At 37.5% G+C, this 72,089-nt stretch overlaps 1 protein-coding gene across 1 annotated transcript; it reads left to right on the top strand.

The window, feature by feature from the left end:
• The first annotated feature begins 16,876 nt into the window (after positions 1-16,876).
• LURAP1L (leucine rich adaptor protein 1 like) lies at positions 16,877-64,857 on the top strand. Its single transcript, XM_004600343.2, has 2 exons — positions 16,877-17,896; positions 62,853-64,857. Exons 1-2 carry the CDS (start codon positions 17,585-17,587, stop codon positions 63,225-63,227), a joined length of 687 nt encoding a protein of 228 aa, XP_004600400.1. The 5' UTR covers positions 16,877-17,584; the 3' UTR covers positions 63,228-64,857.
• Positions 64,858-72,089: the final 7,232 nt, after the last annotated feature.

The following is a 72,089-nucleotide window of genomic DNA, read 5'->3' as shown; positions in this document are numbered from 1 at the left end:
CCTATTCATTTATCTTTGCTTTTGCATTGAAGATACCTCTAGACTTAATGTCATTGGGGGGGTTACTTAAGTTTTCCTAAATATAATTTACAGGTTCTAGTGTGATGTCAATATCTTCATTCTACTTTGATTTGACTTTTGTGTATGGTGTTAGAAAGAGGTCTGAGTTTTGGGCTAGAGAGATAATAAAACAGATAAGGCCTTGTACACCTTGTACAGAAACAACCTGGGTTTGATTCCCAGCATTCCATATGTTCCCCTGAACTACACCATGAGGGCTCCCTGAGCATAGATCCATGAGTAACCTTGAGCACCACCAGGTGGGACCCCAAAACCAAAACCAAAAAAAATGGGGAAGGATACATTTCTGTGTTATTTTTCTTTTCTGACTTCCTTCTCTTCCTCCTCCTTCTTTTTCTTCTCCTCCTCCTCCTCCTCCTCCTTCTCCTCCTCCTTCTTTTTCTCCTCCTCCTCCTCCTCCTCCTCCTCCTCCTCCTCCTCCTCCTCCTCCTCCTCCTCCTCCTCCTCCTCCTCCTCCTCCTCCTTCTCCTTCTCCTTCTCCTTCTTCTTCTTCTTCTTCTTCTTCTTCTTCTTCTTCTTCTTCTTCTTCTTCTTCTTCTTCTTCTTCTTCTTCTTCTTCTTCTTCTTCATCTTCTTCTTCTATGTAGCAGACCATTTTTCTCATCACCACTAATGGAAAAAACTTTCCTTGTTCCACTTCATACTGTTCACTCCTTTGTTGAAGATTAACTGTCTATATACCTATGGATCTATATCTGAACTTTAAATTCTGTTCCATTGGTATGAATGTCTGTCCTTATTCCAATACTGCATTGATTTTTTTCCTTAAATTATTACTATAGCTTTATAACATAATTTAAAATTGGGGAAGGAGAAGCCTCCCATACTCTTTTCCCTAGGAATTTTTGACTATTCTGGAGATTTTAGCATTTCATATACATTTTATCAGCATTTAATTTATGTGGTTAAAAAAGTCACAGGTATTTTTATTAGGACAATGTTAAGTTGTCTGTATAATGCTTTGCAGATATCTCTTGTTTTGTCCTAACTTGTTACCACATTGTATATTACAATGTATGATGAAGCAAGAAAAGTAGAAGAGGATAGTTTTGCCTAGCATATCTGAGTATTACAAAATGGACTTGAATATGACAAAAAGTAGGGAATTACAAACTAAAAAACACATTATTAGCAAAAGTAATTGGAGTTGACAATGTAAGAGTGCGCATGTGTATAAAAAGAACTAACCCAAAGCCATTTTTCCTGGAAAAAAATTTACTTTATTGATGCCTGGAATATCATGTTAAATAGATCAGATATTTTTCATGGTATGGAGGGCATACAGTGTAAGACAGAATTAATTATTTATATATTTTTAGTAACAAATGATTTATTGTGCAGTTTTAAGATGATGATGCTAATTTTAAGAAAACTATTTTGAAATGCCATCATATAAGAGACATGAGAAAGGAAACATTAATGATGTAAAATTAGTTTAATTCCAAATATGATAATAGGTTATGGAGTGATAGCTCAGTCAACTAGAAACATGCTTCACACGCAAGAGAACCTGGATTTGACCTCTGGCAGCTACACATGGTGCCCAGAGCACTACAGAGAGTGATCTCAGTACACAACCAATAGAAGCCTTTAGGCATGTTTAGGTATCAACCCAAAGACAATAGATCTAGAGATATATAAAACAAAAAACTTATAAAAATAACCTAGGCCCAAAATGTGATACTAAATTTATGAGTTGATAAATCTGAATTATCACAGGGCTCGCAAGATAAAATTTTATTGTTGTTGTTTGGGTCACATCTGACAGTGCTCAGGGCTTACTCCTGACTCTGGACTAAAAAATCATTCATGGTAGTGACTAGGGGCCTATATGTGGTGCCAGGATTTTAGTCAAGGTTGGTCATATACAGAGAAAACACCCTGGTCCTTGTACTATCTCCCTGGCCCAAACAAAAAAAAAATATTTTATTGAGAAAAATCAGTTTGGTCCTATGAGTAGTTGACTCTAAAAAGATAGAAACATAGTAAATATTTATGAACCCTAAATTGGCAAGAAAAATTTAGATAACAAATTATGATACTACAAGTTACAATAGAAAAATACTCAAAAAAGTTGATATGAGGAAAATTATGGACTTAATTTTGGACATGTTAACTTGATATAGTGTGCAATAATAGAAAGAACTTAAATTTAGAGCTAAAATTAACAAACACTATATAGATCTGTGGGAAGTATGGAGAAGGAACTTAATCTTTGAATTATTATTTTCATTAAGTCCCAACATCTACCGATATTTATGTATACTAAATTATTAAAATAAAATGTAAATTCCCACTACTATTATCACATTGTGAAGATAAAACAAGATGGTGATTGTTAGATTTCTTGTAAATTGTCAAGCCTCATATATGATAGAAAGCAGATAGAGAAATTACAGGTATAAATGTTTACTATTCATAAAGAGTATCTTGGATCTTAGAGTGGAATGTTAGTTTCTCATATCTTCTTTCAAAGGATGACAAGATAACAAAACTGGCAAGAGTATATAAATCCTGAGATTGGCTAAGTTTTATTTAAACCAAGTATTTCTATTTTACTAACTATAAAATAAGCCAAGACATAAACTTCACATTTTACTGATTTGTTCTTCAAGCTTCAGCAAACACAAGAACTGTGATGCATAAGAGGTAAAAGGTTAAGGCAAAGGTTTCTGGGTTACAAGGATACATGGCTATCTGAATCTTAGTGGACCCAAAAGGAGATAGAGTCAAGTAGGAACCTGACCAGTGGGCAATTTGATATAAAAGAGAGAAATCATTCAACTGTGATTAAATGAATGGACTCTGCAAAAAGACAGAAGACTGTGTATATGATGAACCATAGCTCCTTGTAGTGTGACCATGGGGAAATTACTGAGGTTTGCTAAGTCTAAGTCATTAATTATAACCTAGGCATAAAAAGAAGGCCAAAAAAATTTTTTTTTTTTTTGCTTTTTAGGTCACACCCGGCAATGCACAGGGGTTACTCCTGGCTCTGCACTCAGGAATTACCCCTGGCGCTGCTTAGGGGACCATATAGGATGCTGGGAATAGAACCCGGGTTGGCCGTGTGCAAGGCAAACGTCCTACCCGCTGTGCTATCGCTCCAGCCCAAGAAGGCCTAACCTTAAGGGTTGTGATAATATGGTACAATATGAAACAAAGTAAATGTTAGCAAACGTTATTAAGGAAACAATAACAAATCCACTTAAGTCAACATAAGGACATCACCAATTTCTATTTTCTAAATATAAGAACTAAAATAAAAGGAAATTGGGGCCAGAGAAATAGTAGCACTGTCCTCCTGTTGTTCATCGATTTGCTCAAGCAGGCACTAGTAATGTTTCCCTTTTGAGACTTGTTACTGTTTTTGGCATATCGAATATGCCACCGGTAGCTTGCCAGGCTCTGCCGTGTGGGCAGAATATTCTCAGTAACTTGCCAAGCTCTCCAAGAAGGACAGAGGAACCGAACCCCGGTCGGCCGTGTGCAAGCAAACGGCCTACCCTCTGTGCTATTGCTCCAGAGAAATAATACAATGGGTAAAACTGTGGTCTTGCATATAACTGACCTATGTTACTGAACTGTGTTCAGTCCCTGGTACCCCACACGTTTGCCCAATTCTCTCCAGGATTGATCCCTTAGTGCAGAGCCAAAAATAGGCCCTGAGCACTGCTGGGTATAGCCCCAAATGGAACATAATAATAAATAAGAATAAAAAAGAGGAAAGTGGAAGAGAGAAAAAGGAGATAGATACAAAAACAGGTATATAGGGGCTGGAGTGAGAGCACAACAGGTAGGGCGTTTGCATGCGAACGACCCAGGTTCAATTCCTAGCATCCCATATAGTCCCCTGAGCAACTCCAGGAGAGATTCCTGAGTGCAGAGCCAGGAGGAACCTCTGTTCATCACCATGTGTGACCCAAAAAGAAAAAAAAGAATAGGTAAATAATAAGGAATGGGATAAAATGAAGAATGAAGGAGAAAAAGTAACAAAGAAAAAGCAAATAAGAGCAATGGTGCATGGGAACAGAGAAAAGAGTCTTAGAATTAATACTGAGAGTTAAAAAATTCTATATTATATTTTTTGTCATTGAAATGGAAGAAGAAAATAAAATATAAGTTGGTGATAATTCTTACTTAGGAGATTCCATCCAAGTGGTGCTCAGGGTCCCTCCTAGCAATTCTTGATCGACAGGGCTAGCAGTTCAATGTTAGAGTCTAAAGGTGTAGTGCTGCTCATAAAATATAATTCTTTAACAAAAGATGAAAGCAGATATTAGTGAAAAACTCCTTGGAAAGCTTAACAAACAGAAAGCTAAAGAAGGAAGGAAACTTAGTGTTGGACATAAGGGCACTTATTAAAAGACATCATGAAATATAACTTGATTTCTTTCTTATATAGTCTTTTTGCATATTTTCATAGTTATATATAGATGCTTGCTTAAAAACTGCACAGGCAAGCCTTCATAGTCAAGTATGGTTTGGCCTTTATATACTATTTCAAACAAAGAACTCATATAACTAAGAGCTCTAATACAAAGCAAAAATATTATATTACACCAGGAAACTTAAATTCTATAAAACTGAGGCACATTCCTGCAAACTAGCAAACCTATTTTATAATCTCTATTCATGGACGATTGGAAATGATGTAATGCCAGGTTATATATCAACTAACTATTCTTTTAATGAATCTCTGACCCAAATGCCTGAGGAATCTGTCTGGATTCCATAGCATACTAAAGTAATGAATAAACTCTGTAGTCTGACTATTACAGGTTACTAAAGTCATCACAAAAATTATTCAAATTAAAATACACATATTATTCTTGGGAGTGAGTATTGATCATGTAACTTTATTGACTTGGGACTTGATGCCGTTTTCCTATAAGTTGGTAAATTCTTTATACAGATTTCATGCAGATTTTCATATATAGTGACCAGGAAATGCTTTTAAATATCTAGTGTGAAAAATATGTACATTCAAGGTTTACCGCGGGGTAATTTGGATAGTAACTGTAGATATATTTGATGATTCATCATTTTTCAAGCCCTTCTTCCTCTCAAACACCTAGAAAATATATTCAGAGACACATTGGTCTCTCCCAACATACAGCTATCAAGTGAATTTTCTCTGCAATAGTCTTGCCTTGCACCCTTCCAGTAATACAGTTTGTATCTCAATTTCTCTTGCACTCTTACATGTCACCCAACATGACATACACCCTTGTGAATGAGCATTCTTGGCTTTAATTCCTTTGTAATGAATATATTTGAAATTGAAAGAAGTTTTTAAAAATTCAAAGGTATTGCTATAGAAAATGTTATTAGATCACTTATCAAAAATACATAGAACTGATTATTTTACAAAAGTCATATGGAGTCATATTTGGACTATTTTATTCCACATTACATTATACATTGGGCTATAATCTTTCCTGGTTTCTAAAGTTTCCCTTTGATACAGACATACTTTAAAATGTCATCCCAAATCAGATACTGTGCCCAAGTTGGGAAACTACTGCAATGATGGAGAGATAGAACTTAAAGTTGCCATAAGCTAGCTAGAGAATGACAGTATGTCAGCACTTGATATATTTAGTTTTTTAAAATGTCACTATTGTCAGAATTCCCTGACCCCGTGACAGGCTGTCTTCACCCGGGCAACTCAGAGAGGGGTGGGTTGAGTTTCACTCTCTGCATCAAGCAGCACCCTGGCAGCCAAAAACCTCCAGAACCCAGTCGCAGCCATGCTCAAGGCCCCTTTTCACATGCTTAGACGAGCCTCACCCAAGAAGGAACCGGCAGAAAAACCCAGGTATGCGGGAACCCATGACTGAGACCTCCAAGTCCGCTTGGATCAGGACTGGCCTCCTCCCCCCAGCTCCCCAGTTTTCCAGTAGCTTGGCAGCCACACCCAAAAACTGTTCCCAGTGCCATGTAATCTCATCAACAGCCAAGACCCAGGGACTATAATCCAAAGCTCCTGGATGAGAGCCACACAGAATTTCCTGGAGCGAATGCTGCCACTCATACTCTAGCCCACTTATGTACCAAAAATAGGACACATTTGTTTGGTTTTAACATACTTGCTTGTATTCTCTTATATGCAGGCTTAAATGGCTCCAGAATGAAATACAACAACTTTCACACACTTCCCTCTTATTATGGTGGAAAGGTGTTAGGTGGTGGGATTAGTATTTGAATATTATCTGTAGTGAACTACTATGAACTACTTTATGAAAATAAAATATATAAAAATTGCAATAAATAAATAAAATAAATGCCACTATTAACAAGGATGATTTTGAAAAATACCTATAATTAAGAAAAAAGTTTCTTGTTTTAGCTGAAAAAAAACCTTCCACTTGTTATTTAAAAATATATAAATAATTTTGAATGATACTACTATAGAGCTGGAGCGATAGCACAGCTGTAGGGCGTTCACTTTTCACATGGCCGACCCATGTTCGATTCCTCCACCCCTCTTAGAGAGCCTGGCAAGCTACCGAGAGTATTGAGCCCGCACAGCAGAGCCTGGCAAGCTACCCGTGGCGTATTGGGTATGCCAAAAACAGTAACAATTAGTCTCTCAATGAGAGACATTACTGGTGCCCACTCGAACAAATCAATGAGCAACAGGATGACAGTGACAGTGACATACACTACTAAAAGAGAAATTTTAAAAGCAATCTTTTATTGTTATATTTTATCAGTTACTAAACATAGAAGCCCACAATACTAAAATCACCCATAGTATCACCACAAAGTGATAGCTTTTACATTTGCTAATTCTTAAACATTTTCTGTGATTTGAAATATTTTGAAACACATGTAAATGCATATTCATGCATAGATTTGTATATACATACATATACCTATTATAGACTATGCTGAGTTTTATTTTGTTTAAATTATTAATACATTACCAGCATTTCTCAAGTCACTAAATATTCTTCTTTCTCCTTCCTGTCATAGTTATACAGATGTCCAAGATGTGAATGACTATTAACAAAATGCTAATTATTCAAACTTCAAGATAGCTATGTTTTTCTTTCTTGCTCATTTTTTTTCTTTTGAATTTTTGTATTTACATCTGTCACTGTCACTGTCACCCCGTTGCTCATCGATTTGTTTGAGCGGACACCAATAACGCCTTTCATTGTGAGACTTACTATTACTGTTTTTGGCATATTGAATATACTCCACGGGTAGCTTGCCAGGCTCTGCTGTGCAGGCACGATATTCTCGGTAGCTTGCCGCGCTCTCCGAGAGGGGTGGAAGAATTGAACATGGCTCAGCTGCATGAAAGGCGAATGCCCTACCACTGTGCTATTGCTCCCAAATAAATATCTTAATAAATTATTGGTTAACACTTTAGAGACAAATTATTAGAAATGAATTACTGAGTGTAAGAAATGCTTGATTTGAAAAAAAAATTACTGATTTTTAAAAACATTACAAATTTTACAAGTCATATTTAACTCATTCTAGATTTAGTTATAATGCAGGTGTTCTGAAATTTGAAGTAGACAAATCAATATCCTGCTTTCTGCTCTTTAATTTTTTTGGTAAGGAAATTATAACAACTGCTTACAAATAATCAAAATGTGTCCTTTCAAAATATTCATATTCTTCTAAATAAATTCTAGCACAAGCCAAAATTACATAAAGATAACTGAGAAAAAACAAGCAACTAAGAAAACAAATGAAATGCTTCTGCTCAAAACTTCTATACCCAGTTGTCAAATGTGGTTTGTTACTATTATTACAGTAGTCACATTAATCTGCATGTTTCTCTCTTTCTCTAATTCTGTTTCTCTTCCTCTTCTCACATTCTTTCCATTTCTTCTTTCCCTTTCATTTTTTTCTTTCTTCCTACTTCTCTCCTTTTTGAGACCATATTGTAGGCTCGAGCACCTCAGATATTAATGACCATATCCTTTTCCGTTGATTCTCCCTAAGATATGTCTCTGATTCATAAACTCAAAATGTGAAATGCTTTTGGTAGAATGAAATTCTTTAGCAAACACTGAAATAATGGAACTATCAAAGCCAAAGGCTATAATGGAATGAAGGGATCAGCTACAGCAAAATCAGCTTAAACACATGTATTGAATATAAGAATAGTGGGAACAAAAAAAATAGGTTGAGTAATTGATCTCTGCCTTCTGGCTTTTGGAGTGGTAGAATGTTTGATACTTTGCCATATCCTTGGCATTTGCCACATCAAACTGCAAAGAAAAAGCCCTTAGTTTAAGGGTTATAAACTCTCTCGCACAGTCCTGATTATCACATGAGATTTCATATAGCACTCTTTATGATTGCTTTGCTTCCTCTGTCTCTTTCATTTATCTTAAGGTCATTACCTTGTAAACTAAAGAATTCTCATATATTCTCGGTTTTGGAATTGATCAATTGCCAGATTGAAACTCAAGTATAATCCAGCACTACAGAAGATAGTGATAATCCCTTTGAAATCAAAAGAGAAAAAGAGGAACACTAAAAAATATTTTTAATGAATGATTACTTCTAAATAAGTTTTTCATGAATACATCTCAATGTATATTTTTTCTTTTTTAAATCTATTCTTCCAGTGAAATACAAATTCTCTAAATCATGATAAGCAGTAACTCAAAGTTGGCTTCATTTATATATAAGCATATATACAAAGTTGATATATATAAATATACATATATTTATATATAAAGTTTAAACCTGGCACCACAAGGACCCCTACAATCTTCTATGAGTGTCTCTTGTACTCTCAGCACTGGAGGTCTGAGCAGTCAGTGGTAATATTAACTCCACTGAGTTGACTGGTTATAGTTGGGAGTGGCCTCAGCAACACCTGAGCACCTGGTTCAGAGTCTAAAATAAAGCATATTCAGACATGGAACCCCATTTAATTTTGGGTTTTGGACCACAGCCAGTGAGTCGCAGAGGATTACTCCTGGCTTTGCACTCAGGAATCATTCCTGGTGTCCTTGGGGAGCCATATTGGATGTTAAGGATTGAACGCAGGTTAGCTATGTGCAAGGCAAGTGCCCTACTTGTTAAGCTAACTCTCCGGACTGCTTTAATACTTCTGAAAGATGACTGATGTCAATGTGTAGACTATGAGAATATGATGAGTTTGGGAGTAAAATCTATCAACAAACATTCTACTTTTCTCATTTGATGTTGGTAAATATTGAATAAGTGATTTTAGCTCCACAGGCCTCAATTTAATCTAATGAAAACAGGGTTAATAATGTTTGTTTTTATAATTTTTATGAAGATTAAATGGTCTGAAACTGTAAAGAGTGTACCATAAATAATGGTCAGTATACAAAACTCACATTGCAGTCAAAGATTCATGCTGATTCATCAAATGACTATAATAATCAGTAACTATTTACATTAATATTTTGAGGACATAATTACAGTAGTTATCTTTTACATAAAGCACATATACTCAATATGTCTCATTATGGTCACCAAAGGATTCTCAATGAATCATGTTTACTTCTGAAAGAAAAGTCACATTATCACACCCACACTTGACAAGCAGCCCAGGTAGTTTAATAGCTTAAGAAGCTAACTTCCAAGTGTAAAGTAATGCTCTTAAATCATAAGATGAGAATCTGCAATTATAATGGCCCACCAATGGGAATGTGGGTGGGGTTTGGATTATCATTTTTCATCATTGTGTTTAGTTAGAATCTTTGACTTCTTTTTAAGATAAAGGAAAGCAGAAATGTTTGTACAGCATTGGGCAGAGAAGATAGTTTTCAAAAGCTCTAAATGCAGATATTCAATCCTGGCATCACAGGTCCCCTGGGCACCGTGGGAAGTGCCATGAACACCAAGACAGGAACATTCCTGAGAAACATTGAGTGTGACCCCCAAAACAAACAGAACCACAAAACTACCAAAAACTGTTTTCCTATTATCTTCTTCACAAGGAATGTGAAAGGCAAATATATTTTTCCCTTCTAACTTATAACTTTAAAGACAAAGATAAGCTAGAAATTGGGAGTACGGATATGAATTTAAAAAAAAAATTCATAAGACAGGTCCAGAAATGAGCATGATCACACAATTATGGCATTTGGGTGATGGATGATTTGGGCCACATTTATATGTCAATACATCTATTGGAAATCGTAGTTCTCCAAAAAAAATCCTTAGATTTATCCTCTCTTGAGCAGCAATGCTTGTGTCTATATTCACTGAGTGCTAGTTAAATATGCTGTGCTTCCATGTTGTATACAATCAATAATTCAAATAAAATCTTCCAAGAATCTTTGAAATCATATTTTTAATATCATCTCTAAGCTAAGCCATAGAAAAATGTCTTCAGGGGAGTCAGAGAGATAGTGCATGAGGTAAGGCATTTGCCTGACATATGCTTGAGCTGTACCTGGGTTCTATCCTGGCATTTCACATGATCACCAACCACCATCAGAAGTGATCCCTGACACTGAGCCAGGAGTGAGCCCTGAGTCGCACCAGGTGTAACCCAAAAACCAAAAAATAAAAGAGGAAAAAATTAAATTTTCTTTTATTATTATTTTAATGTTCTTACTATATATTGTTATAGCCAATCTCAAATTTAATTTGAGACGTTTTCACAGTATTTGGTGAAATACATAACAAGAACTCTGTTCATTATTATTCCACTTAATGGAATCATATAATGTCTTGGTGGTCAATTATTTTAGCATCAAAAGCATCCATAAACAAAATGAGTATGGTCATTATTATATAATTTAGAGATAATTATAAAGAACTAAGCGATCTTGTAATTTTTAAATATATTTTTCCTGATCCCTAAAATTTCTTTTCATCATTTCTAGTTCTTTTCTATGGTTGTAAGATTTTAAAGTTGCCTCAATCTACATGGCCAAGAATGAAAAAATACCAAGTAAAAAGATTCCAACTTTCTCTTGTTATTCAAAGTCATATGTCTGAGATACACCCCTGAAAATAAACATCATTCTACAGTGTTATGAGTAAAATCTGTCCACCCAAACTAATATATTGACATCCAAACTAACTCTGTTTCTTCAGATTGTGGTCTTATTTGGGAATGAAGTTACTGCAGTTTGTTTGTTTGTTTGTTTTGGGGTCACATCCAGGGATGCACAGGGGTTACTAATGGCTCTGCACTCAGGAATTACCCTTGATGGTGCTCAGGGGACCATATGGGATGCTGGGAATTGAACCAAGTTTGGCCGCGTGCAACGCAAACACCCTACCTGCTGTGCTATTGCTCCAGCCACAGTTACTGCAGTTTGAAGTTGCTAAACTACAGGGCTAGGGTGGGCCCTTAATCCAATATGTCTGGTGTTCTGTAAAAGATAAATTTAGTCATAGAGAAGACCAGAAAGTAATCATGTGAAGATAGAGGCAGAGACTGGAATTATGCCACCACCAGTCACAGAATGCACAGGACTCTTAGAACTTCAAGATGCAAGAAAGGATGCAGTATAATTCCACGGGAGCACAACCTCTCAACATCTTGATTTTGGACTTCCAGTCTCTAGAACTGTAGGATAATGAACTACTGATAAGGTTTTGTTTCTGTTCTGTTTGGGGGGAACCACACCTGGCTTAGTGCTCAGAGGTCACACCTGGGATTCAAACCAGGATCTTAATCACAGCTTCCTGCTAGAAAATCACCTTAACCTTTGTAATATCTCTTTGGCCCTGAACTGCTATTGTTTTCAGAAACACAATTTGTGGTGCTTTGTTATGGCAGCCCTTGGAAACCAACACAGTTACCTAACAAAAGTTACCTAATCTTCCTTCTTCTAACTTCAGGACTCACTTCCTCAATTACCACTTTGTCTAACCTCTGGAATTAAAACTGCACTGCCTTTACACGTTTTGAGTTTATATTCCCTGTTTTAACTATACTAAAGGACCGTCCTCTAATACTTTATAAAACAGAAGTGCATTGGAGCCAGCCCATACTAATTGTATGAGGCAGTTATTAAATGTTTAAGGAATTTTGCAAGTCAGTTTTAACTCCTATTATTTTTTAAATTACATTGTAAAACTTTAAATTATGAAAGTTATACCAAAGCAAAGACTTTGTAATGAAAAAAATTGAATTTATTATTCTTTGACTACAATTTTCTACTATCTATACTCTTATGATTATATCTCATTCATCTACATAGTGGAAATACAATATAAAGCTTTACTGCTTCCCATATTCTCCCAACTCACATCAGAGACTTGAAACCAATCAATCAATCATTGTGGGAATATTTACATCATAAAAGTTGTCTGAAGACATAGAGGAGTTATTTATGCATTTTCCAAAGCTGTTTAAATACTTACCAGTAAAGTATTGAAAAAAATAATCTACAGTTCTGTTCTATTAAGCCCAACTGGGCAGGCTACAGAGAAACAGCTGGAAAAAAAAAAAAAAAACAGAGAAACAGCTGAACACATCTCTTATTATGGGTCCTGGCATTACACCTTACAGTAGGAATTCAGAGCTTAGGGAGCAAAAAACGCAAACAAATGACTCTATAGCAAATAATGAAGTCAGGGAGATTTGACAGGGTTTGTCAACCAGGAATAACACTGACTTAGAAACTGGTGACCTAATTTTAGTATCATCTTCTAAACCTCTCAGGAAAGCGTTTAGCTCTGATTATAAATATTAATTAGGTTCCAATCAGCATGCATAAAGGGTTTGTTCTACCTATCGAGAAACACTTCAAATAGATAAAGGAATATATATGACATAAAATATGAATGTTGTAATATCAGTCAAGTTGGTAATGAAGAAGATAATTGACTTGGTCAAATAGATCCAATTCAGTTATAAAAATGCAGGTGAATTAGGTGCCCCTGTAAACAAGTAGATAAAATCTTAACAGTTTTAACGGATATAAAATTCCCCCTGATTTGTATAAGATCATCATTCTTTGTTTTGCTATGACACCTTCCTTTTTAAGCACATCATCAGATGAACAATATTGTTCATAGAAACATAACCTCACATATAAAACAAAATTTCAAAGAATGTTAAGCTCATTGCACACTTATTTCCTGAAAATGTTAAGGAACCTTTGATGCTATTAGCTGCTTAATCATATTCTGCACTGTGGTGACTCTCAGGTTAGAGATTTTGATCTAGTCCTTGAACTTTATGCCAGTAAGAGATGGGGATGCTGCAAGCTTTCAGTCATTGCCAGAGGGCAGGTAGAAAGCCTTTTTTCTTTTATTCACAATGTCAGCAGCAGATTAAGGAGTGGCATTACTCACTCCAACAAAGTCTTGCTTCATCTGCTTTTGCTATAACTGCTGTGTTTCATACTAGGAAGTATAAGTGCAGCATACTTAAAATGTGATTTGCATCTTTCAGTTTTGTGATTGAGGCATTCTTAGAAAAACTTGTCAGCTGATTCCACTAGTGTCCTGCTTAATTAGCTAGTGTAGCCCAATGGTGTCTGCTTGCTCCAGGAACATGAAGAGCCTCAAACTGTTCGTTCAGGGTCTTGACAAAGAAGTCTGACCATCTCATAGCTAAGTGGCCACTCATTCTTTTGACATCCCGTGGAATTGAGTCGGTAACAGATCTAGCCCAGTGGTCATCTCCAAATCACATTAGGTGTCTGGCCCATCTGATTTTTGACACGTTGGCAAAGGAGACAGCGTCCCTGATGTTTGATTGTCAACTGGAGATCAGAACTCCTATTCCTTTTCTCACTTGAATGAAACATGATACTCCAAGCATAGCTCTTTTGATTTCTCTTTGGGAGACCCGAATAGTGTTTTCATCCTGTTTTTGTAGGGCCCAGGTCTCTGAGGTGTATGTTGGTGCAGGAAGAATGGTGGAGTCAAAAAGATGTGCCTGGAGCTGGAAGTTCTTTGTCCTCTTAACAACTTGTTTGATGCTCTTGAGGGTGTTTCATGCCACTCTCTTCCTTCTGTGCAGCTCACCCATTCGTTATGTTGAGTTCTCACCTAAGTACACATAGCTGCTGCATTTGGAGATGTTTGTTGAGGTTGCTGCCAATAGATACCATTACATCCCATTACTCATGGAATTGTTTGAGCGGGCACCAGTAATGTCTCTCACTGTGAGAATTATTGTTACTGTTTTTGGCATATCCAATACGTCACGGGTAGCTTGCCGGGCTCTGCCGTGTGGGCACAATCTTCTTGGTAGCTTGCCGGGCTTCCCGAGAGGGGCGGAGGAATCGACCACGGGTTGACTGTGTGAAAGGTGAACGCCCTACAGCTGTGCTATCACTCCAGCCCAGATATAAATCATAAAAGCATAAAGACCAAAGAGTGTGGGCTAAGTGAAAACTAGGATTTTCTTTAACAATTGTTTCTTTTACATTTGTTTTGTATTAAAACAAAATATTTATTTACATCCAGGAATTAAGCCAGGAGTAACCCCTGTGAAGCAAAAAGATGAAAGAAAGAAAGAAAGAAAGAAAGAAAGAAAGAAAGAAAGAAAGAAAGAAAGAAAGAAAGAAGAAGGAAAGAGAGAAAGAAAGAAAGAAAGAAGGAAAGGAAGTTCAGTGAATAGTTTCAGTGAAATCACATGAAAATTTTGTTTTTGTTTATTTATTTGGCTGAAGCGATGGCACAGCGGGTAGGGCATTTGCCTTGCACATGGCAAACCCAGGTTCGATTCCTCCATCCCTCTCGGAGAGCCTGGCAAGCTACAAGAATATCCCCCCCACACAGCAGAGCTTGGCAACCTACCAGTTGTGTATTCGATATGCCAAAAACAGTAACAAGTCTCACAATGGAGATGTTACTGGCGCCCGCTCGAGCAAATCGATGAACAATGAGAATACAGTGCTATTAATTTACATATAGGTCATATTTTCATATTTGGAAATATTTTCTTTGAAGACATTGAAAACACATGAAAATGTATTTTATTTTGGAGTTATTTTTAACATTATACTAACTTTACAGCTTTACAGAAAAAGTTATGGTCTTGTTTTGTAATTAAACTGATGGCAATTTGACGGTAAGGTTTTTTTAATCGATTAAGTCCAACATTGATACGCACTTATAACTACTCTTCCTGGCAAGTCCTATGCTGAACTCTGTTAGGGTTTTAGAATAGAAAACTGTTCCTGACTGAAATGCAAGCTTTCCATAATTACATGTCACAGTGCAATTCTTATCCATTGAGCTTGTGGTTTTCCAAATTTAGGACAAAGCTTGCTATTTTATCATTGTGTTGAAATTTACTGCTGCTCTTTGATTTCATACATTGTTACTCCAACTTAAAAATGGCTCAATTAGGGGCTGGAGCAATAGCACAGCGGGTAGGGCATTTGCCTTGCATGCAGCCAACCCGGGTTCGAATCCCAGCATCCCATATGGTCCCCTGAGCACCGCCAAGGGTAATTCCTGAGTGCAGAGCCAGGAGTAACCCCTGTGCATCGCAGCATCCCATATGGTCCCCTGAGCACCGCCAAGGGTAATTCCTGAGTGCAGAGCCAGGAGTAACCCCTGTGCATCGCCGGGTGTGATCCAAAAAGAAAGAAAAAGGGTCAATTAACTTATAACCATTTTCCTAATTTCTTTTGAGAACTGGGAAATAACATAAATTCCCAACATACTGATCAAAGAAATTCAGAAATTTTCTCCCTGACACATACTATTTCATTCAGAAGGTCTGTTTCCTGTCAATAATTTGCTTAGATGAAGCTACAGCAAAATCAAATTCTGACTCAGATAATCAGATAAATATCTGCCTATGTGTTTACAAGTGTAATGTAATGTGCTGTTTCTGGGAATTGAGCCATAGAAGGACAAGACCACAATCACTTATTTGTTCGAGTAACAGAGGGACTTATATTTGGAATTATTTCAATAGAACCCCGAAATTAGTTTATTGGAAAGAAAATAGTAACCTCTACTTGAAGATTATTAACACTAATTCAATGATGAATCAAACCTATAATCCATGAGATTCATATTAACTTACTTGGTGGTATTATCTCGATAGATTACACTCTATGTTTCTTGGTAACAGATGAATATATAATATATAAATTATCAATTAAGACACTTTTTTAATTAATCATACTCAATATTCTTCGATATAATAAAGTATTTCAGCAAGTGCCTCATTAAAAAGTACTCTTATATTAATCACTGTATCACTGTCATCCTGTTGATCATTGATTTGCTAGAACGGAGGACACCAGTAATGTCTCCATTGTGAGACTTGTTACTGTTTTTGGCATATTGAATGCTGCAGGTGGGATACTCCTGGTAGCTTGCTGGGCTCTCCGAGAGGGGCGGAGGAATTGAACTCAGGTTGGCCAACGCCCTACCTGCTGTGCTATCGCTTCAGCCCTTTATGTTAATAGTCATATATTATTTTGGAAATTTAATTCTTCATTTCTGTTTGCAGTGACATATTGTAATCTTTGGTAAAGATTGTGGTTGCATATTATCACTAAATATTTGGAGAAAATATTTTACTATTAGTATAAAACTGTCCGGCAGTGCTACATTTGAATTTTTTCATCTAAATAAAAGGTAGGAAATAACATCAAATTTAAAGTTCTTTATCTGCCTATAATTGTTGCTATTAAAAATAATGTACTTAGCAGGCAATATCTTAGGGCAAGTTGAATATCTAATATTAGTATTAGTCCCTCAACTGAAGCAAAACTCCGAAAAGGCCCTTGGAAGCAGAATTAGGAGAATTCATGCTGCTCTTATTGTCTGTGATATACGGTACTAGGGTTGGCCATGGTTTGGTCCACCTGCCAGCGGAGTTTAAAGTTTCAGAGGCTGGGAGGAACACAATGACTTGGATCTAACTGCCTCATTGGGAAGAGGGGGTATTTCTGCGACATCAAAGAAGACTTTACAGCCCTGCTGAGCTAGCGATCTCTTTTGAATGCATCTATGCACAATCCGACTTCCTCTTTCAGTGACCAGTGATAATTTTTGACAACTCAGGATATTTGGAAAGCTGCAAGACGTATGGCCGGGAAATGAAACAACCTTGGAGTGTGGCTGCCTCTTATTTTGTGTCGCTTGGTACCAGATGGACAGTGAGTGAATGGCGCAGGGGTGTGGACGAACAGTTTATAATGTGAAATTTTCTTCCCATGAAGCTACAACAGACTTCATTTCTCTCTCCCTTTCGTCTATCGTACCTGCTCCCCTCCTCTCCTCTACCCTCTGCACTAACAATTAACTTTTCAAGAAGGTAGCCAAAAGAAGAAGAAGAAGAAGAAGAAGAAGAAGAAGAAGAGTATCGATAGAGCAATCACCCTAATCCTAGAGCCGGAGGCGACGCGGCGCCCAGGGAGCTGCGGCTGAGCCCCGCAGAGCCTAGGACGGATTCGGGGGCGACCGGGCGCGGGCGGCTATGGAGCGGACGTTGCAGTCCGCCCGCCGCGGATAGAGAGCCGGGAGGGAGCCGCGGATCCCCCCCTGCAGCTGGGGAGGCCTCTCCGCCACTGCATTTTCGCACCGTTGTCAACGTTCGGGAAAAGTCATGGAAGACGGTCCGCTGCCAGACCTCAGAGATATCGAACTCAAACTGGGGCGCAAAGTCCCCGAGAGCCTCGTGCGTTCGCTCCGCGGGGAGGAGGTAGCCCCCCTGGAAAAGGACAGGGACCCCAGTGTGGGCAGCGGCGGCGGCGGCGGCGGCGGCGGCGTCTGCAGTAGCAGTAGCAGCTGCTGCAGTTTCCCTCCCTCCGTGTCATCCTCGTCTTCGTCCTCTCCAACCTCCAGCTCCCCACGACCGAGCCACTCCAACGCCCTGGAGAGGCTGGAAACCAAGCTTCATCTCCTCCGGCAAGAGATGGTGAGTGTGGCGCGCCAGCTGCGGGAGCCCTCCCTCTTCCCCCCCGCCCCCCACACACACCCCGGGGGGCGCAGGCGGAGAAGGGCAGGGGAGGAGGACTGGGCATCAGGGACCTTAGGACTGGGCTGGGCTGGGTGCGTGGGAAATGCGGGGAGCGTGGGGGGCACGAGTCTGGTGGCTGATGTTGCAAGCCCTGTTTACTGTGGACTTTGCCCGGTCAAGGTTTGGCAAGACAGCAGAGCCTGCGGACTTTCTGCCCTCTGCGACTCCAGGTTTCCCTTAAGCTGCGGCTCGGGCTGTGGCCCGCCGAGGGTTTGCACCTATAGCAGCACCCTTCTGGGGCCTGCTGTGCAGCCATTCACACTTTCAGTTCAAAAGGTGGTTCAGTCCTTTGCACTTACTGCAAAAATACTTCCTGCTTTACCGAGAGGTGGCGCGACCGGTCACTGCAGCCTTTTCCCTGGTTTACTCCTCTTCCACCACTACAGTCCCCCGCCCCCTGTGCAGACGCGCAGCTGTTCCAAGCCAGGGGCTGATACTTCACAGCTGGTTCAGAAAAACAATGGCCCACTCGTCCTTGAAATCCTTATGAATAGACCATTTCACTGTTTTGATCCAGGCGAGCAGGTGATTCCCCAGGCCCGGGAAATCGTTCAAGACCTCTTCCTACCCTGCCCCCTCCATCCTCTATCTGCAATTGTTTTCTGAACTGTTTGCAAATGTTGGCCTAAGAACAGGACAAAGGGACTAGTAGAGTCTAAGAAGACTTGTTATTCCGGATATACTTAGATTTATTTACTTGCCATGAGCTCTTGGGGTTGTCATTTCACCTCTGTGGGTCTGAGGTTTATTTGTACAATGAACTGGCTGGAGGAAATGATTCTTTCCTACATCCTTTGAAGAAAACGATCAAGAAAGCAGCAATATCTATCAACATTTCTGCCTGGCTAATAGAAATGTTGAAAAAGGGAGCTTCAGTTACACAGAGATGATGCGGATTTCCTACATAAATGACTCTGTTGAGGCTTTGCATTTAAAAAGAACACACCCACCTTGAAGTAGTGTGACCCACTACACCAGAGATATTCCCCAGCTCTTTCTGCAGTGAGAACATTCAGGAGGGGATAAATTTCACACAATAATCATGGCAAATGTATGTATTCAAAATGCCAGTTTTTCGGAGATCATGCCCTCTATTCAGAATTTTCATATTAGAACACATGTTCTAGTATCTCACTCTAAAGACTGTTAAAGATGTCTAAGCTGATTTACAGACTTTACTTTCTCTAAAGAATATGTTTCCTTGCTACTTGGGATGTTCCAGATGTTGAAAGTTAAAATATATGCATACTTATATGAAGTTATGTATGTTTACACACTGTGGACCTATACACATACAGGCTTGTAATTATCCCTATCTAAATATAATATATGCCATATATGTCTGGATATGTATTGGTGTTCATATATGTTCATCATGACATGCAATGCATATTTATTTTTATATTCATATTTTGCTGTATAAACATGCACACAAGTTGTATATATATATTTTTTCTTTTTGGGTCACACCTCTCGATGCTCAGGGGTTATTACTGGCTCTGCACACAGGAATCGCTCCTGGCGGTGCTTGGGGAACCATATGGGATGCTGGGCATTGAACCCAGGTCGGCCGTGTGCAAGGCAAATGCCCTACCCTGTGCTATCACTCCAGCCCCACAAGTTGTATGTATTAATTGAATATTTACTATATACTAGCAATGATCTGGTTACTGAATAAACAAAATGGAAAAAAGTCAAGAGGACTTTCTGCTTACATGCATTTGCCATTTATTAATTATAGATACAAGTCAAGTATGTTTTAAAAAAAACTCCACAGGATTAAAAAAAATGGGATAACTTTTAACCAAGGAAACTTTCTAGACTTACTCATTTTTCATAATGAAAAATGTCATAGTTAACAAAATATCTGCTTCATCAGAACGAATCTCAATGTAAATATGGTGTTCTAATAAAGACATTTTAGAAAGCAAACAGCATGAGTCATAACAGCAGTGACAGATTGTTAATTGGCTTCTAAATTTTCTGTTTGAAGCATCAATATCTGTGGACTTTGGGAAATTTATGTCTAAAAAGATAATTTGAGTTCAAATTTTTGTTTTGTTTTTGCTTTTTGGGTCACACCTGGCGATGCTCAGGGACTACTCCTTGCTTTGCACTCAGGGATTACTCCTGGCGGTGCTCAGGGGACCATATGGGATGTTGGGAATCGAACCCGGGTCGGCCGCTTGCAAGGCAAACGCCCTACCCGTTGTGCTATCTCTCCAGCCCCGAGTTCAAATTTTTAGTAACTTTGTATTCTAAGGATGACATCCGTTGAGCAAATGATACCCCTGGAGTTTAGAACAAGGAGAGTGAAAGTGGGAGATACCCCTTGCCAATAAGACAATTTCTCTGAAGTTATATAACTCTTTTGGGTCCTAAAAACCCCATCTTCAGCATAATTGCAAGGCAACAGATTTGTTTTCCCATAGACTTGGCAGTTTTGATATAAACATTGAACAGATGCACTTATACAATTCTTCCTGTCTCATTCTAGCATCTCCTTGTAGAAAAGTTAGGAAACTAGAACTTGAATGTGACTTTATAGTAATAGCTTTAATGTTCTTTTCAGCCCTTTACTACAAGCATTGATTTATAGTAACTGCTATTGTGTATGACTCCATATTTCATGCTCATTGTTTTATATTGCTTACAGATTTTTTCTGGAAATTTTAGAATTACGAGAATCTGGATCTACCCACAGAGCTTTTGCCTAAAAATATAAAACACCTAAACCATGCACAAGCCTCTCTTTTCTTATTAGAATAGATGTTCTAATTCTAATATTAGAATTAGATGTGTATACAACTGATACAGTACAAATGGACTTTTACAAAAGTTGTCTCAATATAAAGTTCTTTACAAAAATTGAAAGATACTAAAGAGTAGGAAGATATTTCTATGGCTAAGTGTCTTAATGCTGAAATCTCTATTACCAATATAAATAACTTCATAAAAAGTGGACTAGGGGAAAATATTGGCCAAAAATTTTGCAGTGGTCTATTTAAAATTTTTTTATTAAAGAGCCATGATTTATGAGGTTACTGATAGTTGTGTTTTAGACATACAATAATTCAATACCAAACCCTCCATAGTGTCAACTTCCCTCCACCAGTGTTCCCAGATTCGCTCCCCATCCCAACACCCGCTCAACCCCCACCTGTCAACCTGACAGGCAAATTACGAAGTTGTAGTGATTGCCAGTTAGATCTCATGTTTTCAGTTCTGTTGAGTATGTATTTTGGGTATATGACTATAGCTCACAATCATATCGCTGGTATAACTGAAGCCATCAAGCTTGTTAACTCAAAACTTCTTGTTCTCTTCTTCCTTCCCTCCTTTCTTCCCTCCTTTCCTTCTTTCTTCACTCCTTTCCTCCTTTCTTTCTTCCCTCCTTTCCTCCTTTCCTCCTTCCTTTCCTCCTTTCCTCCTTCCATCCCTCCCTTCCTTCCTTCCTTCCTTCCTTCCTTCCTTCCTTCCTTCCTTCCTTCCTTCCTTCCTTCCTTCCTTCCTTCCTTCCTTCCTTCCTTCCTTCCTCCCTTCCTTCCTTCCTCCCTCCCTCCCTCCCTCCCTCCCTCCCTCCCTCCCTCCCTCCCTCCTTTCCTTCCTTCCTTCCTTCCTTCCTTCCTTCCTTCCTTCCTTCCTTCCTTCCTTCCTTCCTTCCTTCCTTCCTTCCTTCCTTCCTTCCTTCCTTCCTTCTTTCCTTTCTTCCTCTCCTTTTTGGGTCACACCCGGCAATGCACAGAGGTTACTCCTGGCTCATGCACTCAGGAATTAACTCCTGGAGGTGCTCAGGGAACCATATGGAATGCTGGGAATCAAACCCCAGATGGCTGCGTGCACGGCAAACGCCCTTCCCGCTGTGCTGTTGCTCTAGCCCCCGTGATATTTTCCTTTTCTCTCTGTCTCCTCTCTAAACACTGGGATTGAAGATGGTCTAAGCATCACCCTTTAACTTGGATACATTTCCTCATCTAGTAGTTTACATACCACAGATACATGAGCTCATCCTGTGGTTCTCTTTCTTCTTCTGGCTTAATTCACTCAACATCATATCTTCCAGTTTCAATCATGTTGCAGCAAATTGTATGAGTTTATCATTCCTTGTAGCTGCATAGTATTCCATTATGTATGTGTGTATGTATATATACACACACATATAGTAGTAGTGTGTGTGTATATAAACACATAAACATACACACACATCTTCACAATCCACTCATCTGTCATTGGATACCTAGGTTGTTTTCATATATTAGTTATTGTATTGATTACAACAATGAATAATAGTGTGCACATATACTTTTGAAAGAGATTTTTTTATGTCCTGAGGATAAATGCCCAAAAGCAAAATTGCTGTCCATATGGCAGCTCAATTCTACGTTCCCGAGAACTCTCCAGACTGTTTTCCACAAAGGTTGTACCAGACAACATTCTCACTAGCAGTGGAGAAGAACATTTTCATCACATCCCTGCCAACACAGATTGTTCCTACTATTTTTGTTGTGTGCCATTTCACTGGTGTAAGGTACTATCGCATTGTTGTCCTGATTTGGATTTCTCCAATGATAAGTGATGCTGAGCATTTCTTCATGTGCCTACTGCCCATTCCTGTGTGTTCCTCTCTGAAGCGTCTATTCACTTCCCCTCTTCATTTGTTAATAGAGTATTTGAATTTGTTTTTATTGTTATTTATCTTTGTGAGTATTTTATGTATCCCAGATATCAAAACTTTATCTGATGTGTTGACTGCAAATATCTTTTTTCCCATTCAGTTAGCTGTCGTTTAGTTTTAGCGCCCCCCTTTTTTTTTGCCATGCAGAAATACTTTCTCATGTAGTCCCATTTTTTTTTATTTTGTTGTTGCTTTTGTCAGTGGTATCAGATCATTAAAGGCACCTGTAAGATTCAATTCTTGAAGTGTTCTGTGTTCTTCCTATATTTTCCTCCGTGAACTTTATAGCTTATGGTTGGATATCAAGGTCTTCGATCCACTTTGAATTGACTTTTGTGTGAGGTGTAAAATATGGATCCAGCTCTAGTTTCTTACATGTAGTTATCTAATTTTCCCAGTACCATTTGTTGAAGATGCTATCTTTACTCCCCTTCATGTTCTCAGCTACTTTATCAAAAATTATCTACCCATATATATGACGTTTTGTGATAGGGTATTTGATTCTGACCCGTTGATCACAGGATCTATCTTTATTAAGAGTACCATGAGGGGCTGGAGTGATAGCATAGTGGGTAGGGCGTTTGCCTTGCATGCGGCCAACCTGGGTTCGAATCCCAGCATCCCATATTGTCCCCTGAGCACCGCCAGGAGTAATTCCTGAGTGCAAAGCCAGAAGTAACTCCTGTGCATCGCTGGGTGTGACCCAGAAAAAAAAAAAGAGTACCATGAAGTTTTGATCACTATAGCTTTATAATCACTTTCATCTCGTTGCTCATCAATTTGCTCAAGTGGGCACTAGTAACATCTCCATTTTTGAGACTTGTTACTGTTTTTGGCATATTGAATACGCCATGGGTAGCTTGCCAGGCTCTACCATGTGGGCAAGATACTCTCGGTAGCTTGCTGGGCTCTCCGAGAGAGGCAGAGGAATTGAACCCCGGTTGACCACATTCAAGGCAAATGCTCTACTGCTGTGCTATCAATCCAGCCCCATAGCTTTATAATACAGTTCAGAATTTAGTAATGAAATATCTCCCAATTTCTTATTTTTCAGTGTGGTTCTGGTTATTCACTGTCCTTCTGATTCCATACAAACTCTTATTATTGAATTTTCAATATCCCAGAAGAATGTCATCTGAATTTGGATGGGGAATACAATAAAGCTATATAGAAGTTTAGGTAGGATAGTCATTATAATAATATTGATTCTTCCAATCCATGAGTATGGGATATTTTTCCACTTCCTGAGGTCTTCCTCTATCTTTTTCTTAAGTGATTTAAAATTATCATGGTATAGATTTCCCACGTCTTTTGTAGCTGACTTCTAGATACTTGATGTTTTTGGATCCTTTTTTAAATTGCATAAGCTTCTTGATTGCTTTCTCCTCAGCTTCATTCTTTGTATATAAGAATTCAACTAATTTTTGTCTATTGACTTTGTACTGGGCCACTTTGTTGCATTGGTTTGTTGTTTCTAACAGCTGTTTTTATGGACCCCTTAGGGTCTTCTATGTACATTATCATGTCATCTACAAATATTGATAGTTTGAGTTCTTCTTTTTCAATCTGGATCCCGTTGATTTGTTTTTCTTGACTGATTTCTGTAGCCAGGATTTCTAATACTGTGTTGATTAGAAGTGGAGAAAGTGGATATCTTTGCCTTGTACCTCATCTTAGCGGGAGTTCTTTCAGTCTTTCACCATATAATAGTCCATTTCAAGGTGAAAATATCAAAGTAAGAGTGTTTTGAAGAGTGAATAAATTTTTCCAAATGCTAATTGCTTTGATTCAGAGATAAGAAAATTTGATCATACAATAGCAAGTGTAGAGATAACATAGGAAAGTTATGATAAAATCTAGAAATCAGTTTCACATATCTCTTGCGAAGTCTATACCCAATAATAGTTGTTCAGTCCATTTCAGTTTGCAGAGTGTTTTTAATATCTGTTATTTGAGTCTAAGGTCATACTGGAAAAGAGTAAATATTTTCATCACATTTTGCAAATGATATCCTTGTGATTTTTAGATGGTTGAACAGCTAATTAATGAACAAAGTTATAACTGGAACTCAAGTTCTCTGACTGCACGGGGTGCTTCCTCACATCCCAATCACTTATTTTTAAAAGTACAGTATAATTCTTGTAAACCTGTGATAACTAGACAGCCATGAGTACAAGCAATTTGGATGAAAAATCCCCAGGAACTAAGAAGATGCCCCCCAAAAGAATGGAATTGTAGTATTGTTTATCAAATATTAATATTTTATATGTGTCATTTAAAATCTTTCTCTTTTTCACATAAATAATCTTTCAAAATCTGAGTTTTATTACATTGTATTTTCTTTTTGTGTTTGTGTGGTGGCATGAGAGTTCACATTAGATCCTACTGTACAACTACTCCCAACATGATACTTGGGATTATGAAGTAGTGGGGATTGATTCTGGGGCTTCTATGTGCAAGGATGCACTCTGGGTGGTTGAGGCATCTTCTCAGTCTGACTTTATTTACTTTATTTTTTCACACAGTGTTTAAAGGGGTTTTAGGGTTATCTCAATTATGTATATCATGCTGCTAATTAAGGTTATAAAAATAATTGTTATCAATGTACTCTGGAAGACTTTGAAATGCAAATGATGATAAAGACAATCATTGAAGAATGAGGACCTGAAAAAAAATGGAGTCCAACATATTCTCCCACACTTAGCTTCCTAGATTATTACTGTTGAGAAAATTGAAGTATAGTTTAAAATGAATTATATACTATTTGCTGAAACAACATTCTAGTTCTAGTCAATTCTATATTATGCTGGGACGTTGACCATTCTTTATATAATTTGAAAAACTAATTTGAAGAGACTTTCCTGATTTCCATATTTGGGGCAATTGTTTGCATAGCAGCTGTGTAATAGTGTCTAGTAGAATAGTCTCAATCTAGGTGTTTAGCTTTGCTTACTACTAAAACAGTTCAGTACTCCACTTAATTCCTTAGCTCTTGCTCTAATAAACGTTTCTAGGCACTTCTCAGGACTAGATGCAGGCAAAAACTGACAAATACATAAATGATAATGGAAGAATATAATAAAATATTTACAATGTTTAGGATGGAAGAGTTATACTTTTAATAATTTTTTTCTTGTTAATCTTCTCCATGTTCCCCTTATGCTAAAGATGACTTATTTAGTTTTAATAAAAAGAAAACTATGTTTTATATTCCCTTGAAATGATAATTTCATAAATTGACCTCAAAAATATTTTGGACATATTTGAAAGAATCGAGGAATTTCTATCAGTGTTTCTCTGATATAATTTTTTACAACTAGTTTCAGTAGTATTTTTGCAATTCTGTGATTGGTTCTTTTTAAAATTGGGGCAATAATTTAAGGAATGTGTATAAGAGAAAAGACGTCAAGTGGAAGTCACTGTACCTGCTGAGTTCAGAAGATAGTTGAAAAGATAAAATGGGAATATAATTTGGTCAGAGCAAGATTACAAAACAAAAACTCAGCAGGCACATGGTGTCATAGTGGAAATCAGACATAAACAGTGAGACTAATCTGAAGTTGGAGAGATTTCTCACAACGAATGTGCCTTGTACAAGGAATTAAAAGTGCTGATAACTATGCAAATGAAAGGTTTAATATTAGGCATAATGACATCAATTAGATGGGGAAATCTGTTTCTTAACAGTGGCTTCTTAAGACATCAAGGAGATGGAGTAATCACATTCCTAACAGTGGCTTCTGCCATTTTGCCTGTGGAATGTTATTATACTTAATCTAATAAACCAATCTTGTTGCAACCTGTTTCTTTATAGTGGCTCATAAATTGACAGTAGTGCAGGCAAAAGTAGTTAATGTCATGTTGTTAGAGAAAACATAGACGCCATTGAAAGAATTTATATATGTGTACCTTAAAAACAGTAAAACTTTCCAAAATTGAAGAGCCTCACCCTGTCCCTTGGAATGTATGTTGAATGATTGGTATTTACAGGAAGATTTTCTGACAAGAAAAATTTACCTTCCACTCCATGCAAGTTACACAATCACAGTGTCTTGTTCTTGAGAAACTGCAAATTTTGTGAAGTTAAAAACAGTGATACATGCATTTCCCCAGGAGCATCAGAACACATATCATACTGTCCATTTTGTAGCAGTAAGTCACAATGAAAACTTTTAGCATATTATGATTTTAATTTTTAACCTACAACTCCTGATACTAAAATTCATCCATGACTGGTATATCCGGGTTCCTTATAATTGTCCTTTGCTTTCCTTTTTGTTTTTCTTCAAAAATTAAAATATTTACTATTCTTTTTGTTTGTTTTGTTTTTTAGGGCCACAACTGGCCATGCTCAGGGTTCCTCCTGATTCTGCACTCAGGAATCATTCCTGGCAGTGCTCAGGGAGACATATATTAAAGATCTAATCCAGGTGTGCCATGTCAAGGCGGTTATCCTACTTGCTGTACTATCTCTCCAGTTCAATAGTTACTATTCAAGTGACGGTTCTCAGCTTATAGAAGATGGCTTTGGAACCAGACCAGTTGAGATCCTACTTAAGTCTAAATCAAGTTAGGATATAAATCAATGGTGCCCAATAGGCCGGTCTTTAGCCCTAGGGAGAATTTTACCGTCTTTTCCTATTGGAAAGAAAGGTCTGCCCCACTCTCAATGACACTCATTCTTTAGTCTTGACTCTTTTACTTACTAGTATATGGCACTCAAAAACTTAAATTAAAAACTCTAGCAATCAGCTTTTTTATTAGTGTAGAGATATAAACACCTCTGTTAAAGCATTACAAAAATTGAGTGAAATTAAAAAAAAATTGAGTGAAATAGTCTGAGAAAGCCAACTATTACATAGGCATTAAAAACAAGTAATAAGAACAGAGACTGTATGAGCTATATGCCATAGCATGATTATTCTGTGAATATGATACTTGCAGTGCTGTATAGGCAGTGTAGCTTGGGACTAATGAAAAGTGTAGGCACCGTCTCTGTCATCAAAAGTTGCATGTTTTTTAAAAATTAAGAATTAAGTACACAATATTTTCTATGCCTTCGTTGTTGCTAGAAATCTTGATTTCTATTATATATGTATATATGTACTTTGTAAAGTATATATGTATATATATATATATTCATATATATATATATACACTTTACAAGGTACATTTTACATGCAAGCATGCTGCAGAGTATAGTAGCACAGATGAAAGAATTGTGCAAACTAGTTTCTGGTAAACTAGGAAGACTGAGAAACCAAAAGGAGGCTAACTTACAATGGGTCCTTTTGAAGTGTGAGGCACAGTTTTAAAATTTTACATGTAATTATCCCATAGAAACCTTATATTAACCTTCAATTATAAAGTTTACAATTATTCATGAATAAAACTTGAGGTATATTGTTAATGCTCAAGATTACCAAGATAATTAGCCGCTGAGCTTACTAAGGTTAGTTAGAATCTGAGTTTTAAGCCATGGCTATAGTGCTGCTTTTCATAGTTTAAAATAGTGTTTCTAAAACTTTTTTCTGTCCTTGATCCCCTTCCAATCTTGTATCTTATCTGTGACCTCCAGTCCTACGGGTTGGCCCCATAGTCCCTTACCATGCCCCCTCATTTACTTAATTTTCAGATGACCAGCTTAGTTTGAGGACTAATGGGGGTCTACACGGCCCCCAGTTGAGAAATGCTGTTTTAAAATAACTGATGTGGGGGCGGAAGGGGAGTACAGCTGGTAAGGCACTTGCCTTGTATGCAGCTGACCTGGGTTCCATCCCTAGTACCCAAGATTGTTCACCCAATCTATAAAGAAAGATCCCTGAGTACAGAGCAAGAAGTAAGTCACTAACAGAACTTGTTCTGGCCCCAGAAGTCAAAAGAAAATACTTGATATTCATATTGAAACCAGTATTAAAGTATTTCCTCTTTCAGAATTTTGACACCATTAAACATGCTAAACTATATGCTTGCTTACCATATGCTCTCTCTGAACGAAAAAAGGGACTAAAGAGACTGTCTAAATTTGTGTGAACATGTTCAAAAGTTAACTGATAGTTTCCAGTTCTCAAGATCCTTTGTAGACACTGCCCTGTTCTAATGAGTTGAAGGCTCAGATCTCAGTACCAGAGCTCAAAGCTGTTCTTAACTTAAACTGAAAACTTACTATGGTAGCAATTTAGCTCCCCGAGACACATGTTCAGGACAAAGCTTGGATCTTAAATCACTCACCAGAAAGAAGTAGAAACTGGGTATTTTGATACTATCTTATACTTACTTAAGCAGTGCTTTCAGATTGTTGGTCCTCTAATAGAAGCTCAAACATGCTATTTTTCCGAAACACTACCAGTTGCACAGCATTGCATTATGATTGCCAGATGGATATTTGAAATACATCTGTCTAACTAGTGCCCAGTGGAAACTGCATTTATCTAATTTACATGCACACACACACACACACACACACACACACACACACATACAATGTTATCTTTGCAAACATAAAATTAGTTTAAACTTCAAAATAAGCTATGAATAGTTCGTATTAAAAAGGTTAACATTTGTGCTTGATGTTTTTATGTTACTATTGCTGTGTTTATTAGCAACAAATTAAGTATGACTTTTAAGGCAAATAACTTTATTCAGTCACTCTAAGTGGATTCCTAATCACCTGATTCGAACATTTATCTGACTAAATATTGAATTCAGATTACTCTCGGTATTATGTCTACCTTCCATGAAGTGTTTCCACTGAATATGAATGAATCTCATGATCCACTGTTTAAAAAGTTAGACTCTGAGCCACATGGAATACACAGGATGATCAGCCTAGAATTTGGTCCAGGGTTGAGAGAGATAGCTCACATGACTGCTGGATTTTCATAAGACCCCAAATTCTATTCCTCACTCTGCATGGCCTCCTGGGACACCATCTAGTAGAACCCTGATGGTTACTCCCACCCTCCAGCCCTGTAGGGAGTGGTGCTTATGGCCACTGTTGGTCCTGATGGCCTACAAAGCAACATGTCATGGCATTGATGGGAGGGAGTACCCAAACCACCAGAACCATACTGCCAGGTTGAGTATCGTGGGAGAAGCCTTTGTCTCCATAGCTCTACTGGGATCACCTTCTCTCTACTCCACATACTAAGAGAACTATGTGCCTTTAGTCCTTATGGCTGAAAAATGGATTCATACTGTCCTTTCAGTGCTCATGATGGCAAAACAGATTCTGTTCCAGAATCATACATAACCAGAAATTTTGTTTTACCAACTAAAGAAACAGTATCTTTGAGATTAACTCATAAGATATCAAGACAGGGGCCAGAGAATTAATACAATGGGTAGTGTGTTTGCGTGCATGCAGCTGCCACAGTTTCAGTTCCCAGGACCACCACATCTGATCCCTTAAGCCTCCTTCAAGAAATGATTCCTTAGTGCCACTGGATAAGGAAAGGAGGAAGTGAGGGAAGGAATGAGGGAAGAAAGCAGGGTGGAAGGGAGTCACAGAAGCAAAGAAAGGAGGGAGGGAAGGAATGAGGGAGGGAGGGAAGGAAGGAAGGAAGAGAGAGGGAGGGAGGGAGCAAGCAGCTAATCAGGTTTAAAGGAGACTAATAGACATAATATTGACTAAAAAGCCATCTATGTGATGGCTTCTGTCAGAGGAAATTAGAAGATTGGAGAAACAAGGACTCATTGAAAATGAGAGTTTGAGCCACTGCGTAGATCAAGCCAGTGCTTCATTTGGAAGCTTTCAGGTCATATGTTCCTTTTAATTGTGTAGGCTGAGGGTGTTAGCAGGTCCATATTTAATTGACAACTTTTATCTTCAGAATTTACTCTCATCAGTCCTTGTTTGGTCTCAGAGGAATAAGTTTAGGGGTGGGTGAATTTTCAAATGTAACCTCTGCTGCCTCATGGATTACAGATTTCATGAGGATCATCATTTCACTTATAAATTCTAAAGGAAACATCACCTTGACCTTTAAGTGACCCTCAACTCATAGCATGCTATTGCTTCTATACGATAATTTTATAAGACATTTTCTTGACAATGCAGCTTGTTTTAATATAAACAAAAATGAGTTAATATTTGTTGTTTAAATTATGGAATGTCTTTTCAGCTTTATTTTGAAATAGAACATCTGAAGTAAGCTAGAAATAAGTCTTCCTCAACATTCTATACATTTGAGGAGCAGATTAAATTTTTTCTGCATGAAACTGTCTCTCTATGAAGGCTTGCCTCAGGAATCATAAACAGATTTAACACTAGCATCTCAGATTGACACAATCTGTCACAGTTTTGTGATTGTGATCACAGTATCTCTGATATAGATATTTAAAGCTGAACATGTTTAAATTTGTCTCTGTCCATTTGTTTTATTTATTTGTTGTTGGCTTTTAGGTCACACTCAGTGGTGCTCAGAGGCTATGTTGAAGTAGGTGCTCAGGGAAATATGTGGTATCAAATAGATTTTTTATATACAAAACCAGTTGATGAGGTAAAGGAGTAATCTATAATTTCTAGAAATATAAAAAAGCATCTGAATTACTCTAGGATAGGAAGATATTTAGAGATTTTTTTCATTCTCATCCTAGCCAATTGATTATTTGTCCTTTCCTTGCATTTTTTCAAGTGAGACGGACTTACTTCACTGCTTTTCTACAAGGCAGACTAAGCCTTCTTCAGACATTATACTTGTTATTTGTCAATTTCAGCTGTTTATCAGAAGAGACACTCTGTTCACTTACCTGGATAGTGTAATGCTCCAGCACATGTATCTAACATGCCATGGATTTATTTATGACAAGTAGAAGCTTTTCAAAATAAACTATAACAAAATTTCAAAGCATTTCTCATAGTTTTGTATGCATGTAACTAAAAGACTTTCTTGACTTCTGTGCAACGTGAGAAAAGAACAACACTACAAGTTGGGAATGCTGAAGAGAAAGACAGAAGGGACAGTACAGGGGTTAAGGCACATACCTTGCATGCAGTCATACCCTTTTGATCCCCAGCATCACATGATCCCCGGGGCATCTCTAGTGTGGCTCCAGAGGACTCTGAACCCTCAGGGGTGGCCCAGGTAACCCACTGCACCACAGGCTCCAGCACCATTGCATCCTAGGGTTTGGTTCTTGCAGGGGCTGTCAACTTCCTGAGCATTGCTTATGAGACCCAAGAGAAGTTGGAGAGAAATGAACACTCTCCTGCACTGCCCCTGGTCATGTGCAATGAAGGTAGTTTCAGAGAAAAACTTGACACTACCTTAGGAAAATACTCCTAATGTAGCAAATCTAGTGTTAGTAATACTATGAATGACATAGATTTGTACCCAAAGCAATGTTTTTTTTAAGAGTTTAACTGTCTGAATATAATATTATAAAGCTACTTTTTAAAAATAGAATGATCTATATGATGAACAACTTTAAGTAGACTATTTTTGTACAGATGAAGGAGGCCTATGTACTGATTAAAATTTTGGTCTGAAATAATTATTCTGGAGCGATAGCACAATGGGTAGGGTGTTTGCCTTGCACTTGGCCAACCCCTGTTCGATTCTTCTGCCCCTCTCAGAGAGCCCGGAAAGCTACCGAGAGTATTTCACCCCCACAGCAGAGCCTGAGAAGCTACCGTGGCATATTCGATAAGCCAAAAACAGCAACAAGAAGTCTCACAATGGTGAGATATTACTGGTGCCTGCTCAAGCAAATCAATGAGCAACAGGATAACAGTGATACAGTGATAAAAAGCCACACCAAGTGGTGTTCAGGTCTTATTCCTGGCTCTATGCTGCTGGCAGGAATTGGAGGACCATAGATGGTGCCAGGGATTGAACCCTGGTTGTCCAGGAGCAAACACTCTTCCTGCTGTATTATTTCTCTGGGCCCTGAAAATGTTTATATAAGTTATAAAATGGTCTGGGTTCAGCCTGCATCTTACATGGTCTCAGAACCTTCCAGGAGTGAACACTGAAACTTGAGCCATGAGTAAACCCTGAACACTACAGGTTGTAGCCTAAAAATAAAACAAAATAAATTATAAGGAAATAATGTCTAAGAAGCTACCATGCATGCCCAACTGAATCACACAGGTCAGTGATTTTAGCTGCACTACAACATTCAATCATGGTAAATGTTTAATAATGTAAAATGCTGGGGCTGGAGCGATAGCACAGCGAGTAGGGTGTTTGCCTTGCACGCGGCCAACCGTGCTGGATTCCCAGCATCCTATATGGTACCCCAAGCAATGCCAGGAGTAATTCCTGAGTGCAGAGCCAGGAGTAATCCCTAAGCATTGCCGAGTGTGACCCAAAAAGAAAAAAACAAAACAAAACAAAAACCATTGGTGACAATTTCACAGCAAAAGCACACCATTTGCAATTTTTAAACAACTCTGAGGAGTAAATATTTCCATAGCCTGACAAAATTCTCTCTATATGGTGAGTTTTTGCTTGTGTGCTAAATTTTTTATTATGAATGTTGCTCACTCTTCTTCATCATTTTAATCCCAAGGAGGCCAAGACTATGTTGACTATGGAATGCCTGCATTTTCCTCATTCTCAGACAATTATTTACCTTAATATCTCCGAAAAACTTATTTTGTTGAATGTGTGAATTAATAACACATCAGTCCTGCGTCTACTTTTTGTTTGGAATCCATTAGCAACTTAGTCTTCTTGGACTGAAACGGAGAACCTTAATGTGACCTCTGGCAGCCCCCAGTCAGTTACCTGAAGTGCAAGTTTTGATGAAAGGAATACTAGAATATCTTTCAACTATCTTTCTACCATGTGTTACTCTGACACTTGACTTTAATAAAAGAGTCATTTTTCTGCTACTTTGAAGTAGTACAGCAGAATTTCTTTTTGGGTGTAGGACCCACTCTGTCAGATGTTGTCAGTTTCAACAACCATGTCCTCAGGTATACTGGTGGAAAAGTGACATGAGTTGTTTTTATCCTCTGATAAATGATCTACAAAAGCACTAGCTTTTGTTTTTGCTTTCTCTTTTTCTTCTTTGGTATGAGATTGAAGACTCAGACTTGAAAAAATTAACTACTTTATGTTTGGTATTATAAGCTCTGTATATTCGTGTATGCCTAATTAGGCAAATGGGTAGTATTAGTTATTTTGGAACTACCTTTCGACCATACTTGGAGCAGCCCCACACCCTCCTCCCACCCACACACACCCCACCCCATAGACTTAGAATTTATCAATACAGTTATTCTTATTCTGAGGTGTTTGAGGCAAATTGACAATAAACACATCAGTAGTATTCATATGTATGGGTGAACTGAACGAGGAGAATGAGAATGATTAGGTTTCTTTGAATGAACATACTATCCTGTTTTTAATTTGTAAGTAGATGAGAAAGATGAAAAATGGTTGCTATATTCTAAATATTTAAAAAATTGCTACCAAATGAGCAATTGCATAGGTTTTCTATTAGATTTTTGTGTTTGTTTAAAATACTGTCCCAGGGGCCGGAGCAATAGCACAGCGGGTAGGGCGTTTGCCTTGCACGTGGCCGATTCGGGTTTGACCCCCGGCATCCCATATGGTCCCCCAAGCACTGCCAGGAGTAATTCCTGAGTGCAAAGCTTAGGAGTAACCCCTGAGCATTGCTGGGTGTGACCCAAAAAGCAAAAAATAAAATAAAATTATTTTAAAATAAAATAAAATAAAATAAAATAAAATAAAATACTGTCCCAAACTTATTTGTCTCAACAACTCCTGAGTGCTGAAGGACCGTTCACTCTTGGCAATTCCCAATTGGTAGCAGAGGTCTGAGAGTTCACTGCAGGCACCCAGAGGAGATATCAGGCATGTGCTCTTCCTACTTCAGATGTCTCTTGCTTTTATTATTTTTGGTTTTTATCATTTATATCATCCAAAGGAGAAATTCCAAATATATAGTCAACTTTAAAAAAAACTTCCCATTTGAAAAAAAAAGAAAGGATTTTAGAGCACATCCAGCTATGCTCATAGGATACTCCCAGCTCGGTGCTCAGGAGTCACCCTGGCAGTTCCCAAGGGACCATATACTGCCAGGAATAGAGCCCAGGATCTGACACAAGCAAAGCAAATGCTCTATCTCTAAGTCACATCACTGCTCCTTAAAATAATTACAGACTTTCTATCATAGCTAAGACATCCCTGTATGCTCCTCACTCATACTGTCCCACATAACATTTTTTATTTGTTTTCTCTCCTTCCTTCTCTCCTTCTCTCCACGTCAATCCAGGATCTCTCTCTCTCCCTCTCTCCCTCTCTCTCTCTCTCTCACTTTCTCACTAACCCCCATGTTATTTTAAAACATTTGGTTTAAATGTTGCAGATAGGATTATTACTTTACTTCTAAATGCTTCAATGAGCATATTTTGAAAACACAGTAAGTTATAGGTCATAAACACTTCGGTATACATTGCAATCATAATAAATGATTACATTATTCTAGATATGTCTTGAATGTACTTTTCAAGAGAGCATTGCCCAGGACTATCTCCTATGAACCAGAATTTAGCTAAGGCCTCAGAGTTAGATAATAGGTGAGGCTCTACCTAAAACATTGTGGGGAAATTAGAAGCATATGCCCTCAATTTCTCACAATCTTATCAACTTAGTACCAGAATTTCTATTCTAAAATTTATTTTCAGCCAGAGGTTCTGATCCGTATAGCATTATGAAGTAGCAAGCAGTTTTGTGGCATAGGTGATATTGAGTAAATATAACCAGAATGTTGCATACAAGAACCCTGTTTTCTTCTTTTGCTTAAACTGTATGGGAGCAAGAATTTGAGTACCAGTTTTGTTTTGTAAGAAGAAAAAATGCAGAAAAGAAGGAAATCCTTTTCAGTGTTTCTTCTGTGTGTCTTTATTTTGTACTGTATATGTTACAAAACGTTTTCACGTGTGTCTTCTGTCCTCATTTCAAGGGCTATAAGAAAATGAACATAATATTCAATCCATATGTTCTAATAATTTATTTATAGCATATATTTGCTAAAATACATTGTTTTCCCAATGAATGTAACTACTAATAATAGTCTTACCAGTATAATAGTTACTTAGCCAAAGACTAATAAAGATATACTATTTTTCTCACTATGTGCTTATTTGGTTTTTCACTTACTTTCTTTTTTTTTTTTAACTACACCTGGCAGTGTTCAGGGCTTACTCCTGACAAACCTCAGAACCATTTTCAGTGCCTAAGATAGGATCCAGGTATGATGCAAGGCAAGTGCCTGGCTCACTCTACGGTTTGTCCCTAATTTAGTTTTTAAAACAAAATCAAGCTATTTGTATTGAATTAATGTTTAAATTGCATTGATATTTATTCAATAAAACTCATTATGTTGAATTAACTCTTAGAAAATATTTAGATGCTCTTCTTTTTTCTGTTATATTCAGAATTTGTTAGGAAGTATGGTCCCAACAACCCTGATGAAATAGTTTTAATTTTATATATTCTTTTCTTCGAGGTCATGACTTCATTAAATTTTTTTTCTATTTATTTTTTGTAATACTTGTTTAATTAGTCTCTGTTTGACAATTTTGAAAGTTAATTTGGTAAGTCCATAATAATTACATGGTAACAAAGCCATAATAAACAAGAAAATTATGAACCTCTTGAAATATATTTTTTGTTAATGGGGAGAATGAAATTAAAAAAAAGCAACTTTTTGACAGATATTGATCTCATGCTGAGGAACCCAGACTAGTTGTTTTCATAGGAATTAAATTTAAGTAAGGACTTAGAAATACAGTTCTTAATTTTCCCTGTGCTATCTACTTACATTCTCTTCAGTGGCCATCCCTCAATAGCCTGCTTTATTATATAAATATCACCTTGTCTACTCCAAACTAATCTGCTATCAAACGAGTTAATTTAGATACTCTATAACAGTATGCTTAATGTAAAATGAAATTATATTCTTTGATATCTCTCTTAGTATGATTCCTTTGTACGATTTCTTTGGTTAGTCACGTTGACTTTTTATTAGCACACATATTTTGTCAATGACCTTAATCTGTACTTTGGAATGGTATTAAATGTTCTGTATGTACATGTTTTGATAATTTATTCAATCATATATGGGAAGTACTGTTTTAATGGCCTTCCTTTTCCTTACTTTTGGGGAGTGCTCTCAAGTGGTGGTTAGGAGACCTGGGATCGTTGCCCAGAAACTCTTGAACAAATAGCCACATTCAGTGTGAGGCCAAGGGAATTGTGCTGGTGGAGTACCAGTGATAACATGCTCCATCCTCGCATGCTCAGCAGCCTTCCATGCCCACCTGTGTTTCTCAGAACCCACAGGGCTGTTCCTGGCAATGAGAGGAGACCATTGCATGACTGGAACAGAACAGGGATTGGCTGCATGCAAGCCATGCACCTTAACACTTCTACAAAGATGTAGTTGTCCTTCTTCTCAACCATGTTACTAATTACATTTGTAAAAGAAACTTATTTTAAGAGATTAACTTCACAGGAAATAGAAAGCTTATCCAGGGAGGCAATTGACTACTTTCACCTTATTATGGATTCATACCAGACTGAGAATTTTTAGAGGATATTAATGGTTGTCACGTATTTTGTATACTATCATTTAAAAAGGCAGTTTAAAAAGACTTATTAAGAAAGCATTAAGCAGTGTTCTTTCCAGTCATGGCACAAAGCAATCTCTTCAGTGAAACAGCTTTACCTGGTTCTATACTTGGTAAATTGATAGACCATGAACAGTTGAACCAGCTTAATATAGAGCGACCCAAATATTTAAATTTAATTAAGAGATGAAATAAGTTCAGAATATAGTCAGTAGCGGTCGGTCAATAAATTAATAACAAATACTTTAAAATGAAGATTTCTTACGTGTTTTGGAGGCTTTTACAGTCAGAGCACAAACATTCTACCATATTGGTATTAATATGCAAGTAGGTCGAAGTGATTATTGTTAGAGTCTATAACACTGTTTTATTCAAAGCCACTAACCATTAATTAAGTCTCCTGGGAACACTATCTTGTGTTTACATTGTGGAGCTGAAAGTGGAGATACGAAGACTGATTTGTAGTAGGTAAAGAGAAAGCCAGATTTCCCACTTTCCTAACTGGTTGTTCGGGGTGGTAGGTAGTGGCCAGTATAAATAAAGAAAACCCATTTCCATTTATACTTAAATGAGAAAAGTTCAAATAGCTACTCTAGGAAGGCTCATTAATTTCACAATGTTAAGTGTTGAGTTGTTTTTTGTTTGCTTTCAGTCTTACGACAAAATGATTTTATTTGTAACTAACCAGAAATATTTAAGGTGAAATAAACATTTGCTTTATTCTCTGCACATCATTGAGTTGATTCCCTGTCAATAGAATCAACAGCATCTAAAACTGATCCTCTACATAAAAATAAGCCAATTTGGGGCTATTTTGGGGCTGGAGAAATAGTACAGTGGCTAGAATATTTGTCTTATATGTAACTCACTAGGACTGATCGCCAGCATCCCATATGGTCCACTGAGCACTGCCAGGAGTAACTAACTAAGTGCACCTTCAGGAATAACCCCTGAGCGTTGCCAGGTGTGGCCCCCAAAAACAACCAAAATAGAATCCAGTTTGTTTGTTTTGGAAAGTAGAACTTGGGGCTACATTGAGGCATTAGCTCTTTAGAAAACAAATTCAGCATATATTAAGGATTTTAGATAGATTCATATATTTGGAAATGAATCTAGAAATAGACTATTTGCTGTTAATTCACCATACTGTGATTTTCATAAACAAATATATAAAATTATTTTGGCCTCAGCCAAAGTTACTGGGCCTTGTTCAATTAAATACTGTGATGTACATGTAGAGAAATCTGAGAAATTCCCTCATAGAAAAGAAATGTAAATATGAATGCTTCCAAATCTTTTACTACTTGGAATTTGAAGACAGATGAAAACTCTCAGCTGAGGACCATTTTATTATTCCATTGTTTCCTCCAACTTATTGTGTCCTTCAAATCAACCACTAATAATCTTGAGTTTTGCTTCTGTTTCTAAAATTCTACTTTAAAATATATACAAATATCCCAGACTGGAGTGATAGCACAGCGGGTAGGGTGTTTGCCTTGCACACAGCCGACCTGGGTTTGATTCCCAGCATTCTATATGGTCTCCTGAGCACTGCCAGGGGTAATTCCTGAGTGTAGAGCCAGGAGTGACCCTTGTGCATCACCACGTGTGACCTAAAAAGCAAAAAATAAATAAATTAATTAATTAAAATTTAAAAAATAAAATATATACAAATATCCTTCACTACAGTAGAAGTTGTCTCAAGAACAATACCTGATATATTTTGTCTCTAGATTTTAGCAGAGGATAAGAGCTCAGTAAGGAGGGATAAATTAATAAAACCATCTATAAAGTGATCTTCAATGATGTGATTGAATCCTAGAGGTAATGGATTGGGAGAAATTGGGGCAAAACTATAAGCATTGATTATTCAGAAACATGTAGTGAGAATTAATGAGGTAGATATGAAAATTATGTTGAAGTTAATGAAAGTTTGAAAATATAAAATAATCTTAAATAATAGAAAGTACTAGCCTAAGAAATTTGAAAAATGGCTTACTACAGAAAAAGGATCAATTGTAGCTGCATTTTAGGGAAGCTATGTAACAAAAGCTGTGCTACATTTATGCATGCTTAACTCTATTTTTTATAATTCTTTTTGGGGGGAACTAAACATTTTCCATGTGTTTTATATTATGGGATCCTTAAAGTATGTTGTACTTTAAAAATACTCATAAACAAGAAAGCTCAGTGTTGATTGCTAAGGAATGAAAGTATGCAGTAAAGTACAAAGGGACAGAAATATTTTTGGAACAATGAAAGATTATTCGTGTAAATACTGGGGCCAGAGAGATAGTAGAAGGATCAAGGCACTTGCTTGCACACAGTTGACCCCAGTTTGATTTCTGGCATTATGTATGTTTACTGAACTTTTCAATGAGAGACCTCTGAGCATGAGCCAGGAGTGAGCCCTGAGCCCCACTGGATGTCGACCCAAAACAACAAAAAAACAAACAAAAAAGATGTATTTAATTTTTTCTATCAGATATAATTTCATGATCAGAGCACAGCCTCAGTAAATTTATGATCACAGCACACATTCAGTAAATTATCCTAAATTCATTTATTAGTGTATGGACCTTTTAACCAAAAAAATTAAATCTGTTTTTAATCACCCAAGTGATATTTATTATGATAATTTTCTGTTTATGATGTTTGTTTTTTAACTGAAGGCTTTCCTGATTAAAATAAAATACCCCCTCCTGATAGCTATTTTAGAAAATACACACAATATAAAGAAGACAGGAAGAGACAGAAATCATCACTGTATCATTCTAAGGCCGGTATTATAACAACTCTGTTTTTTTTCTTTAGTAATTTTTATTTGCACTGTTGAAGAAATAATATGCAAATTAACTTATTTTTCTAAGGTTCTACATTTTTGCATAATTATATCATAAATCTTTTCTTTGATATTTTTAAATATCAAATTTGAAGTTGCTTGAACTATATTCTCTGTATCATATGCATTTTCCTAATGTTTGATAGTTAACCAGTTTCTTATACTTTTGTTGATATTGTTAATATTTCAGGATATGCTCATAAAAGTTCTTACACTGAGGGATTAAATGCTATTCCTTCTATTACATGATATTACAATTTCAGGTATATTTTTCATTTATCAGACTAAATAGTCTAGTAGTTTTCTTTTCTTTCCTCTTTTTAAAAGACTGTATAGCTGTGTGTCTCACATTCTGCCATGGTGAGAAGATAGTGGATAAATATGTGATCTTCTGGGGCTGGAGCGATAGCACAGCAGGTAGAGTGTATGCCTTGCACAAGGCCAACCCAGGTTCAAATCCCAGCATCCCATATGGTCCCCTGAGCACCGCCAGGAGTAATTCCTGAGTGCAGAGCCAAGAATAACCCCTGTGCATTGCTGGGTGTGACCCAAAAAGAAAAAAAATATGTATATGTGGCCTTCAGAGCCACATAGATCTGGTTCTGACCACTGTATTTTTGAAATTCTGTTTATGTGACATTGGCAAGTTAAAGATCCTCTCAGAGTTGAAATTTGAAGATGAGAGTTGCAATTTGAAGATGATATTTCCCATTCAGAGTTTTATACATATGAGGTTTAATAAGTTACTAATATATTTTAAGCTGCTACCACTAGGATTTTTAATCAGTAGAAAAGAATGTTATATAATAATAGTTTTATACATACTATTTTTAATAAGTTAATAATAGAAAATACTTTTCAGAGTACATGAAACTATTGGATGCATTAATCAGTGCACTTTTCTTTTTTGTGCCATCAACCTCTGCCAGAGGGCTTTACTTAAGGAAACTCTGTTTACTTCCTCTAATTCAATGTATCACCTCCAGCTGCTTCTTATCCTACTTCCTGAGCACTGAATTTGGTTAATTGCAAAACCAGCCTAGATGCTATTGCTCTTATTGAAGTGTAACAATGGGAATCACACTCTGATTGCTTTATTAAAGTAGCACAGTATGTCCGGAAGGACCAGGGCCAAGTTTTGTAGCTAATTGCAAACATTATACTTCTGAATCAGTAAGGAGAAAGGAAAAATAGTTTTTAAAAATTTTTACTTTGATCAGAGCCTAAGTACAGCATGGACTATATTTTAAACTGCAACCACTAGGATCTTTTAGCAGTAGAAAAGAATATTATATAATAGTCTGAGCAAAAGTTTAAAGTTTTACTATGGCAGCTGGCCATTTTCCAGACACACACCCCTGCCTAGTATTATAATTTAGAATTGCCTTTTGATGTTTTTTGAGTTTTGTTTTAAATTTAGAAAAAAAAAATTAAGGATTTTAAGTACAAAGTAAAAATTGTAATAGTAGCATTAAATAAACTCAAATAGGAATATAACTACAAATTCACATACAGAGAAAACATGATTAGGCATCATCCTTAATAATTATATGGCAAAAAGTCATAAAACTCACTGCTTATGTAAACTAGTTATTACATAGCTTAACTTGCATTAAAATAAATACTTCGCTTTCTTCCTTGTCATTTGAACTTATCGGTAGTAATTATGGAACAAACTCTATATAATGGTATGCTCATTTAAAATGGACCGGTAATTTAGGTGCTAGTTCATTTGGTAAACATTCTATCTTAGAATATCTCTGTAGTGTTTTATAGATATTTTAGGAAAACTTTTGTCTTGAGTGTTGTTCTTATTTATAATTTGCAAAAGGACATATATAACTCTCAATCAGATTTATGAATAGCTCATATATAAAATTTTCTCTTTAATGTCATCTGAACTAAATAGTTAAAACCTGATATTATTGGATGTTGGATGTTTAGACATATTCTGATAAATTCATCATGTGCCATCTGCTAAAATAGTTCTTGCTACCAGCCGCTTTATTTCACTAGTAGTCATTGTGGGTGCTTATGCATATGTTTGCTTAACTCCATTATCAATTTTCTATATAAGTTTGAAAATACTTTTACATAAAACATATTAGACAAGTAAAATTTTTGTATTTTAATAGGATAAATACTGTAAGTATATTAGGACCCAATAAAGTCTGCACTGCCTTATTTTCTGTGTTATCCTTTTCATCTTCTGTGATAAGAATTGAGAAAAGTGAACCATTTTATTCCCTGTAGTTCTTTTTAAATATGGTGACCCATATGTTACCATATGGTAGACATCTGCTTTTATCAACTTCATTCGGGTCCTTAAAGCTAGAAGTGATGCATTAACACTGAATTTATGCTAATTTTTACTGCAATAGCACAGTTAGTTGAAAACCATTTAGTCTGGCAGCAGTGGTTTTCAGATATAAGGAAGTACACAGGGAAGAATAGAAATCATCACTATATATTTATTTTTAGCTATCTCTTTTTATCAGGTGATGGTAACTTTCCCAGTGGCTTCATGGTTTGCAACTTTGTCTTGCTTGAGATTTTTTTTCCTGTGATAATCATTTGCTGTTATAAACTTCATAAGGCAATTACATTTTATTGAGCATCATCAGGCTAAGCTCCATGTTGCATCTATTTCAGGGCTGGCGAGATAGTACAAAAGGCTAGGAGAAGCAGACACTAGACTCATGTTCCCGGTACTATATGAGTACCAGGCACCATTGGTGCTAACCTGTACCAAGAAGAATGGAATCTATTTTCTGTTGCATGAGAAATAACACAAAAAAATTATTAACTGCTCCCAAGGAACACTGAGACACCTCCTTCATGCCACTAGTGAATCAAATCCTTATTTTAGTTGCCAAAATGAATCAGTGTTACAGAAACCAATAATTTTGTCTTAATTATATTAATCATATTACAATTCCGCATGGCACCTTTGTACCATAAATGACACAGAATCCAGCTGCATATCACTAACGCAGTTCCAGGATTTTATTTTATTATTATTATTATTATTATTGTTTTTTGGGTCACACCTGGCGATGCACAGGGGTTACTCCTGACTTTGCACTCAGGAATTAATGCTGGCAGTGCTCAGGGAACCATATAGGATGCTGGATTCGAACCCTGGTTGGCCACATGCAAGTCAAACATATATATATGTATGTATATATATGACTCTTAATGTTGATAAAGTTGCTCATATGTGAAATGAGTTACGGGTTACTAAGTATCTGTATCTTTGTTCTTTAATGAGGAATATCAGGCTTTTGTTTGGTTTTCTTAAAGAAAATAAACCTTTCTTCTCTAGTCACTCAGCATTAAAGGAATTCTCACTAGATTAGCTTCATTAAACAGTTATACAGAGTAGTTAAAGGCTGGAGACACGGTTCACTGGATAAGACTTTTGATTTCCGTGCAGCCAGCCTAGGTTCCAGCCGCCCCACCAAATTATGTTCCCCTGAGTCAGGCTAGGAGTGATCCCTGAGTGCAGAACCAGGAGTAAGCCTTGAGCCATAGTCCAGTGTAGCTTCAAAATCAACAAACAAAAAGCCACAATTTAAAAAGAAAATCCTGTTTACAGACATTTTAATGCACCCATCTAAAGCATAAAATATGTCTAGCAGTAGTTTGGAAACAATGTTATTATATTTGAAAGGCATGCAACAACTCTTTTTTTATTTAAGGCAACAGTATAAACACAGACTTCAGAGAAATGAAGCAAATCTTCAAATAGAGAGAGTAAGTCAAAACCCAAGAGGAAGAACATATGCCATGAGAATTCTTAGAACAACAAGACTAGGTTTATAGGGAGGAAATAGAACAGAGTAAGAATTTAGAGTCAAGACCTCTGACTTGAGAAGCACTCCAACCCATCTTTGCTTCTTAGGAAGATGGAAAGCAGTCTTGTTTCTCATACACAAATAAACTCTGAATTGAGGAGAATGAAATCTTGGTCTGCTTGTAGTTTGGCAGAATTAAGTCATGAAGTGTGATCCCTGGGCCACCGGAGATCGGGGGATAGCAGGCAGAGGACCTCTGCTTCCGGGTCCCATTGAGTCCAGAGTCCAAGGTCACAAAGTACCGCATTATCTGGGTGCCATGGGACTTCATTCATGCTTGAGGCTCGGCTGGAGCGTCCAGAAAGTGGCCTGGAGCGTGGTGGTGGTTGGGTACTGGAGGTACCTCACAGGCCACCCTCCAGATCTCAACGGCTGCTCCTCTCAGGCAGGAGTAGCAAATGAGGCCCCCATAGCCATGCCACCGGACTGCACGCCAGGCTGTTGTCACTCAGGGCGCCCAGAGGAGGGTGGGTGAGAACCCTCCCCGCCCCAAGGGACCCAGCCCTGGAAGCCACCCTCTTCCACTACCCAACCGCCTCCACACTCCAGGCTGCTTTCCAGATGCTCTGGCTGAGCCTCACACATAAATGAAGTCCCATGGAACCTTGGAATTTGTGACCTTGGACTCCGAACTCAACGGACCGGAAGCAGAGATCCTCTGCCTGCTATCCCCCAGTTTCCAGTGACCCAGGGACAACACCCAGAAGCCACACGCTGCCACACCCTGCCAGCACCAGATAATCTCCTCATCCAGCCACCCTCCAGATATAGGCTGCTCCTCCCAGATGGGACCCAGCCCCGGCAGCCAACCTGCAGTACCCTCGAGACACATTATAAGACACTTCCTACACATTTTCCATAATTACCACACCATATTTGATGGAGTTCAGACGTAGGCAACAAATCATAGAGAGTAATCACAAATCACGAGTCATGAAATCCTGTTAATTGTCGATTTCTCAAGCGGGCTCAGTAACCTCTCCATTCGTCCTTTCCCTGAAATTTTAGAAGTCTCTCTTGACTCGGCCCTCCCAAGAATGTTGCTCTGGAGGCTCTTTCAGGGTCAGGGGAATGAGAAGCTTGTTACTGGCTTTAGCATATGAATACACCATGGGAATCTTGCAAGGCTGTCCCATGTGGGCAGGAAACTCTCAGAAGCTTGCTAGTTTCTCCCAGAGAGAGAAGTAAGCTACAAGACATTGCGGCTGCAAAGCGGCCGCGCACTTCTGGGAGCTTGCTTTTAAGTCTCTGGATGTTGGCCAGTGATGGGATTTCACACACCTGAGCTCCTCTGCCAGAACGTTCAGGCCTGAGGCCTGTCCGAATGTGTGGAGAGGGGCCTCGAGCATGGCTGTGGTTATGTTCCAGTGGTCTTAGGCCACCGGGAGCTCTGCTCAGGGCGGGGAGGGAAACTGGAGCTCATCCCCTCTGAGGGGCCCCGGTAAAGATAGTCAGGCGCGGGGGCAAGAGTTCTCCCTCTTGGAGAACCTGGCAAGCTACCGAGAGTTTCATGCCTGCTTGGGAGATCCTGGTAAGCTCCCCGTAGCATATTCATATGCCAAAACCAGTAACAATGATGGGTCTCATTCCCCTAACCCTGAAAGAGCCTCCAATGTGGCACTGTTGGGAAGGACTAGTAAAGAGAAGCTTCTAAAATCTCAGGGCGGGGTTGAAGCCATAGCACAGTGGGTAGGGCAATTGCATTGCATGTGGCAGACCCGGGTTCGATTCACAGCATCCCATATGGTCCCCTGAGCACCACCAGGAGTAATTCCTGAGTGCATGAGCCAGGAATAACCCCTGTGCATTGCCGGGTTTGACCCTTCCCTCTCCAAGAAAACACTAAAATCTCAGGGCTAGGACAAATGGAGACATTACTGAGACTGCTAGAGAAAATCAATGATCAACAGGATGATGATGGTGACACACACATATACATACATATACACCTCTCGGAGAGCCCAGCAAGCTACTGAGAGTATCACGCCCACACAGGCAAAGTCTGGCAACTTCTCCGTGGCATATTTGATATGTCAAAAACAGTAACAATAGGTCTCATTCCCCTGACCCTGAAAGAGCCTCCAATTGTTGAGAAAGACGAGTAAGGAGAGGCTGCTAAAATCTCAGGGCTGGGAGAAATAGAGACATTACTGGTGCCCGCTTGAGTAAATTGATGAACAACAGGAATGTCAGTGATAATGACAGTCATGAAGTACCCTATGTATATTTCAGAAAGAAGTGATAAGTTAGCCTGGTGTAATTCTAAATTGTAGTCTTTGTCTAACAGACTTATACTGACTGATTTTTTTTTCTTTAATAGTCTGTACTGTTGCCTTTTCTACATTTCTGCCGACACTCAAGAACAGGCCTGAGAAGCTCATGTAACCCACTGACACTCTTTGGAGGGTAATTCAAAATAAGGCCTAATGTGATACTCTGATTAAGAGCTTATTTTTAGTACAAAGTAGTAAAGCTGTTCTGTGGATGGTAATAGCATGCTTGAAACTCATTTTTGCTTAACACTCCAGACATGATATACCTCTCAGTTAAATTTCTACCTTCCACCACATCTAGAGCCTCAGGCCCTCAAGTTTACCTGCTATTCCATGAGGATGGATTGTTTAATTTCTTCATTGCAGGTCTCAAGTCTAAAATATTCTTGCCACAGGTTACAAATACTTACGTGTTTCCAGTTCCATATCGTGCATTAATCAAATGTGATATTCCTTCTTTTCCCCAAGAAAATGATTTCATACATATTCTCTGCTAAGTTACCACAAACATACATTCTTTTGTTTCCCTATCACAACCATCTCTTTGATATTTGTTTATTGCTTTGCCACATCATCATAATTCTCATTAAAAATTAGGATTCATGGATAAGAAAGACCCATTGCACTAAGGTCATGCCTGCCACTTCTTTGCAATTTTTTTTGTATTTGATTATTTCCAATGTGTTTGTTTCTTCCAACTCCTGAAAACATAACAAAAATTCTTCAATCATGCATAAGATATATCAATCTAGTCATTCTTCATAATCAGACTCTGAGTTCATTCCAACAGTGTTCAACTGTGAGTGCTCTACCAGAGAATCAAGACATTTTAGGAATGAGAGTGATCTTAACAATCTTTGATATTCTCATTTACAGAGAAAAGAAGACATGAGATGATTAGGTGAGTTGTTGTGATTAACTTAGTAATGGAACCAAGACGAGAGCCATAGTTTTAGGTTTCTTTCTCATTCTCATTAAACAATACCATCAATGATGAATATACCATCAATGATTTTCAGAGTATCACACAATAAAGGGCAGTTATAACTTCTGTTTTAAGATATTTTTTGTATATTATTTCTGCTGGAGGGAGATCAGTATAGACATAAACAGGACAAATAATAACACCATCCAAAGGAAAACATATTCTTACATTCCTTGGTGAAATCATCTACATTAATTGGAATGCCATCTTAAGGTAGAACTGAATTGGAAAACTGAATATAATATTATGATCAATATTTGTGGAAAATAAAATATGGACAATTAAGTAAAGTGAACATTAAATGAGCATTAAATCAACACAATACTTGATAAATGCTGACTACCAAATAATCAAGGGCATAAATTTTTGGAGGCTAAGACCAAATTCATTCTTTCTTCATGGAATTCATGCTTGTTCACACTGAAACAATTAGTTGATGTATTAAAATTAGTGCATAAATATTCTCTTTTACTGTAGGGTAAAATTTCCCCTCGTAAACAGGAGAAAAGAAGTTGTAAATAAAGTTAAAGTGGCATTTAAGACCAAGGGACAGAATTCAATGAAAACATCTGTCAGAGAAGAATCACATTTTAAGGTTTCAGCCTGTCATCCACATGTTTATACTCTTCTGTATGCATCTGAAATTGTGATATATATATCACAATTTATATACATATATATGTGTATGTATATATATATATGTATATTTATATATGTTTGGGAGCCACTCCTCATAGTGTTCAGATTCCTGTCTTTATACTCAGGCATGATCACTCCTGATGAGTTGGGAAAATTATACAGGGAGCTGGTGATTAAATTCAGGTTGGTCACTTCCAAGGCAAGTACTCTACCTGCTGTCACTCCGGCCCCAGGTTTTCAATATATTTGATGACTCAAAAATGATACACATTCAGTAGAAACCATACTTTGAAATTTTTTTATTCTCTCAGGTTATTCATGCTGTGATGTTGGATAGTCTGTTACTTGACTGTGGATGAGGATAAGCAGCCAATATTTTATGAACTGTTTTCACTTCTGGTTCAGTATGACACAAGAGGCTCAGCATTTCATTGTAAAGTTGATTCTATTTTTGATGAGTTTGCTCACCTGTAGGCTAATGTAAACCTACCTAAGGTAGATGAGGCCAAGACATGGTATTGGCTAGGTAGATGCAGAAAATGCATTTTCCGTTTTTTGTTGTTTTTTTGGGGGGGAGTTGCAACACCCAGCAGTGCTCAGAACTTACTCCTGGCTCTGTGCTCAGGGATCACTCCTGGTTGGGCTCAAGGGTCCATGTGGGGTACTGGGGATTGAACCCAGGTTGACGGTGTACAAACTGAGTGCCCTATTGCTCCAGCTCCTCATTTTGCTAGTTTTACTTTAGGAGAGGCCTATCAGGAGAGGACTATTAGAGAGGCCTCTTCATAAATTAGCCGACCCATATTGAACTTTTTCATGAGCTGAAATATTTGGATAGATAAGCTAAAGGGCATTTATCTAAAGAATATTAAAATATTAGTTTGATATGATATGCCCATATATGGCCCTAATGTACTATAAATATAGTCCAAATAAGAATCATCTCAACTTGTCCACTTTCTTCATTAGATCCTTTAACATATTAATCATAGCACTGTAGCACTGTTGTCCAGTTGTTCATTGATTTGCTTGAGCAGGCACCAGTAACATCTTCATTGGAGACTTTTTGTTACTATGTTTGGCATATCGAATACGCCATGAGTAGCTTGCCAGGCTTTGTTGTGTGGGCAGGATACTCTCAGTAGCTTGCTGGGCTTCTGAGAAGGAAGGAGAAATTGAACCCAGGTCGGCCTCATGCAAAGCAAATACCCTACCTGCTGTGCTATAGTTCCAGTTTTTTTAAATTCCCAGATGAGTCTTGTAAAAGTAAAAACCACGAAAATGTGACATTTTCCCTGAGATAATGCCCTCTTAGAAATTTTAATTCTCGTGGTAGTTTATCCTAAACCTCCAGCAATTTATTAGTCTCAATTAAAAATGTTCTGGATGAAGTTGTTCCAACTGGGGCCTTAGCTTCCAGACTCTTGTTCTTCAGAAGCTATGAGGATCTGCGTCCACCTGTTTGTCTCCCAAGAGCCTCCTTTTGCACTATGACCTCAGTTCTCTGAAAGATTTAAGAGCTATTGATTTCAGCTTGTTCAGCATTTTTCTTACTGTGAGGATGAGTAATAACTTCTAAACTTTATATGTCAGACTGAAATCATCTGAGAATAATAGTTTCATTAGAGCTTGGTAATAATGTCATCAAGGTTACAGACACATAGAGTAGTACACAAGTTCAGCTCCAATTTACCCCAATAGAGTGAGTATTGCAAAAAATGAATCACAGTTTTTCATTTTCCAGTTCATAATAAAGTTGTGTCTGCTCAGTAACTGAAATCTACTATATTTGCAACTGCATTATTTTGTAAAAGACCACACAGAGGGCCATAATATAAAGATAGAACAGGGGTTTGGATGCTTGTTTCCATGCAATTTACCCAAGTACAGTCTCTGGCGCCCCATAAGGTACCCTGAGCAGTGCCAGAAGTGATCACTGGGCAAAGAATCAGAAGTAAGTCCTGACTTCTGCCTGAGCTCTGCCTGGCCCCAAATTCAAAAATTGGGGGGAGAAAAAAGGAAAAGAAGGGAGGGAGGGATAGGAGAGCAGGGAAGGAGAAAGAAAGAAAGAAAGAAAGAAAGAAAGAAAGAAAGAAAGAAAGAAAGAAAGAAAGAAAGAAAGAAAGAAAGAAAGAAAGAAAGAAAGAAAGAAAGAAAGAAAGAAAGAAAGAAAGAAAGGGAAGAGGAAGGGAAAGAAGAGAGGGAGGGAGGGAAAGAAGAGAGGGAGGGAGGGAAAGAAGAGAGGGAGGGAGGGAAAGAAGAGAGGGAGGGAGGGAAAGAAGAGAGGGAGGGAGGGAGGGAGGAGGAAAGAAGGGAAAGGAGGGAGGGAGAGGAAAGGGAGAAAGAGGAAAAAAGGAGGGAAGGAGAGGGAGGAATGGAAGAGGACGGAGAAAGTGGAGGAAGGGAGTAAAAGGGAGTGAAGCAGAGAGTAAGGGGGACGAAGACAGGGAAGAAGAGAGGAAGGGAGAGAAGGAAATGAAAGAAAAGAAAAGGAAGAAAGGAAATCCCAAAATCCTTTGGAGCTAGGGAGAGTACTCAAGAGGATAAATTGCTGCCTTGAATGAGCAAGGATGAGTTAGATCTCTGAGACCAGACCACCTGGAAGACATTGCAAGGTCTCTAGATGTGCTGGATATGACTGGTGGCTCCTGAGCAAGCACTACATCAGCAGGCTTTCAACACCATCCCCGCATCCCACAGGAGAGCCCCACCCAGATACTTTATTTAAAAAGTTACAAAGCACTATCTGAAATTTCAGCATGGATCTTTGCAACAAACTTTCAATTTTGGATAAAAATGTACTATTTGCAAAGCCCAATAAAGTAATAGCACAATAAAAGAGGGTATGCCTATATACACACAACTATGATATATTAACTTAGGTATAAGTGATTATAGGTATGCTTATACTCACTTAAAGCATAATTCATAGGAAGCACCCAATAAATTGCTAGAATTAAAATTCCCAACTCTGTTTTTTATTTTTTAACAAGGCAGGACATTAGGCAAGAAAGTATTGTCAGGGAGTGTTGGAATACGACAGGTGTTTCTCTTGGCACTCTTTAGGGCATGAGATCACTGTTTGAATGGGTGTCACTTGGAAATCTCCACCCACAGTTTCCAAATGAGATTAGTCATTATTTAGGCATCATATGAAAACAGAGAAAAATATGTTTTGACCATAATAAAGTGAAACTTTCCCAAATATTGACAAATTGTCAACATTGGGTAAAAATTGATGATTGTAACACAATTCTATTGCTTTATCTATGTTTTCTTTGTAAAGAACCATTTCATGGATGACCCTCTATTTATTTATTTATTTATTTTTGCATGGCAGAGCCTGGCAAGCTACCCATAGCATATTTGATATGCCAAAACCAGTAACAAGTCTCATAATGGAGACATTACTGGTGCCCGCTCAAGCAAATCGATGAGCAATGGGATGACAGTAATACAGTGATTTCTTTATTTATTTGTTTTGGGGTATTACTCAGAAAGACATTCCCAGTGCAGTGCTCAGAGATCACTCCATCACTATGAGGACTCTCGGGTGCTAGTGATCAGACCAAAATATCCTTTCTTTTTAACAACCAAAAAAAAGTGGTTTAACATAGGGAAAAAATACACACCAGAAATACAAGCAACTCTCCCTTCCATTTGCTGCTGCTGTTTCAGCGAGCTGAATTCACACACATCTGGCTGCGGTGTCCACATCCTTAGTTGTGTTGCTCATCAAGAGTAGCACATCTGCTTGCAGGGTGTTTACACAAAGAGCCACAGTGTTCCCCAGGAATACCAGTTAGTTGTGCTGCTCCTGCACATTCTTTTCATAGTATTCTCCAGGAGTCACTGTGGTGCTTATACCTGTGTGTACTGGCATTTGCTCTCCTGGTTTGTGACTCACATACCTTTAGTTGCAGTTCTTATCAGGGCTTACACTCTTTAGGTGCTCACAGAGAGTACCAGAGAGTGGAGAAGCAAGGACATACTTGCCCAAGGACATTAGGGCACATATGGGAGACTGGACATCAAATCCACAACTGTATGCCCGTGCTTTCTTTTCTCCATCCTTTCTCCCGTTCTCCCTTCTACCCTCCATTCTCTCCATTCTCTCCATTCTCTCCTTCCTTCCTTCCTTCCTTCCTTCCTTCCTTCCTTCCTTCCTTCCTTCCTTCCTTCCTTCCTTCCTTCCTTCCTTCCTTCCTTCCTTCCTTCCTTCCTTCCTTCCTTCCTTCCTTCCTTCCTTCCTTCTTCCCTCCATCTCTCCTTCCTTTATTTTTTGAGTCACACCTGAATGTTCTCAGGGCTTACTTTTGACTCCATGCTCAAAGGACTATATGTGGTGCCAGGAACTAAATTAGGGTCATCATGGACACAAAGGAAGCACTTTAATCTCTGTCCTGTCTCTCTAGTCCTTGGAAGGTGCTTTTAGTCACTAAATCATTCCCTAAAACCCATGTATTAAATTTTTGTGCCTTCCCTAACTTCTTCCTTCCTTTCTCCTTTTGAGACCAAAGTAAATTCTTCTAATTAAGTGAAGAATTCTAAGAAACAAGGTATAATTTTATAAATTTGTTTAAAAGTTGGGCTGGAATGGAGCGATAGCACAGTGGGTAGGGCATTTGCCTTGCACCGGGGTTCAATTCCTCCACCCCTTTCAAAGAGCTCAGCAAGCTACTGAGAGTATCTCGCCCACACCGCAGAGCCTGGCAAGCTACCCATGGCATTTCGATATGCTAAAAACAGTAACAACAAGTCTCACAATGGAGACATTACTGGTGCCCACTCAAGGAAATCAGTGAGCAGTGGGATGACAATGATACAGTGACAGTTTAAAAGTTAATTGTGTCAACATAATTAACCTATCAGTGACTTCTAATGTCCTAAAGTTATATCTGAATGCTATCATCTATATTTGGTTTATTATCTTATTGTCAAATACCTTTTACAGCCCACAAATTATAGAGACTATTATTTTTTAGTGACTGCCATCGAAATCAACATCTATGTCATTAAATGCCTGAGGTATTATCATTTCCTCTTAGAATAATAATCCCAACTTTATTATCAATATCACTTATGCTTTATCACTCACTTAAACTATCAAATAACCTATATTTAGGAAGGTTATCATATGGGAGATACAGGTATCTCCATTACCAGAGACCTTGAATTTTTGAATTTCCTTAAACATTCCCATTGCCATAGAAAACTATTTAATAATTTACTCTATTTTTAACTTTTTTTTCAAACAGGAAACTAATGTATCAGTAGAATAGTATTCCTTAGACACAGTGCTACAGTATCCATAACCTATTCATAACTTATTCATAAGTAGATGATCCTCTGGATCCTTGCTATTCAAAGTGTGCTTTCTCTATTAGCAGCACCGTGCATTGGTTACTGATGGGTCACAATAATGCAAAAAAATGGTGTTCAACAGTAAACTTGTGTTATCTCATGGTTTTTGATGTCTGAACACGAATGAGAGGTGCTTTGGTCTGGGATCAGTTGGTAATAAACAAGTCAGCTGAGAATGCTTTATTCAGGAAGATTGCCCCAGGCTCGCCCATCTCAGTAACTAGCGGCAGTTGTTAGGCCAGCTTCTTTCTAGCTATTGTGTCCAGATACCAGTTCCCTATCATGTGTCTCTCACAGTAGCACAATTCACAGCTGTGAGATGGTCCTTCTCAGAGCTAGAGCGTTCCCAAGACAGAAACTCAGGGTATTTTTGTTACCTTTTCTCAGAAGTCATATTCCATCATTTTCTTTTCCTTTTTTGTTCTTGGCTTATGGCTTGCTCCTGACTCAGCTCTGAGATCGCTCCTGGCTGGCTTGTGGCACCACATGGGGTGCTAAGGATCAAATGTGGGTAGGCCACTCGAAAGACAAGAGCCCTGCACACCGTACTATCACTCCAATCCATATACCATTATTTTTGCCATATTTCCTTCCTTAGAAAAGTCAGTCTGCACTCAAAGGCAAAGAACTTCACAAGAAATTAGAGAACAGGAGAGGAGTTCCTAGCATGTAGTTTAGAGGCTGCTTACCTTTATTTGATGTCATTCGGGGACTCGTTAAAAGTGGAGGAACTAGTGAACAGTAGCTGAGTTTAAACAAGATTTCTGAGTCAAACTGTTTATGTTAAAAGTTGAGTAACATTGCTTCAGGAGAAGATTCATACATTTCATTCTGTCGCAGAAACAGCTACCTTACTTAATGTTATTCATACTACCAAGTATGACTTTCTAAGAAGTGCAGTGATCAGCTCTTTGCAAATCAGTAATGCCCTACTCAAAAAAGAAAAAAATAATAAAAATTGAGGGTACTTCAGTGCCAGTAGGCTGTAGTTATCAGATTTGAAATAGAAATGGGAGACAGAGGAAGAGAAGGGGGCATCAAGATTATGATAAGTAGATCTAATATGATAAGCATCTAGAAATTACTAAAAAAGATAAGTATCTATGTGATGAAGGATGCCTGGAACTATGTGACTAAAAAAAACACAGACCTGTTTCCTCAATAAATCTTAAGTATGTTGCTAAATAATTCTGCATTATTAATGCTCTGTCTACAGTGGTGATCCATTACTCTATGATTCTAGTTGGTTCTAATTGGTTCTGTTTACCATGACAGAGAAGTATGCAACATAATTTAGAAATATATCTGTTAAAAGTTATAACATATGGGGCTGGAGCAATAGCACAGCAGTAGGGCATTTGCCTTGCACGTGGCCAACCAAGGTTCAATTTCCAGCATCCCTTATGGTCCCCCAAGCATCACCAGAAGTGATTCCTGAGTGCATGAGCCAGGAGTAACCCCTATGCATCACCGGGTGTGACCCAAAAAACAAACAGCAAAAAAAAATTATAACATAAAAGTGCTTTCGTGTGTCTTAGGTGTCTCAGTTATTCCATTTCAAATACATTTCATGTGTCAATGATGCTGAATGATCTTTATTCAGAGTTTGAAATCTTTCTATAAAAAGCACTATGATTTTGGTATAAGGAGTTTAAATTTCCTTCAGTTTGGTAGAAAAAATAAAATTACATTATGCTTTAAATCTTACATAGGAAAAATAAAACTCTAAGCAGAAAGGGGATGTAAAATTCTCTAATCTATTACAAAATAGGATAATTAGGTAAAGCCTAGTTTTGTATCTTCAGATAAGTTAGAACCACCATCATTAAGTTATGTAAGCTGTTAAATTTATATGAATTTTATACACAGTAACTATTAAAACTTAAGTAATTAATTGATATAAAAGCAATAATTTATGAAATAGATTCAGTAGATTCTTAATTGTCATCACCTTGTTGTGATTTGTACACTTTACCCTTAATTATCTTCTTGAAATTATTTAAAAATCTTAGCTATAATGTGAAAACCTTATATGATCCTGTACTTCTCAGCCTGTCTTAGCAACTCTGTTTTCCTAAATACCATTTGCAAAGTACCATTACACTGGTACTCTGAAATTGGCCATAGTTGGAGTAGTTACAGGCTATAAGTTAAAAAATATGAATTAGAACACAACCTTGGAAAAAATGTTAGTACTAAGATTACACTTAAAAAGATATCAGAAACCTACTTAAATATATTATCAATAGCACAAACATGGGGAATACTCTTCATTTACTCAAATACGACTAATCTAGCAATGCTATTCACAAACATGATAAACAAGCCTTCACACACCTAAGGTTGATGTGAAAACAGACTGAAGTCTAATGAATACAATTTTTATTTGGTAAAAATAGTTTAATATTCAGCCACATATAAAAATTTACCAAAATTTATTCAGAAAAGATTTCATAGATTGAAAACAAACCCCACTGTTAATTATGGTTGAGTTACCAAAAGCTTGCTGTGCATACAAGAGCTTAGCAAAAAAACTGAAATAAAAACTCAAGCATTCTCTGCATTAATTAGTTACATGGAATTTACAATAAATACTAGATTACTTTTCAATTCCATTTTTGAAGTGTGAGTTCCTTATGTTTTAAATCAGCAGAGTCTGTTACATGTGTGTGGCTCTGCTTTCCCCAGGAGCCTGTGGTTAAGCCTTTACATAATACCACCCTGCAGACTTCTTTCTTCCCAGTCTAAGCATAGCCATATAGATTACAGAGTTACACATTCCACGTCCTTTCTTTTACAGAAAAATGCTGTTTTAGGTTCTACACTGAAAAATGCACATGCAGAATGATCACTTACTATAAATTACTGCGAACACTTTGATCTGTGTGAGCTTCTTATGTGATTTTCCCTGCAACAAATATGGGGAGTCCATGTGTTTGTTCAAATCATTCCAGAATAGCTCTTCTCGGGTTATTTATCCCTCTTGCATTTGTCAAAATTTACTTTGCAACAACAACAACAGATCTGGGCTCACATAAATGGATTTGGGTGAGGGAGGAGTGCGGGTGAGATTTCTATGAAAAAAATGAAGGGATATGGCACTCTAGCACTGAATATGATTTGGAAACATGTACACCTAGAACATACAGATATAAAATGCTTGTAAACTAGTGCTGCTTAAATAATTTTTTGAAAATAACAAAAAAAGTGTCAAAGAAGCAATTTTCACTGTACCCATATATGGAGAAGGAATCATAAACAACTATTATGTAGGCCTTATGGACTAAAAAGCTCCCTGTATCATTTGAAAACAAGACTCCTCACCAGAAGAAACTGTACAGATATTAGGAAGAGACCCAGTAGTAGGAATTTATGTTTAAGACTTAGAGAAATCACTTGTTACCCTTTCACTGTATAAGCCAGATGCAACTTTTCAATTTATCAAAACTACATCAATCAACCCATTCCCCTGATGTGAGTTTTGAGGAATTACTCTTCTATAAAGTTTTGGGAAAATAACTAATGATTTTAGTTATTGTTCGGTTCCACAGATAAACAACACAAATGAAAAAAAAACATAGCTGACTGATATAAAAGTGGAATTCTCAATTGCCCAATTAGAAACAAATTTTGTTATAAATTTGAACTGGTTGAAAAAAGCAGAAGTAAAGCATTGGCAGAACAGCACTGACTTATTAAAAATGGCCATAGGCTTTTTCCCTGAAGTATGTGAAACTAAAGGTAGTGAGTGGAAATGTGGTACAGCTTTTTCTCAGACTGCAGAGACAATAATATTTGTATAGATCCTCAGAGAAAAGTTACATCTTTTGCTTTATAAATATAGCTATTAATAAAATTGCCAAACCATTCAAGAATGAGTAGGTAGAAAAATCCTTTGTGGTCATCAAATTGAGGTCATGCTGAGTTTTGAAAAGGGAAAAATTTATAAATTAGGAGCATATGCAGAGATTTATTAGTGTAAACTACCAGAAAAAAACAATACTCCAGGTACCTTTATAGAATGTCTTTTGTATGAACAGATAATTCTGAAATTTATATTTTGTACACTTGGAAATACATATGTGAAATTTAACAAAAGCCTTTCACCATTACAAATTAGAAAAAAAGTGATCATTTTCTCTTAATTAGAAACTGGATGAAGGCATTGCATTAAAAGTTAGATCTTATCTTTTCTCCTTTCTCATTTCTGTGATTATAGACTAGCCTTTGTCCCTTCTAATTTGTATTTCAACTTGTTGGACATTTGGAATTTAGGTCATGATACTGTTGGTTTTTCAACAGGAATGCAGAGCTAGGAGATAACCAGCTTTTATCAGATTAGCCAGTTCTCATAAATAAAAGGATAAATATAGCTAAGAAGAACTTCATGAGGTAAATGCGCACATATTGCTGTTCCACCCTGCAATGTGATAAGAGATAGTGGAAAATCCTCCTATTTTGAAGATGCATTCAACAGCTCATGGGTACATTTCAATTAATATATTGACTTTGAAGATTTTATATGTTTATTTTGGAGCAGAATACACATATGACCACATAATTTTATTTGAGCCAATGGCTAGCCCCAAAATAACTTTACCTTATGACTTCTGATAAGGTCATTAAAATCCACATTTTGGCTTTAGCCCTGAGTTTTTATTAGTTAAAAAATATTAGCTAATATTTTAATAGCACCTAGAGGTATTTTGAGCAGCAAAATGGATGGTTCTCTGTCTCCTCTATAACCTGGACACATTTCTAGAGTAGAACAATTTAGTAACCAAATAACTACAAGAATAACAAAGATTCTGAATCAATTTCAAAAGCTAGGGAAGGAAATCCTGAGATTATCTGATCTATGAAAACTTCTTAAATATAATCTCCATGATGAGGAGCAGATAAAAGTGACAAACTGACACCCCTTCATTGAATTAAATTTTAACTATTTGTCAAAAATTATTGTTTATGGACTGTTTTACCATATCCTGTGACTTGCTAGAGTTCAAAATAAAACCCCATGATTTTTCTTCATGTGCATGAACACTTAAGAACTATGATGTCAAGCCACTTAGTCTAACAGTCACTTAAATAGTGACATAGATAGTCCCCAATTCTGTCATATTTTTCTTAGACAACCTCACATAATCAAAAATGCTCTCATTTAGAAACTCAAAATTGAAAATTTTGACTGGTCTTTTTATTGGATATTACTTTTTCAATTCATATACTGTCACTTTTATATACTGTCACTATTTCAATGACAGTGTAGTAGAAAACATAGATCTGGAAAAGTTTGTTATTAAGGATACTTGTTCTTTGAAAATAACTCATTAGTTTATCATTTGTCCAAAACTAACATGAAACTTCAGCATTTATTCACCCTAGGGTAAAAAAACCTGTTATGCTACAATTTTGAACCAAGAGAGACTAAGAATGAAAATAAACCTCACTGCAATAATTCTAAGAATCAGAGTAGAAGGAATAAAGAGAAAAAAGAAAAGGGTATTCCTTCCAGGATAAATCAGTGAAAATATTTTAAGGGAGGCAATGTCCTATTTGTTTACCTCTTGTTTAACTCATTTCCCCAAGTATTTACAGAACACCTGTGCTGTGCTCCTATCACCAGTAATCACCTCAGAACAAACAGAACGTTTAGAGTGTGATTCGCACCTTTGAATCCATGTCCTTCAGACCTACTATTTTGTAATCTACATTTAAACTAGAGGTTGCACCAGTTACTGAGAATTTGAATTCTGAGAATAAATAAAAATAGCATTATGGATAGGGGATATGACTCATTCATTGAGCACTTAACTTGCATGTCTGAGACCCTGGGTTTGGTTCCCATCAACTTAAAAATCACCCTTAAGAAAAATTAAGTGGGACCGCATGCTTGGAATGCTTTAATATGGAAATGTTATTTCCTGGAGCTACCTCTTTCTTTCCTCTCAAGTCACATATCACTGGTGTATGGCAAAAGTCAAAGGGAAATCATTCCTGACGACGGTCCACTATGAAGCAGTGATGCAGCACTTGAACAAATACTAGTTGAGTGACTACCCACACTATTTCAAGCAGTGAACAGATAGACCTAGTCCCATAAATTCTGGTGCTGACATGCTTACAGAGGAAGCATGAAATTATAAGTAAACAATATATGGCTGATTTAAGCTAGGCATACATACATACATATTATGTATCCATACATACATATATTATGGAATCCCCACATGAATGTAGCATAAAACAAGATATGGAGATTAGATACATATGGAGGTCAGAAAGGGGCTGTCTAAAAACAGACACCTTAAACTTAGGAAATGAGAAATATTTCTTAAATTCTCATTGTCCCCTGAGTAAGGGGGCAGCTGGGCTGTTCAGCATCTCATCTGAAAGAATGTCAGGGTTTCTTGGATGGGGTAAGACTGTGCTCAATCAATTTTAGAAGTTGATTTAAAATTTTAGACCCAGTTTTAGAAGAACCAGGCTGAATAACAGTAAGGAAAGTCAGGGCAGCTTCCGAAGAGAGAGCAATATTATGATTCAGCTTTGTGGTGATTGCTCATACCTCAAGGTTCATCAGTAGCAGGGTAACCACACCTCAGTTCTAGAAAAAAGCAGGTACAGCAGCCTGGAACTCTGTGAGCTCCAAGTCATGGAGGGCAGCCATGTGAACTGTCTGTCCCAGGGCTCCCACAGTAGGAAGCTGTTTACTCTCTCACCAGGAGGACACACTGTTAGACATAGTGAATTCTGTAACTATTAGCTCAGATCAACACTTTCTAACTGACTTGCTTTCATCATTTTATTTTTCCACAGCAGTAGTTCAATGACCTATGAATGTTTGCTTTCAGGAGAAAGAGATTTTTTTAAAATGTATTTAAACAAATCATTGCATAGTTAAAGGAAGTTTTGTTACTTCATAAACTACATCCTTCTTATCTATTTTACTCAATAAAACTAAAAATAAAAATAGTATTTAATGCAGCCGTTTTGTAACTCTGGGGTTGCTGACTCTGGAGTAATGTTCAAAGAGATGTTGGGATCATGGACTTACCGTTTTTAAGAGCTGAACTTCCACAAGTGCTAAATAAATTATTATTTCTTTAAAAAAGAGTCAGTCGTTAGGAGATATTTAAGGATATGAAGTAAATATAAGCTATGGCTTCTTTCTTGAAGGCACTTAAAACTTGATAAAGGACCAACTAAAAGACCCAACAGTGGGTAGCAGTATAATACCTACAAAATTGAACTATACTCAGATGGACAAACTAAAAAAGGACTTTAGAGGTTAATTGAGTCAGCAGAGGGGGCTGGAATTAGCAAGACAGAGCTTGATGGAAGAAAAAGGACTTCAAGAATGGGCAGTATATTGAGAGGAAGTGTAAAGTTATTTCAAGTGAGGGGATTAATGGAACACACCCAGAACTAGTCATGGACAAGAGCCTTTTCAAGGAACAAGGCGAGGACGTGAACAAAATGCAGCTGTGGTTTATTTGAGGAATAATTGGGAAATGGTCACACTTATATTACATCAGCTTTCTGATGGGCACAGCAGAATTTTATCAGTTACACATACCTAACTAAAGAATTTTGAGAAAACTTTGGCTCATATTGATTTTTTTAAGCTCCACAAATTTTTTTTCATTTGTAAATATTTGCCCTATCACTAGTAACTTGAACAGTACCTTGATGGATCATGGGATGTGAGGGTGAATTTCAACATAAAGACTGACAGAAAACCTCCCCCTCAACACACTTCTTTTTGGGGAAATTGAGACAACAGAACACATAAGAAAACATCCAAAGGTTTGCTAAGTTCACATCCTGCTATTCACAAATATAGCTATCTTTGTCATTTATTTTTGTTGTTTCCCCCCCCCTCAGGGAAGATAAAGAAGCCAAATCATAGGAGTAACTTTTGTTAACAGGCTAATTAAAGTAGGGTTTTTAAATTACTTTATATAATAGAGATATACTCTTACATATATGGAGTCATTGATATAAATTTCATCTTTCCTAATGTTTATTTATTACGCTCACACAATCCAAAGTTCACTTTTAGTTATGGATTAACTCCTAACCAGGAAATACTTTAATTATAGGATTGCATGCACTGAAAGACAATAGGTTCTTTCTCCATTATGGATTGAGTCATGCAAGAGTAAATCTCTCTGATAACTGTAGAAACCCAATAATTAAAATCAGCTTTTAACCTTAAAGATACAATACCTTAGATCAGGACATTTGTAAAAGACATAGGAAAAATTCCAGAATCTTCTAGAAATCTCATGTCCCAAATTGGATTTGGTATGTTCCAGATCTAACTGAAGCAAAAAATTGGATATACAGAAAATATGTTTTATCTTGTAGAGTTTTCAGCCTAGCATTCATTGTCACTATTTTATTTTCACAGAATATATTTTTCACAGAAGCAATTTACTTCTTCTAGCTGGAGTGATAGTACAGCAGGTAGGGTGTTTGCCTTGCACTCGGCCAACCTGGTTTCGATTCCCAGCATGCCATATGCTTCCCCGAGCACTGCCAGTAATAATTCCTGAGTTCATGAGCCAGGAGTAACCCCTGTGCATCACCAGGTGTGACCCAAAAAGCAAACAAACAAACAAAAAGTAAATGCATTATTATATACTATAAATTTTCAAGCAATGACAAAGAGTGGATGTCTTTTCTATAACTGTCTGTTTTCTCTAGATTTCAGTTCGTTTGTCTGTTAAATGGAAATTAAAATAATAACTATGGATCATCCTTGCTATTATAATGAATATTGAGATTGTATAAAGTTTTCCTGGCATATTCACAATAAATTGGGCCTATGGCAATCATAGTGATGATGAGTCCTTGATTTCTACATTCTTAGTAGTACATTCTTAGGCTAGTGCTCACAAGCCATATACATATTCCCAATAAACATAGATAAACGATTAATCTGTCCAGAGCACGTAGCTGTCTTAATATTGCACTTAACATACAATATCATGTTTTCAGACAGCTTGGTTAGGACTAGGCATACAGTGGAAATTGTCTTTTACTGAGTCTGATACATCTGGCAAAAATTGGATTCTTCAATTACAACGCATCCCATTGATCAACAGTTTTCAAAAGTATATTCAGATCAAGTCAGTTTCTATTTTATTATATGCATTTATAATTTTGGATGGCCAAGGAGATAGCTCAGATGGACATGTCTAATATATGTGTGGCCTGAATTTGATCTGCCACCTTCTGACCCAGCACCATTTGGTGGAAACCTGAGAGGCCAAAACCTCATGCCCAGACCACCAAGCCGAGCACCACTGGGGTGGGGAAAGAGTGCGGGAAGAGGTCCTTATTAAATTGACGGGGTAGTCTGGAGAGCTAGTAAAGGGAGTGAGACCCTAGTTCAATCTCCAGCACTAAATACGGTCCTCAAGCATCCCAAGTTACCCTGAGTACAGATCCAGGAGTAAGTCCTGGGAAGCCCTGCCTACTGTGGGCCCTCACCTCAAAAAAAAAAAAAAATACTGAAAAAGGTAAGAAACCAAATGAATATTGCCTCTTTTGGTCAAAGAAAAGAAATCTAGCTTATTTTCCTTCTTTTCCTTTCTCTATAGGTTAATCTCAGAGCCACAGATGTTCGGCTCATGCGCCAGTTGCTAGTTATCAATGAGAGCATTGAGTCCATCAAGTGGATGATTGAAGAGAAAGCCACCATCACCAGCCGAGGCAGCAGTCTCAGTGGCAGCCTGTGCAGTTTACTGGAGAGTCAGAGCACCTCTTTACATGGCAGCTACAACAGCCTACATGACGGCAGTGATGGACTGGATGGCATCTCGGTGGGGAGCTATCTGGACACTTTGGCAGATGATGTCCCAGGCCATCAGACTCCATCAGACTTGGACCAGTTCAGCGACAGCTCCGTATTAGAGGACTCACAGGCGCTGCACAAACATCCCAAATTGAATTCTGAATACTACTGCTTTAGCTAATCACCCATTTTATTTGCATGGGATTGGTGTGCAATTAACTTGTATTTATCCTTCTTCTCTGCTGCTATATTTTTTGGTGTGATTTCTTTCTTTTATATGACAACCTTTTAGAAAAGAAGCTTATTTTGGAATTGCTCAGTGATATTTCTGTTGCTCCTATATTTCTCGTCTGGACTGATGGTTCTTTCTCTCATATCTCTATTTATTATAACGATTGTTCTCCCTTCATTTTTAGTGGCACAAATAAAGTAGGGAGAAAAGACTAAGCAATAATTATATTTTGTTTTCAGGGCAAGGATGCCAAGAATTACAAAAACAAAAATCTTTGCTAAATTTTACAATAAACCAAAGTCTGATAACAATTCATTTTGTTGCCTGTATTCTTAAATAACTTTAAGATTAGTATTTCAGAAGATAACTAAGGTATATTACTATTTATTTAAGTTTTGAGTCAAATGCTTAGGAAAAAGTTAGGCATTATTTCTAGGAGACAACTTCCTAATGTCAAATCAACAATACAGTCATATGCTTCTACATGACAATAATTCAGAAGCTCTAGCTATATGCAATTCAAATTTGTGTTAGTACTATAGATCAACATTTTGTCATTGATTATCTTAACTTTTATCTTAGATTTAGATGTATGAAAATATTTTCTTTCAAATTTCAAATTATTAAAATTAGGTCATACAGGTTATTCCTACATCATGAAAATAGCATTTCTCACTGACATGATTTTGCAGGTTGTTTTGGGGATCTGAGAATGCTGAAATATTATTTTAAATAAATGAAGAGGAACAGCATTCCTGGGCACACCCAACAAATAACCAACCGAATGTTACCAAAGAAAATGTTGTATTTTTTGATAGTGGAGGAAAACTTTACAGTGATTAAAGATCACTTAAAGATGTCCTGAAAATAATTTCGATTTGAGATTTTGTTGGTAGTCATTTATGTGCATTTTGAAATTCTAATTATATATGTACATATATATATACACACAAATGGATGAATAGGTGAATAGAGAATGTGGTTAGGAAAGCAGAATAATTCATCTATACAGTACATATGATTCATTTCATCCTGTGATTGATAAGTCATCTCTTCGTTGTCAGAAATGACACCTGGAAATATAACTCAGTAGTAAACATTCAGCTTTAGTGTGATATTATTAATCCTTTACACTTCTTCTACTTGATAAATAGTGACTACAGTTGAGATTTCTAACTGTTCTTTGTAATGATATATTTTGCACTAAGCACTTTAAGATATGAGTCAAAAAGTTCTCCTGTTTACAGGTGAAAAACTGTCTTTAGTCAAAAATTATTTTTCAAAAGTGTCTTTTGTTTAAATACTTATTATACATACCAAACTTATTGTTTCCAGAACATATACTATTCAATTCAATTAAAATTTATGTGTCTATATTTTTATGAGTTCTTTTTCATAAATTTCCTGATAAATAACTTGTTGCAATTATTATTGCATGAGGGGATTATCTCATTTCTATATTTGAGTAAATAGAGATACATACATAAATGGGTTAAATTTATAAGTCTGACCTTTGAATTTGACTAAACTATTACTAATAATAATTCTAGATAGCCTATTTTTTACCAACTGAAGTAAACAATGCAACATAGAGAAGAAATAAAAATAATTGCTGTAACCTAAAAAAAGTGACCATTTTTCTTCCTTCTGGGATCCATTTTAAGATTATGGCAAACCAGGGAGTTGGCCAAATGTCAACTATTTTTCATAAATTTCTCTTTTTCTGCTTGCTACTAATTTTAACTTATCAAAAACTAGTAGTTATCTATCTTTGCTAATTTTAATTTATAATTCAATTAAGCAATTTTGGCCTCAATTTACCATATTTAAACACAAGAGCACAAATTATCTCTGAGTAGAAAAATCACCCTTAAAATTAAGACTGATGAATTTCAAGAAGGTAATAAAATCTATTACCACAATCCTGTGGCATTGCAGGGAGAATCACTTCAGCAAGATTGAAGAGGACATACTAGAAGAATAAAAATGTTTACTGTCTTCACATCATGAATTCAAACTGGCAAATTTCTTTAACAATTCATTTTTCCTAACATCTCCTGCTGCTATTTTGACCATTGCACAACCTATATAAATTTATTCACTCTAGAACGAAAATGCAAAAGCACAAGATTATAATATGAGAGAAGTGCATTAAATAGTTTTTATTTGCACACTTTATTTTTCAGTAGAGGCCACCACCCACTGGAGTACGGAGATCTGGGACCACTCACAGATAATTCTTTTTTTTTTTTTTCACATCATCCTCTCATATATTTAACTCTTATTTTTGTGTGTAAGAATGTAAAAATTCTCCCTAATTTTTAAATGCACATATTCATTAATTAGCTATCACAATTATTGTACTTTTTAGAAAATAATATTTATTTTTTTAATTTATTTTTATTTTTTTTTAAATTTTTTATTGAGTCACCATGTGGAAAATTACAAAGTTTTCAGGTTTAAATCTCAGTTATACAATGCTCGAATACCCATCCCTTCACCAGTGCTCATATTCCAACACCAAGAATCCCAGTATAGCTCCACCCCGCCTCCCCCACACCCCTAACCCCCCCACGCCCCTAGCCCCCCCACCCTAAGCCCCCCCGGCCTGTGTAACTAATAAATTTCACTTTACTATCATTTTAATTGCATACAATATTTCAACAAAACTCACTATTATTGTTTGGAGAGTCTCTCCCCTAAAGTCAGACCTGCTGAAAAGGAAGCATTAGACAACTTGTTTTCCATTGCTGAGGATGAAGAGGTATGAGGTCGAGTGACCACACTTAGCGGCCTCTCAGTTTTGGGTTTCTGTAATTTAGTATTTTAGTAACTAAGTCCAGAGAGATATCTGCCAGAAGTTGCATCGTTGCCAACTTGTACTTCTCAGTTACATTATATTCCACATATGAGTGCAATCTTTCTATGTCTGTCTCTTTCTTTCTGACTCATTTCACTCAACATGATACTTTCCATGTTGATCCACTTATATGCAAATTTCATGACTTCATGTTTCCTGACAGCTACATAGTATTCCATTGTGTAAATATACCAGAGTTTCTTTAGCCAATCATCTGTTTTCGGGCACTCTGGTTTTTTCCATATTGTGGCTATTGTGAACAGAGCGGGAATGAACATGGAAATGCAGATGTCATCTCTACTATACCTTTTTGCCTCTCCGGGATATATTCCCAGGAGTGGTATTGCTGGGTCAAATGAGAGCTCAATTTCTAACTTTTTGAGAATCGTCCATATTGTTTTCCAAAAGGGCTGAACCAGTCGGCATTCCCACCAGCAGTGAAGAAGAGTCCCTTTCTCCCCGCATCCACGCCAACACCGGTTGCTTTTGTTTTTGGGGATGTGGGCCAGTCTCTGTGGTGTGAGATGATATCTCATTGTTGTTTTGATCTGCATCTCCCTGATGATTAGTGATGTGGAACATTTTCTCATGTGCCTCTTAGCCATTCGGATTTCTTCTTTGGAAAAGTTTCTGTTCATTTCATCAGCCCATTTTTTGATCGAGTTGGCAGTTTTCTTCTTGTGGAGTTCAACCAGTGCATTGTATATCCTTGTTATCAACCCTTTATTGGATGGGTACTGCATAAATATCCTTTCCCATTCTGTAGATTGTCTTTGTATTTTGGTCACTGTTTCTTTTGAGTTGCAGAAGCTTCTTAGTTTGAGATAGTCCCATTTATTTATCTTTGTTTTCACTAGCTTAGCCAGTGGCGTGTCAGCTTTGAAGATACCTTTGGCTTCAATGTCGTGGAGGGTTTTGCCGACCTTATCTTCAATGTACCTTAGGGATTCTGGTCTGATGTTGAGGTCTTTAATCCATTTTGATCTGATTTTTGTACAAGGTGATAGATGGAGGTCTAAGCCCATTTTTTTGCATGTAGCCGTCCAGTTTTGCCAGCACAATTTGTTAAACATGCTTTCCTTGCTCCACTTCACATTTCTTGCTCCCTTATCAAAGATTAGTTGATCATATATTTGGGGGTGTATGTCAGAGTATTCAACCCTGTTCCATTGGTCTGCCGCTCTGCCTTTGTTCCAGTACCATGCTGTTTTAATGACTACCACTTTGTAGTAGAGTTGGAAGTTGGGGAGGTTGATTCCTCCCATTTTCTTTTTCCCAAGGATTGCTTTAGCTATTCGTGGGGGCTTATTATTCCATATGAATTTCAGGAGTGCTTGCTCCATTTCTTTGAAGAATGTCAAGGGTATCCCTATAGGGATCGTATTGAATTTGTACAGTGCTTTGGGGAGAATTGCCATTTTGACAATATTAATTCTTCCAATCCATGAGCAGGGGATGTCTTTCCATTTCCTCGTGTCCTCTTTTATTTCCTGAAGTAGTGTTTTATAGTTTTCATTATACAAGTCCTTTACCTCCTTTGTTAAGCTGATTCCGAGGTATTTGATTTTTTGAGGCGCAATTGTGAACGGGATTGCTTTTCTCAGGTCACTTTCTTCTCTCTCATTATTTGCATATAGGAAAGCCATGGACTTTTGCTTATTGATTCTATAGCCTGCAACTTTACTTTACGAGTCTATTGCTTCTAGGAATATCTTGGTAGAGGTTTTAGGGTTCTCTAAGTATAGTATCATATCATCTGCGAATAGTGAGAACTTGATTTCTTCCTTTCCTACCTGAATGCCCTTAATGTCTTTTTCTTGCCTAATTGCTATTGCAAGTACTTCCAGTACTATATTGAACAGAAGTGGAGAGAGTGGGCATCCTTGTCTCGTCCCTGTTCTCAGAGGGAAGGCTCTTAGTTTTTCCCCATTGAGGACAATGCTTGCCATAGGCTTGTGATAAATGGCTTTGACTATATTGAGGAAGGTCTCTTCTATACCCATTTTGGCTAGTGTTTTCATCATAAACGGATGCTGGATCTTGTCAAATGCTTTCTCTGCATCTATTGATATGATTATATGATTTTTATCTTTTCTTTTGTTGATATGGTGGATTATGTTGATTGATTTCCGGATGTTAAACCATCCTTGCATCCCCGGGATGAATCCCACTTGGTCGTGGTGTATGATCTTTTTGATGAGTTGCTGAATTCTATTTGCTAATATTTTGTTGAGAATTTTTGCATCTGTGTTCATCAGGGATATTGGCCTGTAGTTTTCTTTTTTTGTGGTGTCTTTGTTTGCTTTTGGTATTAGGGAGATATGAGCCTCATAGAAACTGTTTGGGAGGGTTTCTGTTTCTTCAATTTCCTGGAAGAGCTTGAGAAGGACTGGCAAAAGGTCCTCTTTAAATGTTTGGAAGAACTCACTAGTGAATCCGTCCGGACCTGGGCTTTTGTTTTTGGGAAGACTTTTGATTACCATTTCAATTTCCTTGATGTTAATTGGACTATTCAGGTATTCCAGGTCTTCTTGGTTCAGCCTTGGGAGATTATAGGAGTCGAGGAATTTATCCATTTCTTCTAGGTTCTCTTGTTTCGTGGCATATAGATTTTCAAAGTAGTCTCTGATGATCTTTTGAATTTCATTGGTTTCTGTTGTGATGTCTCCCTTTTCATTTCTGATTCGGCTTATAAGGGTTCTCTCTCTCTCTTTCTTTGTGAGTCTTGCTAGTGGTTTATCAATCTTGTTTATTTTCTCGAAGAACCAGCTCTTGGTTTCATTGATCTTCCGGATTGTCTTTTGGGTTTCCATGTCATTAATTTCAGCTCTAAGTTTTATTATCTCTTTCCTTCTGCCTGGTTTTGGCTCCTTTTGTTGGTCCTTTTCTAAGGTCTTGAGCTGTGAAGTCAAGTTATTTATATGGGCCCTTTCTTCCTTCCTGAGATATGCTTGTAGAGCTATAAATTTTCCCCTTAAAACGGCTTTAGCTGCGTCCCACAGGTTCTGGTAGCTCGTGTCTTCATTCTCATTTGTTTCTAGGTACCTTTTGATTTCTTCCTTGATTTCCTTCCTGACCCACTCATTGTTCAATATTGAGCTATTTAATTTCCAGGTGTTTGATTTGGTTTTCTGCATCTGTCCACAATTAAGTTTTATCTTCAGTGCATCATGGTCTGAAAAGATAGCTGGTACAATGTCTATCTTGTTGATTCTGTTGAGGTATGTTGTGTGGCCCAACGCATGGTCTATTCTGGAAAATGTTCCATGTGCACTGGAAAAGAATGTGTATTCCTTTTTTTGGGGATATAAAGCCCTGTATAGATCTATTAGCCCTCTCTCTTCTATTTCTTCCTTCAAAGCCAGTATTTCATTGGTGAGTTTTAATCTTCTAGATCTGTCCAGAGGAGACAGTGCGGTGTTAAAGTCTCCAAGTACTATTGTGTTGCTCGAGATGTCCTTCTCGAGGTCTCTTAGCAGCTGTTGTAGGTATTTAGCTGGTCCCTCATTGGGTGCGTAGACATTTAGGAGTGTGATTTCTTCCTGATGTACACATCCCTTGATTAATAAAAAGTGGCCTTCACTATCCCTTCTAATCTTTTTCAACCTGAAGTCTATGTTTTCCGATACTAGTAAAGCCACCCCAGCTTTCTTGAGGGAGTTGTTTGCTTGCAGGATTGTTTTCCATCCTTTGACTTTGAGTCTGTGTTTGTTCTGGCTATTCAGATGTGTTTCTTGCAGGCAACAGAATGTTGGGTTGAGTCTCTGAATCCATTTAGCCAGTCTGTGTCTCTTAATTGGTGAATTCAGACCATTGACATTAAGGGAGATTATTGTTATGGGATTTTGTGCCATCTTTGTGCAAGGGTTTGTTGTGCTTGTAGGGGTTGTTCTTGTCTTACAATAGCCCCTTTAGTGCTTCTTTTAGGTTTGGTTTTGAGTCTATGAAGTTCCTGAGCTGTTGTTTATCCCCAAAGTAGTGTATGATTCCTTCTAGTTTGAATGAGAGTTTAGCCGGATAAAGTATTCTTGGTGAAGCGTTGATTTCATTGAGTTTTTTCACTATATCCCACCAGTGCCTTCGAGCTTGGAGGGTTTCCTCTGATAGATCTGCTGTGAGCCTAAGGGGTGCTCCTTTGTATGCGATTTCCTTCTTGGACCTTGCTGCTTGGAGTATTGTGTCTCTCTGGAAGACGTCCATCATTGTAACTATGATATGTCTTGGGGTTTTTCTGTTAGGATCTCTTTTAGCTGGCACTCTTCGGGCGCCTTGAATCTGGATGCCCGCATTGTCCAGCTGTGGGAAGTTTTCCGCAATGATTTGTTTGACTGTGTCTTTTTCGTTGGGGTTGGTTCCCTGTGGTTCTGGTAGTCCAATGATTCTAATGTTGTTCCTCTTGAATTCATCCCCTAGGACTCTGATTCTGGCTAGAGCTATTTTGAGGTCTCTTGCCATGGTTTGTTGTTGCCTGTAGGCCTCTTGCAGCTCATCTTCAAGCATACTAATTCTGTCTTCGGCTGCAGTCATCCTATTGTTGAGGGCAGCCAGAGAGTTTTTGATTTCATGTATGGAATCCTTCATTTCTTTTTGAAGGTTTTTTATTTCTGCTCTCATTTCTTCCCGTATTTTGTCGGCTGTCTGTTGTATTGTTTCCGCCAGGTCTTCCTTGAAGTTGTCCATCTTTGCATTGAGTTCATTGAACATGTTGAGGATTTCAACTCTGAATTCTTTCTCAGAGAGGTCAAGATTTTAGGAAGCGCCCATTGAGGTTTCCGGACTGCTTTGATCGTCCTCTGGTTGCAATGGGGATTTTCGCTGTTTCTTCATGTTGTTTGTGGTGATATGAAAGAGGGCCCTTGAAGATGAGTATCCCTGTCTCCTTTTGTTGTGAAAAAGGATTGTGGATAGGCTCAGGTAATAGTGGTTACCTTTTAACTTGCTGTTTGTAGAACCTGATCTACTGAGATGTTTCCTTCAACCCTTTATGTGAGGTCTTGTGCATTATTGTCCTACTGCTTGCGAATAGCTAGGATGTTAGTCTTAGATAGGATGTTGAGGAAACTACCCGCCGCCGGCAGTCCGGAGGGGAGGGAAGCCCGGGGTGCTCAGGGCCGCGGAGCAGGCTGGGTCCTCACAGATAATTCTTGAGTTTCAAGGTCATACCAGATTTTGGGGGCCAGTATTCCCCTCAGACAGATCTCTGGACTTGCCACATGATAGATATGGGATATACCCTTGAACTATTTCCCTAGCCCCTACTTGTAATAAACACAGCTATAATGCTTGAGATTTAAAAAATATGTTTCTATATTTTGTGTTTTATAATTCTGGTTTTTTTTGCAAAGTTACCCAATATAGACTCTGATTTACATATGATCACAGATATAGTCACATAAAGCCAACAAAGTTTATTTCACGAAGAGAAGAGGAATATGCAATTTAACAGTGATTGTTAGTTACTGGCCTCAAGAGAATATATGAGCTTTCAACAAAAAATTCCCAACTAATTTCTGACCTTTTGATACTTCTTTTGTTATAATAAATGAGGAAATGGGGTAAAATTTAAAAGATTAATTTTGTTCATCATTATTTATATTAAACATAATTTTATTCATTATATCTGTATTATTTTTATAATGATAAAATTGCTTATCACAATGAATTTGTTATATATAACAGTATTTATATTACACATAACATATGATAGTTTAATATTTTTATACATTTTACTTAATCATTTAATTGTATTCCCCCATGCCTGGCTGTCTTCACTGGGGCCCCTTAGAGGGGATGGGTTGCATTTCCCTCCCCGCCCACCCCGAGCAGAGCCTGACAGTTGAGGACCTCTGGAACCCAACCACGGCCATGCTCAGGGCCACTTTCCACACGTTCGGACAAGCCTCAAGAATGGGGGAGTTGGTGGAGGAACCCAGGTGTGCGGGACCTGGGGC

The sequence above is a fragment of the Sorex araneus genome, chromosome 1, assembly GCF_027595985.1.
Source record: "Sorex araneus isolate mSorAra2 chromosome 1, mSorAra2.pri, whole genome shotgun sequence".
Lineage (NCBI taxonomy): Eukaryota > Metazoa > Chordata > Mammalia > Eulipotyphla > Soricidae > Sorex > Sorex araneus.
This window is presented reverse-complemented; position numbering and strand designations above follow the sequence as displayed.

Coding starts and splice junctions, on each gene's coding strand:
- LURAP1L (XM_004600343.2), top strand. CDS start 17,585: ATGGAAGACGGTCCGCTGCCAGACCTCAGAGATATCGAACTCAAACTG. Junction 17,897..62,852: donor ATCTCCTCCGGCAAGAGATG/GTGAGTGTGGCG, acceptor CTTTCTCTATAG/GTTAATCTCAGAGCCACAGA.